Here is a 72,089-nt window from a genome sequence, read left to right on the forward strand (position 1 = left end):
ATACACAGCTCAGCAGACAGTATCACACAGGATAGGATTAGATACACAGCTCAGCAGACAGTATCACACAGGAGAGGATTAGATACACAGCTCAGCAGACAGTATCACACAGGAGAGGATTAGATACACGGCTCAGCAGACAGTATCACACAGGAGAGGATTAGATACACGGCTCAGCAGAAAGTATCACACAGCATAGGATTAGATACAAGGCTCAGTAGGCAGTATCACACAGGAGAGGATTAGATACACGGCTCAGCAGACAGTATCACATAGCATAGGATTAGATACACTGTTCAGCAGACAGTATCACACAGGAGAGGATTAGATACACGGCTCAGCAGACAGTATCACACAGGAGAGGATTAGATACACGGCTCAGCAGACAGTATCACACAGGAGAGGATTAGATACACGGCTCAGCAGACAGTATCACACAGGAGAGGATTAGATACACGGCTCAGCAGACAGTATCACACAGGAGAGGATTAGATACACGGCTCAGCAGACAGTATCACACAGGATAGGATTAGATACACGGCTCAGCAGACAGTATCACACAGGAGAGGATTAGATACACGGCTCAGCAAACAGTATCACACAGGAGAGGATTAGATACACGGCTCAGCAGACAGTATCACACAGGAGAGGATTAGATACACGGCTCAGCAGATAGTATCACACAGGATAGGATTAGATACACGGCTCAGCAGACAGTATCACACAGGAGAGGATTAGATACACGGCTCAGCAGACAGTATCACACAGGAGAGGATTAGATACACGGCTCAGCAGACAGTATCACACAGGAGAGGATTAGATACACGGCTCAGCAGACAGTATCACACAGGAGAGGATTAGATACACGGCTCAGTAGGCAGAATCACACAGGAGAGGATTAGATACACGGCTCAGCAGACAGTATCACACAGGATAGGATTAGATACACGGCTCAGCAGACAGTATCACATAGCATAGGATTAGATACACGGCTCAGCAGACAGTATCACACAGGAGAGGAGTAGATACACGGCTCAGCAGACAGTATCACACAGGAGAGGATTAGATACACGGCTCAGCAGACAGTATCACACAGGAGAGGATTAGATACACGGCTCAGCAGACAGTATCACACAGGAGAGGATTAGATACACGGCTCAGCAGACAGTATCACACAGGATAGGATTAGATACACGGCTCAGCAGACAGTATCACACAGGAGAGGATTAGATACACGGCTCAGCAGACGGTATCACACAGCAGAGGATTAGATACACAGCTCAGCAGACAGTATCACACAGGAGAGGATTAGATACACGGCTCAGCAGTCAGTATCACACAGGATAGGATTAGATACACGGCTCAGCAGACAGTATCACACAGGAGAGGATTAGATACACGGCTCAGTAGACAGTATCACACAGGAGAGGATTAGATACACGGCTCAGCAGACAGTATCACACAGGATATGATTAGATACACGGCTCAGCAGACAGTATCACACAGGATGGGATTAGATACACGGCTCAACAGACAGTATCACACAGGATAGGATCAGATACACGGCTCAGCAGACAGTATCACACAGGAGAGGATTAGATACACGGCTCAGTAGACAGTATCACACAGGAGAGGATTAGATACACGGCTCAGCAGACAGTATCACACAGGAGAGGATTAGATACACGGCTCAGCAGACAGTATCACACAGGATGGGATTAGATACACGGCTCAACAGACAGTATCACACAGGATAGGATCAGATACACGGCTCAGCAGACAGTATCACACAGGAGAGGATTAGATACACAGCTCAGCAGACAGTATCACACAGGAGAGGATTAGATACACGGCTCAGCAGACAGTATCACACAGGAGAGGATTAGATACACGGCTCAGCAGACAGTATCACACAGGAGAGGATTAGATACACTGTTCAGCAGACAGTATCACACAGGAGAGGATTAGATACATGGCTCAGCAGACAGTATCACACAGGAGAGGATTAGATACACGGCTCAGCAGACAGTATCACACAGGATAGGATTAGATACATGGCTCAGCAGACAGTATCACACAGGAGAGGATTAGATACACAGCTCAGCAGACAGTATCACACAGGATAGGATTAGATACACAGCTCAGCAGACAGTATCACACAGGAGAGGATTAGATACACAGCTCAGCAGACAGTATCACACAGGAGAGGATTAGATACACGGCTCAGCAGACAGTATCACACAGGAGAGGATTAGATACACGGCTCAGCAGAAAGTATCACACAGCATAGGATTAGATACAAGGCTCAGTAGGCAGTATCACACAGGAGAGGATTAGATACACGGCTCAGCAGACAGTATCACATAGCATAGGATTAGATACACTGTTCAGCAGACAGTATCACACAGGAGAGGATTAGATACACGGCTCAGCAGACAGTATCACACAGGAGAGGATTAGATACACGGCTCAGCAGACAGTATCACACAGGAGAGGATTAGATACACGGCTCAGCAGACAGTATCACACAGGAGAGGATTAGATACACGGCTCAGCAGACAGTATCACACAGGAGAGGATTAGATACACGGCTCAGCAGACAGTATCACACAGGAGAGGATTAGATACACGGCTCAGCAGACAGTATCACACAGGATAGGATTAGATACACGGCTCAGCAGACAGTATCACACAGGAGAGGATTAGATACACGGCTCAGCAAACAGTATCACACAGGAGAGGATTAGATACACGGCTCAGCAGACAGTATCACACAGGAGAGGATTAGATACACGGCTCAGCAGATAGTATCACACAGGATAGGATTAGATACACGGCTCAGCAGACAGTATCACACAGGAGAGGATTAGATACACGGCTCAGCAGACAGTATCACACAGGAGAGGATTAGATACACGGCTCAGCAGACAGTATCACACAGGAGAGGATTAGATACACGGCTCAGCAGACAGTATCACACAGGAGAGGATTAGATACACGGCTCAGTAGGCAGAATCACACAGGAGAGGATTAGATACACGGCTCAGCAGACAGTATCACACAGGATAGGATTAGATACACGGCTCAGCAGACAGTATCACATAGCATAGGATTAGATACACGGCTCAGCAGACAGTATCACACAGGAGAGGAGTAGATACACGGCTCAGCAGACAGTATCACACAGGAGAGGATTTGATACACGGCTCAGCAGACAGTATCACACAGGAGAGGATTAGATACACGGCTCAGCAGACAGTATCACACAGGAGAGGATTAGATACACGGCTCAGCAGACAGTATCACACAGGAGAGGATTAGATACACGGCTCAGCAGACAGTATCACACAGGAGAGGATTAGATACACGGCTCAGCAGACAGTATCACACAGGAGAGGATTAGATACACGGCTCAGCAGACAGTATCACACAGGAGAGGATTAGATACACGGCTCAGCAGACAGTATCACATAGGAGAGGATTAGATACACGGCTCATCAGACAGTATCACACAGGATAGGATTAGATACACGGCTCAGCAGACAGTATCACACAGGATAGGATTAGATACATGGCTCAGCAGACAGTATCACACAGGAGAGGATTAGATACACAGCTCAGCAGACAGTATCACACAGGATAGGATTAGATACACAGCTCAGCAGACAGTATCACACAGGAGAGGATTAGATACACAGCTCAGCAGACAGTATCACACAGGAGAGGATTAGATACACGGCTCAGCAGACAGTATCACACAGGAGAGGATTAGATACACGGCTCAGCAGAAAGTATCACACAGCATACGATTAGATACAAGGCTCAGTAGGCAGTATCACACAGGAGAGGATTAGATACACGGCTCAGCAGACAGTATCACATAGCATAGGATTAGATACACTGTTCAGCAGACAGTATCACACAGGAGAGGATTAGATACACGGCTCAGCAGACAGTATCACACAGGAGAGGATTAGATACACGGCTCAGCAGACAGTATCACACAGGAGAGGATTAGATACACGGCTCAGCAGACAGTATCACACAGGAGAGGATTAGATACACGGCTCAGCAGACAGTATCACACAGGAGAGGATTAGATACACGGCTCAGCAGACAGTATCACACAGGAGAGGATTAGATACACGGCTCAGCAGACAGTATCACACAGGATAGGATTAGATACACGGCTCAGCAGACAGTATCACACAGGAGAGGATTAGATACACGGCTCAGCAGACAGTATCACACAGGAGAGGATTAGATACACGGCTCAGTAGGCAGAATCACACAGGAGAGGATTAGATACACGGCTCAGCAGACAGTATCACACAGGATAGGATTAGATACACGGCTCAGCAGACAGTATCACATAGCATAGGATTAGATACACGGCTCAGCAGACAGTATCACACAGGAGAGGAGTAGATACACGGCTCAGCAGACAGTATCACACAGGAGAGGATTTGATACACGGCTCAGCAGACAGTATCACACAGGAGAGGATTAGATACACGGCTCAGCAGACAGTATCACACAGGAGAGGATTAGATACACGGCTCAGCAGACAGTATCACACAGGAGAGGATTAGATACACGGCTCAGCAGACAGTATCACACAGGATAGGATTAGATACACGGCTCAGCAGACAGTATCACACAGGAGAGGATTAGATACACGGCTCAGCAGACGGTATCACACAGCAGAGGATTAGATACACAGCTCAGCAGACAGTATCACACAGGAGAGGATTAGATACACGGCTCAGCAGTCAGTATCACACAGGATAGGATTAGATACACGGCTCAGCAGACAGTATCACACAGGAGAGGATTAGATACACGGCTCAGTAGACAGTATCACACAGGAGAGGATTAGATACACGGCTCAGCAGACAGTATCACACAGGATAGGATTAGATACACGGTTCAGCAGACAGTATCACACAGGATGGGATTAGATACACGGCTCAACAGACAGTATCACACAGGATAGGATCAGATACACGGCTCAGCAGACAGTATCACACAGGAGAGGATTAGATACACGGCTCAGTAGACAGTATCACACAGGAGAGGATTAGATACACGGCTCAGCAGACAGTATCACACAGGATAGGATTAGATACACGGCTCAGCAGACAGTATCACACAGGATGGGATTAGATACACGGCTCAACAGACAGTATCACACAGGATAGGATCAGATACACGGCTCAGCAGACAGTATCACACAGGAGAGGATTAGATACACGGCTCAGCAGACAGTATCACACAGGAGAGGATTAGATACACGGCTCAGCAGACAGTATCACACAGGAGAGGATTAGATACACGGCTCAGCAGACAGTATCACACAGGAGAGGATTAGATACACTGTTCAGCAGACAGTATCACACAGGAGAGGATTAGATACATGGCTCAGCAGACAGTATCACACAGGAGAGGATTAGATACACGGCTCAGCAGACAGTATCACACAGGAGAGGATTAGATACACTGTTCAGCAGACAGTATCACACAGGAGAGGATTAGATACACGGCTCAGCAGACAGTATCACACAGGAGAGGATTAGATACACGGCTCAGCAGACAGTATCACACAGGAGAGGATTAGATACACGGCTCAGCAGACAGTATCACACAGGAGAGGATTAGATACACGGCTCATCAGACAGTATCACACAGGATAGGATTAGATACACGGCTCAGCAGACAGTATCACACAGGATAGGATTAGATACATGGCTCAGCAGACAGTATCACACAGGAGAGGATTAGATACACAGCTCAGCAGACAGTATCACACAGGATAGGATTAGATACACAGCTCAGCAGACAGTATCACACAGGAGAGGATTAGATACACAGCTCAGCAGACAGTATCACACAGGAGAGGATTAGATACACGGCTCAGCAGACAGTATCACACAGGAGAGGATTAGATACACGGCTCAGCAGAAAGTATCACACAGCATAGGATTAGATACACGGCTCAGTAGGCAGTATCACACAGGAGAGGATTAGATACACGGCTCAGTAGGCAGTATCACACAGGAGAGGATTAGATACACGGCTCAGCAGACAGTATCACATAGCATAGGATTAGATACACTGTTCAGCAGACAGTATCACACAGGAGAGAATTAGATACACGGCTCAGCAGACAGTATCACACAGGAGAGGATTAGATACACGGCTCAGCAGACAGTATCACACAGGAGAGGATTAGATACACGGCTCAGCAGACAGTATCACACAGGAGAGGATTAGATACACGGCTCAGCAGACAGTATCACACAGGAGAGGATTAGATACACGGCTCAGCAGACAGTATCACACAGGAGAGGATTAGATACACGGCTCAGCAGACAGTATCACACAGGATAGGATTAGATACACGGCTCAGCAGACAGTATCACACAGGAGAGGATTAGATACACGGCTCAGCAAACAGTATCACACAGGAGAGGATTAGATACACGGCTCAGCAGACAGTATCACACAGGAGAGGATTAGATACACGGCTCAGCAGATAGTATCACACAGGATAGGATTAGATACACGGCTCAGCAGACAGTATCACACAGGAGAGGATTAGATACACGGCTCAGCAGACAGTATCACACAGGAGAGGATTAGATACACGGCTCAGCAGACAGTATCACACAGGAGAGGATTAGATACACGGCTCAGCAGACAGTATCACACAGGAGAGGATTAGATACACGGCTCAGCAGACAGTATCACACAGGATAGGATTAGATACATGGCTCAGCAGACAGTATCACATAGCATATGATTAGATACACGGCTCAGCAGACAGTATCACACAGGAGAGGAGTAGATACATGGCTCAGCAGACAGTATCACACAGGAGAGGATTAGATACACGGCTCAGCAGACAGTATCACACAGGAGAGGATTTGATACACGGCTCAGCAGACAGTATCACACAGGAGAGGATTAGATACATGGCTCAGCAGACAGTATCACACAGGAGAGGATTAGATACACGGCTCAGCAGACAGTATCACACAGGAGAGGATTAGATACACGGCTCAGCAGTCAGTATCCCACAGGATAGGATTAGATACACGGCTCAGCAGACAGTATCACACAGGAGAGGATTAGATACACGGCTCAGCAGACAGTATCACACAGGATGGGATTAGATACACGGCTCAGCAGTCAGTATCACACAGGATAGGATTAGATACACGGCTCAGCAGACAGTATCACACAGGAGAGGATTAGATACACGGCTCAGCAGTCAGTATCACACAGGATAGGATTAGATACACGGCTCAGCAGACAGTATCACACAGGATAGGATTAGATACACGGCTCAGCAGACAGTATCACACAGGATGGGATTAGATACACGGCTCAACAGACAGTATCACACAGGAGAGGATTAGATACACGGCTCAGCAGACGGTATCACACAGGAGAGGATTAGATACACAGCTCAGCAGAATGTATCACACAGGAGAGGATTAGATACACGGCTCAGCAGACAGTATCACACAGGAGAGGATTAGATACACGGCTCAGCAGACAGTATCACACAGGATAGGATTAGATACACGGCTCAGCAGACAGTATCACACAGGAGAGGATTAGATACACGGCTCAGCAGACAGTATCACACAGGAGAGGATTAGATACACAGCTCAGCAGACAGTATCACACAGGAGAGGATTAGATACACGGCTCAGTAGACAGTATCACACAGGAGAGGATTAGATACACGGCTCAGCAGACAGTATCACACAGGAGAGGATTAGATACACGGCTCAGCAGACAGTATCACACAGGATAGGATTAGATACACGGCTCAGCAGACAGTATCACACAGGAGAGGATTAGATACACGGCTCAGCAGACGGTATCACACAGGAGAGGATTAGATACACGGCTCAGCAGACAGTATCACACAGGAGAGGATTAGATACACGGCTCAGCAGACGGTATCACACAGGATGGGATTAGATACACGGCTCAGCAGACGGTATCACACAGGATAGGATTAGATACACGGCTCAGCAGACAGTATCACACAGGAGAGGATTAGATACACGGCTCAGCAGACAGTATCACACAGGAGAGGATTAGATACACGGCTCAGCAGACAGTATCACACAGGAGAGGATTAGATACACTGTTCAGCAGACAGTATCACACAGGAGAGGATTAGATACACGGCTCAGCAGACAGTATCACACAGGAGAGGATTAGATACACGGCTCAGCAGACAGTATCACACAGGAGAGGATTAGATACACGGCTCAGCAGACAGTATCACACAGGAGAGGACTAGATACACAGCTCAGCAGACAGTATCACATAGCATAGGATTAGATACACGGCTCAGCAGACAGTATCACACAGGAGAGGAGTAGATACACGGCTCAGCAGACGGTATCACACAGGATAGGATTAGATACACGGCTCAGCAGACAGTATCACACAGGAGAGGATTAGATACACGGCTCAGCAGACAGTATCACACAGGAGAGGATTAGATACACGGCTCAGCAGACGGTATCACACAGGAGAGGAGTAGATACACGGCTCAGCAGACGATATCACACAGGATAGGATTAGATACACGGCTCAGCAGACAGTATCACACAGGAGAGGATTAGATACACGGCTCAGCAGACAGTATCACACAGGAGAGGAGTAGATACACGGCTCAGCAGACGGTATCACACAGGATAGGATTAGATACACGGCTCAGCAGACAGTATCACACAGGAGAGGATTAGATACACGGCTCAGCAGACAGTATCACACAGGAGAGGATTAGATACACGGCTCAGCAGACAGTATCACACAGGAGAGGATTAGATACACGGCTCAGCAGTCAGTATCCCACAGGATAGGATTAGATACACAGCTCAGCAGACAGTATCACACAGGAGAGGATTAGATACACGGCTCAGCAGACAGTATCACACAGGATAGGATTAGATACACGGCTCAGCAGTCAGTATCACACAGGATAGGATTAGATACACGGCTCAGCAGACAGTATCACACAGGAGAGGATTAGATACACGGCTCAGCAGACAGTATCACACAGGAGAGGATTAGATACACGGCTCAGCAGACAGTATCACACAGGATAGGATTAGATACACGGCTCAGCAGACAGTATCACACAGGAGAGGATTAGATACACAGCTCAGCAGACAGTATCACACAGGACAGGATTAGATACACGGCTCAGCAGACAGTATCACACAGGAGAGGATTAGATACACGGCTCAGCAGACGGTATCACACAGGATGGGATTAGATACACGGCTCAGCAGACAGTATCACACAGGAGAGGATTAGATACACGGCTCAGCAGACAGTATCACACAGGAGAGGATTAGATACACGGCTCAGCAGACAGTATCACACAGGAGAGGATTAGATACACGGCTCAGCAGTCAGTATCCCACAGGATAAGATTAGATACACGGCTCAGCAGACGGTATCACACAGGATGGGATTAGATACACGGGTCAGCAGACGGTATCACACAGGAGAGGATTAGATACACGGCTCAGCAGACAGTATCACACAGGAGAGGATTAGATACACGGCTCAGCAGACAGTATCACACAGGAGAGGATTAGATACACGGCTCAGCAGTCAGTATCCCACAGGATAAGATTAGATACATGGCTCAGCAGACGGTATCACACAGGATGGGATTAGATACACGGGTCAGCAGACGGTATCACACAGGAGAGGATTAGATACACGGCTCAGCAGACAGTATCACACAGGAGAGGATTAGATACACGGCTCAGCAGTCAGTATCACACAGGATAGGATTAGATACACGGCTCAGCAGTCAGTATCACACAGGATAGGATTAGATACACGGCTCAGCAGACAGTATCACACAGGAGAGGATTAGATACACGGCTCAGCAGACAGTATCACACAGGAGAGGATTAGATACACGGCTCAGTAGACAGTATCACACAGGAGAGGATTAGATACACGGCTCAGCAGACAGTATCACACAGGATAGGATTAGATACACGGCTCAGCAGACAGTATCACACAGGATAGGATCAGATACACGGCTCAGCAGACAGTATCACACAGGAGAGGATTAGATACACAGATCAGCAGACAGTATCACACAGGAGAGGATTAGATACACGGCTCAGCAGACAGTATCACACAGGAGAGGATTAGATACACGGCTCAGCAGACAGTATCACATAGCATAGGATTAGATACACGGCTCAGCAGACAGTATCACACAGGAGAGGACTAGATACACAGCTCAGCAGACAGTATCACATAGCATAGGATTAGATACACGGCTCAGCAGACAGTATCACACAGGAGAGGAGTAGATACACGGCTCAGCAGACGGTATCACACAGGATAGGATTAGATACACGGCTCAGCAGACAGTATCACACAGGAGAGGATTAGATACACGGCTCAGCAGACGGTATCACACAGGAGAGGAGTAGATACACGGCTCAGCAGACGGTATCACACAGGATAGGATTAGATACACGGCTCAGCAGACAGTATCACACAGGAGAGGATTAGATACACGGCTCAGCAGACAGTATCACACAGGAGAGGAGTAGATACACGGCTCAGCAGACGGTATCACACAGGATAGGAGTAGATACACGGCTCAGCAGACAGTATCACACAGGAGAGGATTAGATACACGGCTCAGCAGACAGTATCACACAGGAGAGGATTAGATACACGGCTCAGCAGACAGTATCACACAGGAGAGGATTAGATACACGGCTCAGCAGTCAGTATCCCACAGGATAGGATTAGATACACAGCTCAGCAGACAGTATCACACAGGAGAGGATTAGATACACGGCTCAGCAGACAGTATCACACAGGATAGGATTAGATACACGGCTCAGCAGTCAGTATCACACAGGATAGGATTAGATACACGGCTCAGCAGACAGTATCACACAGGAGAGGATTAGATACACGGCTCAGCAGACAGTATCACACAGGAGAGGATTAGATACACGGCTCAGTAGACAGTATCACACAGGAGAGGATTAGATACACGGCTCAGCAGACAGTATCACACAGGATAGGATTAGATACACGGCTCAGCAGACAGTATCACACAGGAGAGGATTAGATACACAGCTCAGCAGACAGTATCACACAGGACAGGATTAGATACACGGCTCAGCAGACAGTATCACACAGGAGAGGATTAGATACACGGCTCAGCAGACGGTATCACACAGGATGGGATTAGATACACGGCTCAGCAGACAGTATCACACAGGAGAGGATTAGATACACGGCTCAGCAGACAGTATCACACAGGAGAGGATTAGATACACGGCTCAGCAGACAGTATCACACAGGAGAGGATTAGATACACGGCTCAGCAGTCAGTATCCCACAGGATAAGATTAGATACACGGCTCAGCAGACGGTATCACACAGGATGGGATTAGATACACGGGTCAGCAGACGGTATCACACAGGAGAGGATTAGATACACTGCTCAGCAGACAGTATCACACAGGAGAGGATTAGATACACGGCTCAGCAGACAGTATCACACAGGATAGGATTAGATACACGGCTCAGCAGTCAGTATCACACAGGATAGGATTAGATACACGGCTCAGCAGACAGTATCACACAGGAGAGGATTAGATACACGGCTCAGCAGACAGTATCACACAGGAGAGGATTAGATACACGGCTCAGTAGACAGTATCACACAGGAGAGGATTAGATACACGGCTCAGCAGACAGTATCACACAGGATAGGATTAGATACACGGCTCAGCAGACAGTATCACACAGGATAGGATCAGATACACGGCTCAGCAGACAGTATCACACAGGAGAGGATTAGATACACAGCTCAGCAGCCAGCATCACACAGGAGAGGATTAGATACACAGATCAGCAGACAGTATCACACAGGAGAGGATTAGATACACGGCTCAGCAGACAGTATCACACAGGAGAGGATTAGATACACGGCTCAGCAGACAGTATCACACAGGAGAGGACTAGATACACAGCTCAGCAGACAGTATCACATAGCATAGGATTAGATACACGGCTCAGCAGACAGTATCACACAGGAGAGGAGTAGATACACGGCTCAGCAGACGGTATCACACAGGATAGGATTAGATACACGGCTCAGCAGACAGTATCACACAGGAGAGGATTAGATACACGGCTCAGCAGACAGTATCACACAGGAGAGGATTAGATACACGGCTCAGCAGACGGTATCACACAGGAGAGGAGTAGATACACGGCTCAGCAGACAGTATCACACAGGAGAGGATTAGATACACGGCTCAGCAGACGGTATCACACAGGATAGGATTAGATACACGGCTCAGCAGACAGTATCACACAGGAGAGGATTAGATACACGGCTCAGCAGACAGTATCACACAGGAGAGGAGTAGATACACGGCTCAGCAGACGGTATCACACAGGATAGGATTAGATACACGGCTCAGCAGACAGTATCACACAGGAGAGGATTAGATACACGGCTCAGCAGACAGTATCACACAGGAGAGGATTAGATACACGGCTCAGCAGACAGTATCACACAGGAGAGGATTAGATACACGGCTCAGCAGTCAGTATCCCACAGGATAGGATTAGATACACAGCTCAGCAGACAGTATCACACAGGAGAGGATTAGATACACGGCTCAGCAGACAGTATCACACAGGATAGGATTAGATACACGGCTCAGCAGTCAGTATCACACAGGATAGGATTAGATACACGGCTCAGCAGACAGTATCACACAGGAGAGGATTAGATACACGGCTCAGCAGACAGTATCACACAGGAGAGGATTAGATACACGGCTCAGTAGACAGTATCACACAGGAGAGGATTAGATACACGGCTCAGCAGACAGTATCACACAGGATAGGATTAGATACACGGCTCAGCAGACAGTATCACACAGGAGAGGATTAGATACACAGCTCAGCAGACAGTATCACACAGGAGAGGATTAGATACACGGCTCAGCAGACGGTATCACACAGGATGGGATTAGATACACGGCTCAGCAGACAGTATCACACAGGAGAGGATTAGATACACGGCTCAGCAGACAGTATCACACAGGAGAGGATTAGATACACGGCTCAGTAGACAGTATCACACAGGAGAGGATTAGATACACGGCTCAGCAGACAGTATCACACAGGATAGGATTAGATACACGGCTCAGCAGACAGTATCACACAGGAGAGGATTAGATACACGGCTCAGCAGACAGTATCACACAGGAGAGGATTAGATACACGGCTCAGCAGACAGTATCACACAGGAGAGGATTAGATACACGGCTCAGCAGACAGTATCACACAGGTGAGGATTAGATACACAGCTCAGCAGACAGTATCACACAGGACAGGATTAGATACATGGCTCAGCAGACAGTATCACACAGGATAGGATTAGATACACAGATCAGCAGACAGTATCACACAGAATAGGATTAGATACACGGCTCAGCAGACAGTATCACACAGGAGAGGATTAGATACACAGCTCAGCAGACAGTATCACACAGGATAGGATTAGATACACGGCTCAGCAGACAGTATCACACAGGAGAGGATTAGATACACAGCTCAGCAGACAGTATCACACAGGATAGGATCAGATACACGGCTCAGCAGACAGTATCACACAGGAGAGGATTAGATACACGGCTCAGCAGACAGTATCACACAGGATAGGATTAGATACACGGCTCAGCAGACAGTATCACACAGGATAGGATTAGATACACGGCTCAGCAGACAGTATCACACAGGATAGGATTAGATACACGGCTCAGCAGACAGTATCACACAGGAGAGGATTAGATACACGGCTCAGCAGACAGTATCACACAGGAGAGGATTAGATACACGGCTCAGCAGACAGTATCACACAGGAAAGGATTAGATACACGGCTCAGCAGACAGTGTCACACAGGAAAGGATTAGATACACAGCTCAGCAGACAGTATCACACAGGAGAGGATTAGATACACGGCTCAGCAGACAGTATCACACAGGAGAGGATTAGATACAAGGCTCAGCAGACAGTAACACACAGGATAGGATTAGATACACAGCTCAGCAGACAGTATCACACAGGAGAGGATTAGATACACGGCTCAGCAGACAGTATCACACAGGATAGGATTAGATACACAGCTCAGCAGACAGTATCACACAGGAGAGGATTAGATACACGGCTCAGCAGACAGTATCACACAGGAGAGGATTAGATACACGGCTCAGCAGACAGTATCCCACAGGAGAGGATTAGATACACGGCTCAGCAGATAGTATCACAGGATAGGATTAGATACACGGCTCAGCAGACAGTATCACACAGGAAAGGATTAGATACACGGCTCAGCAGACAGTGTCACACAGGAAAGGATTAGATACACGGCTCAGCAGACAGTATCACACAGGATAGGATTAGATACACGGCTCAGCAGACAGTATCACACAGGATAGGATTAGATACACAGCTCAGCAGACAGTATCACACAGGAGAGGATTAGATACACGGCTCAGCAGACAGTATCACACAGGAGAGGATTAGATACACGGCTCAGCAGACAGTATCACACAGGATGGGATTAGATACACGGCTCAACAGACAGTATCACACAGGATGGGATTAGATACACGGCTCAACAGACAGTATCACACAGGATAGGATTAGATACACGGCTCAGCAGACAGTATCACACAGGAGAGGATTAGATACACGGCTCAGCAGACAGTATCACACAGGAGAGGATTAGATACACGGCTCAGCAGACAGTATCACACAGAAGAGGATTAGATACACGGCTCAGCAGACAGTATCACACAGGAGAGGATTAGATACACGGCTCAGCAGACAGTATCACACAGGAAAGGATTAGATACACGGCTCAGCAGATGGTATCACACAGGAGAGGATTAGATACACAGCTCAGCAGACAGTATCACACAGGAGAGGATTAGATACACGGCTCAGCAGACAGTATCACACAGGAGAGGATTAGATACACGGCTCAGCAGACAGTGTCACACAGGAAAGGATTAGATACACAGCTCAGCAGACAGTATCACACAGGAGAGGATTAGATACACGGCTCAGCAGACAGTATCACACAGGAGAGGATCAGATACACGGCTCATCAGACAGTATCACACAGGAGAGGATTAGATACACGGCTCAGCAGACAGTATCACACAGGATAGGATTAGATACACGGCTCAGCAGACAGTATCACACAGGAAAGGATTAGATACACGGCTCAGCAGTCAGTGTCACACAGGAAAGGATTAGATACACGGCTCAGCAGTCAGTATCACACAGGATAGGATTAGATACACGGCTCAGCAGACAGTATCACACAGGAGAGGATTAGATACACAGCTCAGCAGACAGTATCACACAGGAGAGGATTAGATACACGGCTCAGCAGACAGTATCACACAGGAGAGGATTAGATACACGGCTCATCAGACAGTATCACACAGGAGAGGATTAGATACACGGCTCAGCAGACAGTATCACACAGGAAAGGATTAGATACACGGCTCAGCACACAGTATCACACAGGAAAGGATTAGATACACGGCTCAGCAGACAGTATCACACAGGATAGGATTAGATACACGGCTCAGCAGACAGTATCACACAGGATAGGATTAGATACACGGCTCAGCAGACAGTATCACACAGGAGAGGATTAGATACACTGTTCAGCAGACAGTATCACACAGGAGAGGATTAGATACACGGCTCAGCAGACAGTATCACACAGGAGAGGATTAGATACACGGCTCAGCAGACAGTATCACACAGGAGAGGATTAGATACACGGCTCAGCAGACAGTGTCACACAGGAGAGGATTAGATACACGGCTCATCAGACAGTATCACACAGGATAGGATTAGATACACGGCTCAGCAGACAGTATCACACAGGATAGGATTAGATACACAGCTCAGCAGACAGTATCACACAGGAGAGGATTAGATACACGGCTCAGCAGACAGTATCACACAGGAGAGGATTAGATACACGGCTCAGCAGACAGTATCACACAGGAGAGGATTAGATACACGGCTCAGCAGTCAGTATCCCACAGGATAGGATTAGATACACAGCTCAGCAGACAGTATCACACAGGAGAGGATTAGATACACGGCTCAGCAGACAGTATCACACAGGAGAGGATTAGATACACGGCTCAGCAGAAAGTATCACACAGCATAGGATTAGATACACGGCTCAGTAGGCAGTATCACACAGGAGAGGATTAGATACACGGCTCAGCAGACAGTATCAAACAGGATAGGATTAGATACACGGCTCAGCAGACAGTATCACATAGCATAGGATTAGATACACGGCTCAACAGACAGTATCACACAGGATAGGATCAGATACACGGCTCAGCAGACAGTATCACACAGGACAGGATTAGATACACGGCTCAGCAGACAGTATCACACAGGAGAGGATTAGATACACGGCTCATCAGACAGTATCACACAGGATAGGATTAGATACACGGCTCAGCAGACAGTATCACACAGGAGAGGATTAGATACACAGCTCAGCAGACAGTATCACACAGGAGAGGATTAGATACACGGCTCAGCAGAAAGTATCACACAGCATAGGATTAGATACACGGCTCAGTAGGCAGTATCACACAGGAGAGGATTAGATACACGGCTCAGCAGACAGTATCACACAGGATGGGATTAGATACACGGCTCAGCAGACAGTATCACACAGGATGGGATTAGATACACGGCTCAACAGACAGTATCACACAGGATAGGATCAGATACACGGCTCAGCAGACAGTATCACACAGGACAGGATTAGATACACGGCTCAGCAGACAGTATCACACAGGAGAGGATTAGATACACGGCTCATCAGACAGTATCACACAGGATAGGATTAGATACACAGCTCAGCAGACAGTATCACACAGGAGAGGATTAGATACACGGCTCAGTAGGCAGTATCACACAGGGGAGGATTAGATACACGGCTCAGCAGACAGTATCACACAGGATAGGATTAGATACACGGCTCAGCAGACAGTATCACATAGCATAGGATTAGATACACGGCTCAGCAGACAGTATCACACAGGATGGGATTAGATACACGGCTCAGCAGACAGTATCACACAGGATGGGATTAGATACACGGCTCAACAGACAGTATCACACAGGATGGGATTAGATACACGGCTCAGCAGACAGTATCACACAGGAGAGGATCAGATACACGGCTCAGCAGACAGTATCACACAGGACAGGATTAGATACACGGCTCAGCAGACAGTATCACACAGGAGAGGATTAGATACACAGCTCAGCAGACAGTATCACACAGGAGAGGATTAGATACACAGCTCAGCAGACAGTATCACACAGGATAGGATCAGATACACGGCTCAGCAGACAGTATCACACAGGACAGGATTAGATACACGGCTCAGCAGACAGTATCACACAGGAGAGGATTAGATACACAGCTCAGCAGACAGTATCACACAGGAGAGGATTAGATACACAGCTCAGCAGACAGTATCACACAGGATAGGATCAGATACACGGCTCAGCAGACAGTATCACACAGGACAGGATTAGATACACGGCTCAGCAGACGGTATCACACAGGAGAGGATTAGATACACGGCTCAGCAGACAGTATCACACAGGACAGGATTAGATACACGTCTCAGCAGACAGTATCACACAGGAGAGGATTAGATACACGGCACAGCAGACAGTATCACACAGGATAGGATTAGATACACGGCTCAGCAGACAGTATCACACAGGATAGGATTAGATACACGGCTCAGCAGACAGTATCACACAGGATAGGATTAGATACACGGCTCAGCAGACAGTATCACACAGGAGAGGATTAGATACACGGCTCAGCAGACAGTATCACACAGGAGAGGATTAGATACATGGCTCATCAGACAGTATCACACAGGAGAGGATTAGATACACAGCTCAGCAGACAGTATCACACAGGATAGGATTAGATACACGGCTCAGCAGACAGTATCACACAGGAGAGGATTAGATACACGGCTCAGCAGTCAGTATCACACAGGATAGGATTAGACACACGGCTCAGCAGACAGTATCACACAGGAGAGGATTAGATACACTGTTCAGCAGACAGTATCACACAGGAGATGATTAGATACATGGCTCAGCAGACAGTATCACACAGGAGAGGATTAGATACACGGCTCAGCAGACAGTATCACACAGGAGAGGATTAGATACACGGCTCAGCAGACAGTATCACACAGGAGAGGATTAGATACACGGCTCAGCAGAAAGTATCACACAGCATAGGATTAGATACACGGCTCAGCAGACAGTATCACACAGGAGAGGATTAGATACACGGCTCAGCAGACAGTATCACACAGGATAGCATTAGATACACGGCTCAGCAGACAGTATCACATAGCATAGGATTAGATACACTGTTCAGCAGACAGTATTACACAGGAGAGGATTAGATACACAGCTCAGCAGACAGTATCACACAGGAGAGGATTAGATACACGGCTCAGCAGACAGTATCACACAGGAGAGGATTAGATACACTGTTCAGCAGACAGTATCACACAGGAGAGGATTAGATACACGGCTCAGCAGACAGTATCACACAGGAGAGGATTAGATACACGGCTCAGCAGACAGTATCACACAGGATAGGATTAGATACACGGCTCAGCAGACAGTATCACACAGGAGAGGATTAGATACACGGCTCAGCAGACAGTATCACACAGGAGAGGATTAGATACACGGCTCAGCAGACAGTATCACACAGGAAAGGATTAGATACACGGCTCAGCAGACAGTATCACACAGGAGAGGATTAGATACACGGCTCAGCAGACAGTATCACACAGGATAGCATTAGATACACGGCTCAGCAGACAGTATCACATAGCATAGGATTAGATACACTGTTCAGCAGACAGTATTACACAGGAGAGGATTAGATACACAGCTCAGCAGACAGTATCACACAGGAGAGGATTAGATACACAGCTCAGCAGACAGTATCACACAGGAGAGGATTAGATACACTGTTCAGCAGACAGTATCACACAGGAGAGGATTAGATACACAGCTCAGCAGACAGTATCACACAGGAGAGGATTAGATACACGGCTCATCAGACGGTATCACACAGGATAGGATTAGATACACGGCTCAGCAGACAGTATCCCACAGGATAGGATTAGATACACGGCTCAGCAGACAGTATCACACAGGAGAGGATTAGATACACGGCTCAGTAGGCAGTATCACACAGGAGAGGATTAGATACACGGCTCAGCAGACAGTATCACACAGGATAGGATTAGATACACGGCTCAGCAGACAGTATTACAGGATAGGATTAGATACACGGCTCAACAGACAGTATCACACAGGATGGGATTAGATACACGGCTCAACAGACAGTATCACACAGGATAGGATTAGATACACGGCTCAGCAGACAGTATCACACAGGAGAGGATTAGATACACGGCTCAGCAGACAGTATCACACAGGAGAGGATTAGATACACGGCTCATCAGACGGTATCACACAGGATAGGATTAGATACACGGCTCAGCAGACAGTATCACACAGGAGAGGATTAGATACACGGCTCAGCAGACAGTATCACACAGGATAGGATTAGATACACAGCTCAGCAGACAGTATCACACAGGAGAGGATTAGATACACGGCTCAGCAGACAGTATCACACAGGAGAGGATTAGATACACGGCTCAACAGACAGTATCACACAGGATGGGATTAGATACACGGCTCAACAGACAGTATCACACAGGATGGGATTAGATACACGGCTCAACAGACAGTATCACACAGGATAGGATTAGATACACGGCTCAGCAGACAGTATCACACAGGAGAGGATTAGATACACGGCTCAGCAGACAGTATCACACAGGAGAGGATTAGATACACGGCTCAGCAGACAATATCACACAGTAGAGGATTAGATACACGGCTCAGCAGACAGTATCACACAGGAGAGGATTAGATACACGGCTCAGCAGACAGTATTACAGGATAGGATTAGATACACGGCTCAGCAGACAGTATCACAGGATAGGATTAGATACACGGCTCAGCAGACAGTATCACACAGGAGAGGATTAGATACACGGCTCAGCAGACAGTATCACACAGGAGAGGATTAGATACACTGTTCAGCAGACAGTATCACACAGGAGAGGATTAGATACACGGCTCAGCAGACAGTATCACACAGGAGAGGATTAGATACACGGCTCAGCAGACAGTATCACACAGGAGAGGATTAGATACACTGTTCAGCAGACAGTATCACACAGGAGAGGATTAGATACACAGCTCAGCAGACAGTATCACACAGGATAGGATTAGATACACGGCTCAGCAGATAGTATCACATAGCATAGGATTAGATACACTGTTCAGCAGACAGTATCACACAGGAGAGGATTAGATACACGGCTCAGCAGACAGTATCACACAGGAGAGGATTAGATACACGGCTCAGCAGACAGTATCACACAGGAGAGGATTAGATACACGGCTCAGCAGACAGTATCACACAGGATAGGATTAGATACACAGCTCAGCAGACAGTATCACACAAGAGAGGATTAGATACACGGCTCAGCAGAAAGTATCACACAGCATAGGATTAGATACACGGCTCAGTAGGCAGTATCACACAGGAGAGGATTAGATACACGGCTCAGCAGACAGTATCACACAGGAGAGGATTAGATACACTGTTCAGCAGACAGTATCACACAGGAGAGGATTAGATACACGGCTCAGCAGACAGTATCACACAGGAGAGGATTAGATACACGGCTCAGCAGACAGTATCACACAGGAGAGGATTAGATACACGGCTCAGCAGACAGTATCACACAGGAGAGGATTAGATACACGGCTCAGCAGAAAGTATCACACAGCATAGGATTAGATACACGGCTCAGTAGGCAGTATCACACAGGAGAGGATTAGATACACGGCTCAGCAGACAGTATCACACAGGATAGGATTAGATACACGGCTCAGCAGACAGTATCACATAGCATAGGATTAGATACACTGTTCAGCAGACAGTATCACACAGGAGAGGATTAGATACACGGCTCAGCAGACAGTATCACACAGGAGAGGATTAGATACACGGCTCAGCAGACAGTATCACACAGGAGAGGATTAGATACACTGTTCAGCAGACAGTATCACACAGGAGAGGATTAGATACACGGCTCAGCAGACAGTATCACACAGGATAGGATTAGATACACGGCTCAGCAGACAGTATCACACAGGATAGGATTAGATACACGGCTCAGCAGACAGTATCACACAGGAGAGGATTAGATACACTGTTCAGCAGACAGTATCACACAGGAGAGGATTAGATACACGGCTCAGCAGACAGTATCACACAGGAGAGGATTAGATACACGGCTCAGCAGACAGTATCACACAGGAGAGGATTAGATACACGGCTCAGCAGACAGTGTCACACAGGAGAGGATTAGATACACGGCTCATCAGACAGTATCACACAGGATAGGATTAGATACACGGCTCAGCAGACAGTATCACACAGGATAGGATTAGATACACAGCTCAGCAGACAGTATCACACAGGAGAGGATTAGATACACGGCTCAGCAGACAGTATCACACAGGAGAGGATTAGATACACGGCTCAGCAGACAGTATCACACAGGAGAGGATTAGATACACGGCTCAGCAGTCAGTATCCCACAGGATAGGATTAGATACACAGCTCAGCAGACAGTATCACACAGGAGAGGATTAGATACACGGCTCAGCAGACAGTATCACACAGGAGAGGATTAGATACACGGCTCAGCAGAAAGTATCACACAGCATAGGATTAGATACACGGCTCAGTAGGCAGTATCACACAGGAGAGGATTAGATACACGGCTCAGCAGACAGTATCAAACAGGATAGGATTAGATACACGGCTCAGCAGACAGTATCACATAGCATAGGATTAGATACACGGCTCAACAGACAGTATCACACAGGATAGGATCAGATACACGGCTCAGCAGACAGTATCACACAGGACAGGATTAGATACACGGCTCAGCAGACAGTATCACACAGGAGAGGATTAGATACACGGCTCATCAGACAGTATCACACAGGATAGGATTAGATACACGGCTCAGCAGACAGTATCACACAGGAGAGGATTAGATACACAGCTCAGCAGACAGTATCACACAGGAGAGGATTAGATACACGGCTCAGCAGAAAGTATCACACAGCATAGGATTAGATACACGGCTCAGTAGGCAGTATCACACAGGAGAGGATTAGATACACGGCTCAGCAGACAGTATCACACAGGATGGGATTAGATACACGGCTCAGCAGACAGTATCACACAGGATGGGATTAGATACACGGCTCAACAGACAGTATCACACAGGATAGGATCAGATACACGGCTCAGCAGACAGTATCACACAGGACAGGATTAGATACACGGCTCAGCAGACAGTATCACACAGGAGAGGATTAGATACACGGCTCATCAGACAGTATCACACAGGATAGGATTAGATACACAGATCAGCAGACAGTATCACACAGAATAGGATTAGATACACGGCTCAGCAGACAGTATCACACAGGAGAGGATTAGATACACAGCTCAGCAGACAGTATCACACAGGAGAGGATTAGATACACGGCTCAGCAGACAGTATCACACAGGAGAGGATTAGATACACAGCTCAGCAGACAGTATCACACAGGATAGGATTAGATACAAGGCTCAGCAGACAGTATTACACAGGATAGGATCAGATACACGGCTCAGCAGACGGTATCACACAGGACAGGATTAGATACACGGCTCAGCAGACGGTATCACACAGGAGAGGATTAGATACACGGCTCAGCAGACAGTATCACACAGGACAGGATTAGATACACGGCTCAGCAGACAGTATCACACAGGAAAGGATTAGATACACAGCTCAGCAGACAGTATCACACAGGATAGGATTAGATACACGGCTCAGCAGACAGTATCACACAGGAAAGGATTAGATACACGGCTCAGCAGACAGTATCACACAGGAGAGGATTAGATACACGGCACAGCAGACAGTATCACACAGGATAGGATTAGATACACGGCTCAGCAGACAGTATCACACAGGATAGGATTAGATACACGGCTCAGCAGACAGTATCACACAGGATAGGATTAGATACACTGCTCAGCAGACAGTATCACACAGGAGAGGATTAGATACACGGCTCAGCAGACAGTATCACACAGGATAGGATTAGATACACAGCTCAGCAGACAGTATCACACAGGAGAGGATTAGATACACGGCTCAGCAGACAGTATCACACAGGAGAGGATTAGATACACGGCTCAGCAGACAGTGTCACACAGGAAAGGATTAGATACACGGCTCAGCAGACAGTGTCACACAGGAAAGGATTAGATACAAGGCTCAGCAGGCGGTATCAGACAGGATTAGATACACAGCTCAGCAGACAGTATCACACAGGAGAGGATTAGATACACGGCTCAGCAGACAGTATCACACAGGAGAGGATTAGATACACAGCTCAGCAGACAGTATCACACAGGAGAGGATTAGATACACGGCTCAGCAGACAGTATCACACAGGAGAGGATTAGATACACGGCTCAGCAGATAGTATCACAGGATAGGATTAGATACACGGCTCAGCAGACAGTATCACACAGGAGAGGATTAGATACACGGCTCAGCAGACAGTGTCACACAGGAAAGGATTAGATACACAGCTCAGCAGACAGTATCACACAGGAGAGGATTAGATACACGGCTCAGCAGACAGTATCACACAGGATAGGATTAGATACACGGCTCAGCAGACAATATCACACAGGATAGGATTAGATACACAGCTCAGCAGACAGTATCACACAGGAGAGGATTAGATACACGGCTCAGCAGACAGTATCACACAGGAGAGGATTAGATACACGGCTCAGCAGACAGTATCACACAGGATGGGATTAGATACACGGCTCAACAGACAGTATCACACAGGATGGGATTAGATACACGGCTCAACAGACAGTATCACACAGGATAGGATTAGATACACGGCTCAGCAGACAGTATCACACAGGAGAGGATTAGATACACGGCTCAGCAGACAATATCACACAGTAGAGGATTAGATACACAGCTCAGCAGACAGTATCACACAGGAGAGGATTAGATACACGGCTCAGCAGACAGTATCACAGCATAGGATTAGATACACGGCTCAGCAGACAGTATCACAGGATAGGATTAGATACACGGCTCAGCAGACAGTATCACACAGGATAGGATTAGATACACGGCTCAGCAGACAGTATCACACAGGATAGGATTAGATACACAGCTCAGCAGACAGTATCACACAGGAGAGGATTAGATACACGGCTCAGCAGACAGTATCACACAGGAGAGGATTAGATACACGGCTCAGCAGACAGTATCACACAGGATGGGATTAGATACACGGCTCAGCAGACAGTATCACACAGGATAGGATTAGATACACGGCTCAACAGACAGTATCACACAGGATGGGATTAGATACACGGCTCAACAGACAGTATCACACAGGATAGGATTAGATACACGGCTCAGCAGACAGTATCACACAGGAGAGGATTAGATACACGGCTCAGCAGACAATATCACACAGTAGAGGATTAGATACACGGCTCAGCAGACAGTATCACACAGGAGAGGATTAGATACACGGCTCAGCAGACAGTATCACACAGGAGAGGATTAGATACACAGCTCAGCAGACAGTATCACAGGATAGGATTAGATACACGGCTCAGCAGACAGTATCACAGGATAGGATTAGATACACGGCTCAGCAGACAGTATCACACAGGAGAGGATTAGATACACGGCTCAGCAGACAGTATCACACAGGAGAGGATTAGATACACTGTTCAGCAGACAGTATCACACAGGAGAGGATTAGATACACGGCTCAGCAGACAGTATCACAAAGGAGAGGATTAGATACACGGCTCAGCAGACAGTATCACACAGGAGAGGATTAGATACACTGTTCAGCAGACAGTATCACACAGGAGAGGATTAGATACACAGCTCAGCAGACAGTATCACACAGGATAGGATTAGATACACGGCTCAGCAGACAGTATCACATAGCATAGGATTAGATACACGGCTCAGCAGACAGTATCACACAGGAGAGGATTAGATACACGGCTCAGCAGAAAGTATCACACAGCATAGGATTAGATACACGGCTCAGTAGGCAGTATCACACAGGAGAGGATTAGATACACGGCTCAGCAGACAGTATCACACAGGATAGGATTAGATACACGGCTCAGCAGACAGTATCACATAGCATAGGATTAGATACACTGTTCAGCAGACAGTATCACACAGGAGAGGATTAGATACACGGCTCAGCAGACAGTATCACACAGGAGAGGATTAGATACACGGCTCAGCAGACAGTATCACACAGGAGAGGATTAGATACACTGTTCAGCAGACAGTATCACACAGGAGAGGATTAGATACACGGCTCAGCAGACAGTATCACACAGGAGAGGATTAGATACACGGCTCAGCAGACAGTATCACACAGGAGAGGATTAGATACACGGCTCAGCAGACAGTATCACACAGGAGAGGATTAGATACACGGCTCAGCAGAAAGTATCACACAGCATAGGATTAGATACACGGCTCAGTAGGCAGTATCACACAGGAGAGGATTAGATACACGGCTCAGCAGACAGTATCACACAGGATAGGATTAGATACACGGCTCAGCAGACAGTATCACATAGCATAGGATTAGATACACTGTTCAGCAGACAGTATCACACAGGAGAGGATTAGATACACGGCTCAGCAGACAGTATCACACAGGAGAGGATTAGATACACGGCTCAGCAGACAGTATCACACAGGAGAGGATTAGATACACTGTTCAGCAGACAGTATCACACAGGAGAGGATTAGATACACGGCTCAGCAGACAGTATCACACAGGATAGGATTAGATACACGGCTCAGCAGACAGTATCACACAGGAGAGGATTAGATACACGGCTCAGCAGACAGTATCACACAGGAGAGGATTAGATACACTGTTCAGCAGACAGTATCTCACAGGAGAGGATTAGATACACGGCTCAGCAGACAGTATCACACAGGAGAGGATTAGATACACGGCTCAGCAGACAGTATCACACAGGAGAGGATTAGATACACGGCTCAGCAGACTGTATCACACAGGAGAGGATTAGATACACGGCTCATCAGACAGTATCACACAGGATAGGATTAGATACACGGCTCAGCAGACAGCATCACACAGGATAGGATTAGATACACAGCTCAGCAGACAGTATCACACAGGAGAGGATTAGATACACGGCTCAGCAGACAGTATCACACAGGAGAGGATTAGATACACGGCTCAGCAGACAGTATCACACAGGAGAGGATTAGATACACGGCTCAGCAGTCAGTATCCCACAGGATAGGATTAGATACATAGCTCAGCAGACAGTATCACACAGGAGAGGATTAGATACACGGCTCAGCAGACAGTATCACACAGGAGAGGATTACATACACGGCTCAGCAGAAAGTATCACACAGCATAGGATTAGATACACGGCTCAGTAGGCAGTATCACACAGGAGAGGATTAGATACACGGCTCAGCAGACAGTATCAAACAGGATAGGATTAGATACACGGCTCAGCAGACAGTATCACATAGCATAGGATTAGATACACGGCTCAGCAGACAGTATCACACAGGAGAGGATTAGATACACGGCTCAGCAGACGGTAACACACAGGATAGGATTAGATACACGGCTCATCAGACAGTATCACACAGGATAGGATTAGATACACGGCTCAGTAGACAGTATCACACAGGAGAGGATTAGATACATAGCTCAGCAGACAGTATCACACAGGAGAGGATTAGATACACGGCTCAGCAGACAGTATCACACAGGAGAGGATTAGATACACGGCTCAGCAGACAGTATCACACAGGAGAGGATTAGATACACGGCTCAGCAGTCAGTATCCCACAGGATAGGATTAGATACACAGCTCAGCAGTCAGTATCCCACAGGATAGGATTAGATACACAGCTCAGCAGACAGTATCACACAGGAGAGGATTAGATACACGGCTCAGCAGACAGTATCACACAGGATAGGATTAGATACACGGCTCAGCAGACAGTATCACACAGGAGAGGATTAGATACACGGCTCAGCAGACAGTATCACACAGGAGAGGATTAGATACACGGCTCAGTAGACAGTATCACACAGGAGAGGATTAGATACACGGCTCAGCAGACAGTATCACACAGGATAGGATTAGATACACGGCTCAGCAGACAGTATCACACAGGATGGGATTAGATACACGGCTCAACAGACAGTATCACACAGGAGAGGATTATATATATACGGCTCATCAGACAGTATCACACAGGACAGGATTAGATACACGGCTCAGCAGACAGTATCACACAGGAGAGGATTAGAGACACGGCTCAGTAGGCAGTATCACACAGGAGAGGATTAGATACACGGCTCAGCAGACAGTATCAAACAGGATAGGATTAGATACACGGCTCAGCAGACAGTATCACATAGCATAGGATTAGATACACGGCTCAGCAGACAGTATCACACAGGAGAGGATTAGATACACGGCTCAGCAGACGGTAACACACAGGATAGGATTAGATACACGGCTCATCAGACAGTATCACACAGGATAGGATTAGATACACGGCTCAGTAGACAGTATCACACAGGAGAGGATTAGATACATAGCTCAGCAGACAGTATCACACAGGAGAGTATTAGATACACGGCTCAGCAGACAGTATCACACAGGAGAGGATTAGATACACGGCTCAGCAGACAGTATCACACAGGAGAGGATTAGATACACGGCTCAGCAGTCAGTATCCCACAGGATAGGATTAGATACACAGATCAGCAGACAGTATCACACAGAATAGGATTAGATACACGGCTCAGCAGACAGTATCACACAGGAGAGGATTAGATACACGGCTCAGCAGACAGTATCACACAGGAGAGGATTAGATACACGGCTCAGCAGACAGTATCACACAGGAGAGGATTAGATACACGGCTCAGCAGACAGTATCACACAGGATAGGATTAGATACACGGCTCAGCAGACAGTATCACACAGGAGAGGATTAGATACACGGCTCAGCAGACAGTATCACACAGGATAGGATTAGATACACGGCTCAGCAGACAGTATCACACAGGAGAGGATTAGATACACGGCTCAGCAGACAGTATCACACAGGAGAGGATTAGATACACGGCTCAGCAGACAGTATCACACAGGAGAGGATTAGATACACGGCTCAGCAGACAGTATCACACAGGAGAGGATTAGAGACACGGCTCAGCAGACAGTATGACACAGGATAGGATTAGATACACGGCTCAGCAGACAGTATCACACAGGAGAGGATTAGATACACGGCTCAGCAGACAGTATCACACAGGAAAGGATTAGATACACGGCTCAGCAGTCGGTATCTCACAGGAGAGGATTAGATACACGGCTCAGCAGACAGTATCACACAGGAGAGGATTAGATACACGGCTCAGCAGACAGTGTCACACAGGAAAGGATTAGATACACAGCTCAGCAGACAGTATCACACAGGAGAGGATTAGATACACGGCTCAGCAGACAGTATCACACAGGAGAGGATTAGATACACGGCTCAGCAGACAGTATCACACAGGAGAGGATTAGATACACGGCTCAGCAGACAGTATCACACAGGAGAGGATTAGATACACGGCTCAGCAGACAGTATCACACAGGAGAGGATTAGATACACAGCTCAGCAGACAGTATCACACAGGAGAGGATTAGATACATGGCTCAGCAGATAGTATCACACAGGATAGGATTAGATACAGGGCTCAGCAGACAGTATCACACAGGAAAGGATTAGATACACGGCTCAGCAGACAGTATCACACAGGAGAGGATTAGATACACGGCTCAGCAGACAGTATCACACAGGATAGGATTAGATACATAGATCAGCAGACAGTATCACACAGAATAGGATTAGATACACGGCTCAGCAGACAGTATCACACAGGAGAGGATTAGATACACAGCTCAGCAGACAGTATCACACAGGAGAGGATTAGATACACAGCTCAGCAGACAGTATCACACAGGATAGGATCAGATACACGGCTCAGCAGACGGTATCACACAGGACAGGATTAGATACACGGCTCAGCAGACAGTATCACACAGGAGAGGATTAGATACACGGCTCAGCAGACAGTATCACACAGGATAGGATTAGATACACGGCGCAGCAGACAGTATCACACAGGAGAGGATTAGATACACGGCTCAGCAGACAGTATCACACAGGAGAGGATTAGATACACGGCTCAGCAGACAGTATCACACAGGATAGGATTAGATACACGTCTCAGCAGACAGTATAACACAGGAAAGGATTAGATACACGGCTCAGCAGACAGTATCACACAGGAGAGGATTAGATACACGGCTCAGCAGACAGTGTCACACAGGAAAGGATTAGATACACAGCTCAGCAGACAGTATCACACAGGAGAGGATTAGATACACGGCTCAGCAGACAGTATCACACAGGAAAGGATTAGATACACGGCTCAGCAGACAGTATCACACAGGAGAGGATTAGATACACGGCTCATCAGACAGTATCCCACAGGAGAGGATTAGATACACGGCTCAGCAGATAGTATCACAGGATAGGATTAGATACACGGCTCAGCAGACAGTATCACACAGGATAGGATTAGATACACGGCTCAGCAGACAGTGTCACACAGGAAAGGATTAGATACACGGCTCAGCAGACAGTATCACACAGGAGAGGATTAGATACACGGCTCAGCAGACAGTATCACACAGGATAGGATTAGATACACGGCTCAGCAGACAGTATCACACAGGATAGGATTAGATACACGGCTCAGCAGACAGTATCACACAGGATAGGATTAGATACACAGCTCAGCAGACAGTATCACACAGGAGAGGATTAGATACACTGTTCAGCAGACAGTATCACACAGGAGAGGATTAGATACGCGGCTCAGCAGACAGTATCACACAGGAGAGGATTAGATACATGGCTCAGCAGACAGTATCACACAGGAGAGGATTAGATACACTGTTCAGCAGACAGTATCACACAGGAGAGGATTAGATACACAGCTCAGCAGACAGTATCACACAGGATAGGATTAGATACACGGTTCAGCAGACAGTATCACATAGCATAGGATTAGATACACTGTTCAGCAGACAGTATCACACAGGAGAGGATTAGATACACGGCTCAGCAGACAGTATCACACAGGAGAGGATTAGATACACGGCTCAGCAGACAGTATCACACAGGAGAGGATTAGATACACGGCTCAGCAGACAGTATCACACAGGAGAGGATTAGATACACGGCTCAGCAGAAAGTATCACACAGCATAGGATTAGATACACGGCTCAGTAGGCAGTATCACACAGGAGAGGATTAGATACACGGCTCAGCAGACAGTATCACACAGGATAGGATTAGATACACGGCTCAGCAGACAGTATCACATAGCATAGGATTAGATACACTGTTCAGCAGACAGTATCACACAGGAGAGGATTAGATACACTGTTCAGCAGACAGTATCACACAGGAGAGGATTAGATACACTGTTCAGCAGACAGTATCACACAGGAGAGGATTAGATACACGGCTCAGCAGACAGTATCACACAGGAGAGGATTAGATACACAGCTCAGCAGACAGTATCACACAGGAGAGGATTAGATACACAGCTCAGCAGACAGTATCACACAGGATAGGATCAGATACACGGCTCAGCAGACGGTATCACACAGGACAGGATTAGATACACGGCTCAGCAGACAGTATCACACAGGAGAGGATTAGATACACAGCTCAGCAGACAGTATCACACAGGATAGGATTAGATACACAGCTCAGCAGACAGTATCACACAGGAGAGGATTAGATACACGGCTCAGCAGACAGTATCACACAGGACAGGATTAGATACACGGCTCAGCAGACAGTATCACACAGGAGAGGATTAGATACACGGCTCAGCAGACAGCATCACACAGGATAGGATTAGATACACGGCTCAGCAGACAGTATCACACAGGATAGGATTAGATACACGGCTCAGCAGACAGTATCACACAGGAGAGGATTAGATACACGGCTCAGCAGACAGTATCACACAGGAGAGGATTAGATACACGGCTCAGCAGACAGTATCACACAGGAAAGGATTAGATACACGGCTCAGCAGACAGTGTCACACAGGAATGGATTAGATACACGGCTCAGCAGACAGTATCACACAGGAGAGGATTAGATACACGGCTCAGCAGACAGTATCACACAGGAGAGGATTAGATACACAGCTCAGCAGACAGTATCACACAGGAGAGGATTAGATACACGGCTCAGCAGACAGTATCACACAGGAGAGGATTAGATACACGGCTCATCAGACAGTATCACACAGGAGAGGATTAGATACACGGCTCAGCAGATAGTATCACAGGATAGGATTAGATACACAGCTCAGCAGACAGTATCACACAGGAAAGGATTAGATACACGGCTCAGCAGACAGTGTCACACAGGAAAGGATTAGATACACAGCTCAGCAGACAGTATCACACAGGAGAGGATTAGATACACGGCTCAGCAGACAGTATCACACAGGATAGGATTAGATACACGGCTCAGCAGACAGTATCACACAGGATAGGATTAGATACACGGCTCAGCAGACAGTATCACACAGGAGAGGATTAGATACACGGCTCAGCAGACAGTATCACACAGGAGAGGATTAGATACACGGCTCAGCAGACAGTATCACACAGGATGGGATTAGATACACGGCTCAGCAGACAGTATCACACAGGAGAGGATTAGATACACGGCTCAGCAGACAGTATCACACAGGATGGGATTAGATACACGGCTGAACAGACAGTATCACACAGGATAGGATTAGATACACGGCTCAGCAGACAGTATCACACAGGAGAGGATTAGATACACGGCTCAGCAGACAGTATCACACAGGAGAGGATTAGATACGCGGCTCAGCAGACAGTATCACACAGGAGAGGATTAGATACATGGCTCAGCAGACAGTATCACACAGGAGAGGATTAGATACACAGCTCAGCAGTCAGTATCACACAGGATAGGATTAGATACACGGTTCAGCAGACAGTATCACATAGCATAGGATTAGATACACTGTTCAGCAGACAGTATCACACAGGAGAGGATTAGATACACGGCTCAGCAGACAGTATCACACAGGAGAGGATTAGATACACGGCTCAGCAGACAGTATCACACAGGAGAGGATTAGATACACGGCTCAGCAGACAGTATCACACAGGAGAGGATTAGATACACGGCTCAGCAGAAAGTATCACACAGGAGAGGATTAGATACACGGCTCAGTAGGCAGTATCACACAGGAGAGGATTAGATACACGGCTCAGCAGACAGTATCACACAGGATAGGATTAGATACACGGCTCAGCAGACAGTATCACATAGCATAGGATTAGATACACTGTTCAGCAGACAGTATCACACAGGAGAGGATTAGATACACGGCTCAGCAGACAGTATCACACAGGAGAGGATTAGATACACTGTTCAGCAGACAGTATCACACAGGAGAGGATTAGATACACGGCTCAGCAGACAGTATCACACAGGAGAGGATTAGATACACAGCTCAGCAGACAGTATCACACAGGAGAGGATTAGATACACAGCTCAGCAGACAGTATCACACAGGACAGGATTAGATACACGGCTCAGCAGACAGTATCACACAGGAGAGGATTAGATACACGGCTCAGCAGACAGTATCACACAGGACAGGATTAGATACACGGCTCAGCAGACAGTATCACACAGGAGAGGATTAGATACACGGCTCAGCAGACAGTATCACACAGGATAGGATTAGATACACGGCTCAGCAGACAGTATCACACAGGATAGGATTAGATACACGGCTCAGCAGACAGTATCACACAGGATAGGATTAGATACACGGCTCAGCAGACAGTATCACACATGATAGGATTAGATACACGGCTCAGCAGACAGTATCACACAGGAGAGGATTAGATACACGGCTCAGCAGACAGTATCACACAGGAGAGGATTAGATACACGGCTCAGCAGACAGTATCACACAGGATAGGATTAGATACACGGCTCAGCAGACAGTATCACACAGGATAGGATTAGATACACGGCTCAGCAGACAGTATCACACAGGATAGGATTAGATACACGGCTCAGCAGACAGTATCACACAGGAGAGGATTAGATACACGGCTCAGCAGACAGTATCACACAGGATAGGATTAGATACACGGCTCAGCAGACAGTATCACACAGGATAGGATTAGATACACGGCTCAGCAGACAGTATCACACAGGATAGGATTAGATACACGGCTCAGCAGACAGTATCACACAGGAGAGGATTAGATACACGGCTCAGCAGACAGTATCACACAGGAGAGGATTAGATACACGGCTCAGCAGACAGTATCACACAGGAAAGGATTAGATACACGGCTCAGCAGACAGTGTCACACAGGAAAGGATTAGATACACAGCTCAGCAGATAGTATCACACAGGAGAGGATTAGATACACGGCTCAGCAGACAGTATCACACAGGAGAGGATTAGATACACGGCTCATCAGACAGTATCACACAGGAGAGGATTAGATACACGGCTCAGCAGATAGTATCACAGGATAGGATTAGATACACGGCTCAGCAGACAGTGTCACACAGGAAAGGATTAGATACACAGCTCAGCAGACAGTATCACACAGGATAGGATTAGATACACGGCTCAGCAGACAGTATCACACAGGAAAGGATTAGATACACGGCTCAGCAGACAGTGTCACACAGGAAAGGATTAGATACACAGCTCAGCAGACAGTATCACACAGGAGAGGATTAGATACACGGCTCAGCAGACAGTATCACACAGGATAGGATTAGATACACGGCTCAGCAGACAGTATCACACAGGATAGGATTAGATACACGGCTCAGCAGACAGTATCACACAGGAGAGGATTAGATACACGGCTCAGCAGACAGTATCACACAGGAGAGGATTAGATACACGGCTCAGCAGACAGTATCACACAGGATGGGATTAGATACACGGCTCAACAGACAGTATCACACAGGATAGGATTAGATACACGGCTCAGCAGACAGTATCACACAGGAGAGGATTAGATACACGGCTCAGCAGACAGTATCACACAGGAGAGGATTAGATACACGGCTCAGCAGACAGTATCACACAGGAGAGGATTGGATACACGGCTCAGCAGACAGTATCACACAGGAGAGGATTAGATACACGGCTCAGCAGACAGTATCACACAGGAGAGGATTGGATACACGGCTCAGCAGACAGTATCACACAGGATAGGATTAGATACACAGCTCAGCAGACAGTATCACACAGGAAAGGATTAGATACACGGCTCAGCAGACAGTATCACACAGGATAGGATTAGATACACAGATCAGCAGACAGTATCACACAGAATAGGATTAGATACACGGCTCAACAGACAGTATCACACAGGATAGGATTAGATACACGGCTCAGCAGACAGTATCACACAGGATAGGATTAGATACACAGATCAGCAGACAGTATCACACAGAATAGGATTAGATACACGGCTCAACAGACAGTATCACACAGGAAAGGATTAGATACACGGCTCAACAGACAGTATCACACAGGATAGGATTAGATACACGGCTCAGCAGACAGTATCACACAGGATGGGATTAGATACACGGCTCAACAGACAGTATCACACAGGAGATGATTAGATACACGGCTCAGCAGACAGTATCACACAGGAGAGGATTAGATACACGGCTCAGCAGACAGTATCACACAGGAGAGGATTAGATACACGGCTCAGCAGACAGTATCACACAGGAGAGGATTGGATACACGGCTCAGCAGACAGTATCACAGGATAGGATTAGATACACAGCTCAGCAGACAGTATCACACAGGAAAGGATTAGATACACGGCTCAGCAGACAGTATCACACAGGATAGGATTAGATACACAGATCAGCAGACAGTATCACACAGAATAGGATTAGATACACGGCTCAGCAGACAGTATCACACAGGAGAGGATTAGATACACAGCTCAGCAGACAGTATCACACAGGATAGGATCAGATACACGGCTCAGCAGACGGTATCACACAGGACAGGATTAGATACACGGCTCAGCAGACGGTATCACACAGGAGAGGATTAGATACACGGCTCAGCAGATAGTATCACACAGGATAGGATTAGATACACGGCTCAGCAGACAGTATCACACAGGATAGGATTAGATACACGGCTCAGCAGACAGTATCACACAGGAGAGGATTAGATACACTGTTCAGCAGACAGTATCACACAGGAGAGGATTAGATACGCGGCTCAGCAGACAGTATCACACAGGAGAGGATTAGATACACGGCTCAGCAGACAGTATCACACAGGATAGGATTAGATACACGGCTCAGCAGACAGTATCACACAGGAGAGGATTAGATACACGGCTCAGCAGACAGTATCACACAGGATAGGATTAGATACACGGCTCAGCAGACAGTATCACACAGGATAGGATTAGATACACGGCTCAGCAGACAGTATCACACAGGATAGGATTAGATACACGGCTCAGCAGACAGTATCACACAGGATAGGATTAGATACACGGCTCAGCAGACAGTATCACACAGGAGAGGATTAGATACACGGCTCAGCAGACAGTATCACACAGGAGAGGATTAGATACACGGCTCAGCAGACAGTATCACACAGGAAAGGATTAGATACACGGCTCAGCAGACAGTGTCACACAGGAAAGGATTAGATACACAGCTCAGCAGACAGTATCACACAGGAGAGGATTAGATACACGGCTCAGCAGACAGTATCACACAGGAGAGGATTAGATACAAGGCTCAGCAGACAGTAACACACAGGATAGGATTAGATACACAGCTCAGCAGACAGTATCACACAGGAGAGGATTAGATACACGGCTCAGCAGACAGTATCACACAGGATAGGATTAGATACACAGCTCAGCAGACAGTATCACACAGGAGAGGATTAGATACACGGCTCAGCAGACAGTATCACACAGGAGAGGATTAGATACACGGCTCAGCAGACAGTATCCCACAGGAGAGGATTAGATACACGGCTCAGCAGATAGTATCACAGGATAGGATTAGATACACGGCTCAGCAGACAGTATCACACAGGAAAGGATTAGATACACGGCTCAGCAGACAGTGTCACACAGGAAAGGATTAGATACACGGCTCAGCAGACAGTATCACACAGGATAGGATTAGATACACGGCTCAGCAGACAGTATCACACAGGATAGGATTAGATACACAGCTCAGCAGACAGTATCACACAGGAGAGGATTAGATACACGGCTCAGCAGACAGTATCACACAGGAGAGGATTAGATACACGGCTCAGCAGACAGTATCACACAGGATGGGATTAGATACACGGCTCAACAGACAGTATCACACAGGATGGGATTAGATACACGGCTCAACAGACAGTATCACACAGGATAGGATTAGATACACGGCTCAGCAGACAGTATCACACAGGAGAGGATTAGATACACGGCTCAGCAGACAGTATCACACAGGAGAGGATTAGATACACGGCTCAGCAGACAGTATCACACAGAAGAGGATTAGATACACGGCTCAGCAGACAGTATCACACAGGAGAGGATTAGATACACGGCTCAGCAGACAGTATCACACAGGAGAGGATTAGATACACGGCTCAGCAGACAGTATCACACAGGAAAGGATTAGATACACGGCTCAGCAGATGGTATCACACAGGAGAGGATTAGATACACAGCTCAGCAGACAGTATCACACAGGAGAGGATTAGATACACGGCTCAGCAGACAGTATCACACAGGAGAGGATTAGATACACGGCTCAGCAGACAGTGTCACACAGGAAAGGATTAGATACACAGCTCAGCAGACAGTATCACACAGGAGAGGATTAGATACACGGCTCAGCAGACAGTATCACACAGGAGAGGATCAGATACACGGCTCATCAGACAGTATCACACAGGAGAGGATTAGATACACGGCTCAGCAGACAGTATCACACAGGATAGGATTAGATACACGGCTCAGCAGACAGTATCACACAGGAAAGGATTAGATACACGGCTCAGCAGTCAGTGTCACACAGGAAAGGATTAGATACACGGCTCAGCAGTCAGTATCACACAGGATAGGATTAGATACACGGCTCAGCAGACAGTATCACACAGGAGAGGATTAGATACACAGCTCAGCAGACAGTATCACACAGGAGAGGATTAGATACACGGCTCAGCAGACAGTATCACACAGGAGAGGATTAGATACACGGCTCATCAGACAGTATCACACAGGAGAGGATTAGATACACGGCTCAGCAGACAGTATCACACAGGAAAGGATTAGATACACGGCTCAGCACACAGTATCACACAGGAAAGGATTAGATACACGGCTCAGCAGACAGTATCACACAGGATAGGATTAGATACACGGCTCAGCAGACAGTATCACACAGGATAGGATTAGATACACGGCTCAGCAGACAGTATCACACAGGAGAGGATTAGATACACTGTTCAGCAGACAGTATCACACAGGAGAGGATTAGATACACGGCTCAGCAGACAGTATCACACAGGAGAGGATTAGATACACGGCTCAGCAGACAGTATCACACAGGAGAGGATTAGATACACGGCTCAGCAGACAGTGTCACACAGGAGAGGATTAGATACACGGCTCATCAGACAGTATCACACAGGATAGGATTAGATACACGGCTCAGCAGACAGTATCACACAGGATAGGATTAGATACACAGCTCAGCAGACAGTATCACACAGGAGAGGATTAGATACACGGCTCAGCAGACAGTATCACACAGGAGAGGATTAGATACACGGCTCAGCAGACAGTATCACACAGGAGAGGATTAGATACACGGCTCAGCAGTCAGTATCCCACAGGATAGGATTAGATACACAGCTCAGCAGACAGTATCACACAGGAGAGGATTAGATACACGGCTCAGCAGACAGTATCACACAGGAGAGGATTAGATACACGGCTCAGCAGAAAGTATCACACAGCATAGGATTAGATACACGGCTCAGTAGGCAGTATCACACAGGAGAGGATTAGATACACGGCTCAGCAGACAGTATCAAACAGGATAGGATTAGATACACGGCTCAGCAGACAGTATCACATAGCATAGGATTAGATACACGGCTCAACAGACAGTATCACACAGGATAGGATCAGATACACGGCTCAGCAGACAGTATCACACAGGACAGGATTAGATACACGGCTCAGCAGACAGTATCACACAGGAGAGGATTAGATACACGGCTCATCAGACAGTATCACACAGGATAGGATTAGATACACGGCTCAGCAGACAGTATCACACAGGAGAGGATTAGATACACAGCTCAGCAGACAGTATCACACAGGAGAGGATTAGATACACGGCTCAGCAGAAAGTATCACACAGCATAGGATTAGATACACGGCTCAGTAGGCAGTATCACACAGGAGAGGATTAGATACACGGCTCAGCAGACAGTATCACACAGGATGGGATTAGATACACGGCTCAGCAGACAGTATCACACAGGATGGGATTAGATACACGGCTCAACAGACAGTATCACACAGGATAGGATCAGATACACGGCTCAGCAGACAGTATCACACAGGACAGGATTAGATACACGGCTCAGCAGACAGTATCACACAGGAGAGGATTAGATACACGGCTCATCAGACAGTATCACACAGGATAGGATTAGATACACAGCTCAGCAGACAGTATCACACAGGAGAGGATTAGATACACGGCTCAGTAGGCAGTATCACACAGGGGAGGATTAGATACACGGCTCAGCAGACAGTATCACACAGGATAGGATTAGATACACGGCTCAGCAGACAGTATCACATAGCATAGGATTAGATACACGGCTCAGCAGACAGTATCACACAGGATGGGATTAGATACACGGCTCAGCAGACAGTATCACACAGGATGGGATTAGATACACGGCTCAACAGACAGTATCACACAGGATGGGATTAGATACACGGCTCAGCAGACAGTATCACACAGGAGAGGATCAGATACACGGCTCAGCAGACAGTATCACACAGGACAGGATTAGATACACGGCTCAGCAGACAGTATCACACAGGAGAGGATTAGATACACAGCTCAGCAGACAGTATCACACAGGAGAGGATTAGATACACAGCTCAGCAGACAGTATCACACAGGATAGGATCAGATACACGGCTCAGCAGACAGTATCACACAGGACAGGATTAGATACACGGCTCAGCAGACAGTATCACACAGGAGAGGATTAGATACACAGCTCAGCAGACAGTATCACACAGGAGAGGATTAGATACACAGCTCAGCAGACAGTATCACACAGGATAGGATCAGATACACGGCTCAGCAGACAGTATCACACAGGACAGGATTAGATACACGGCTCAGCAGACGGTATCACACAGGAGAGGATTAGATACACGGCTCAGCAGACAGTATCACACAGGACAGGATTAGATACACGTCTCAGCAGACAGTATCACACAGGAGAGGATTAGATACACGGCACAGCAGACAGTATCACACAGGATAGGATTAGATACACGGCTCAGCAGACAGTATCACACAGGATAGGATTAGATACACGGCTCAGCAGACAGTATCACACAGGATAGGATTAGATACACGGCTCAGCAGACAGTATCACACAGGAGAGGATTAGATACACGGCTCAGCAGACAGTATCACACAGGAGAGGATTAGATACATGGCTCATCAGACAGTATCACACAGGAGAGGATTAGATACACAGCTCAGCAGACAGTATCACACAGGATAGGATTAGATACACGGCTCAGCAGACAGTATCACACAGGAGAGGATTAGATACACGGCTCAGCAGTCAGTATCACACAGGATAGGATTAGACACACGGCTCAGCAGACAGTATCACACAGGAGAGGATTAGATACACTGTTCAGCAGACAGTATCACACAGGAGATGATTAGATACATGGCTCAGCAGACAGTATCACACAGGAGAGGATTAGATACACGGCTCAGCAGACAGTATCACACAGGAGAGGATTAGATACACGGCTCAGCAGACAGTATCACACAGGAGAGGATTAGATACACGGCTCAGCAGAAAGTATCACACAGCATAGGATTAGATACACGGCTCAGCAGACAGTATCACACAGGAGAGGATTAGATACACGGCTCAGCAGACAGTATCACACAGGATAGCATTAGATACACGGCTCAGCAGACAGTATCACATAGCATAGGATTAGATACACTGTTCAGCAGACAGTATTACACAGGAGAGGATTAGATACACAGCTCAGCAGACAGTATCACACAGGAGAGGATTAGATACACGGCTCAGCAGACAGTATCACACAGGAGAGGATTAGATACACTGTTCAGCAGACAGTATCACACAGGAGAGGATTAGATACACGGCTCAGCAGACAGTATCACACAGGAGAGGATTAGATACACGGCTCAGCAGACAGTATCACACAGGATAGGATTAGATACACGGCTCAGCAGACAGTATCACACAGGAGAGGATTAGATACACGGCTCAGCAGACAGTATCACACAGGAGAGGATTAGATACACGGCTCAGCAGACAGTATCACACAGGAAAGGATTAGATACACGGCTCAGCAGACAGTATCACACAGGAGAGGATTAGATACACGGCTCAGCAGACAGTATCACACAGGATAGCATTAGATACACGGCTCAGCAGACAGTATCACATAGCATAGGATTAGATACACTGTTCAGCAGACAGTATTACACAGGAGAGGATTAGATACACAGCTCAGCAGACAGTATCACACAGGAGAGGATTAGATACACAGCTCAGCAGACAGTATCACACAGGAGAGGATTAGATACACTGTTCAGCAGACAGTATCACACAGGAGAGGATTAGATACACAGCTCAGCAGACAGTATCACACAGGAGAGGATTAGATACACGGCTCATCAGACGGTATCACACAGGATAGGATTAGATACACGGCTCAGCAGACAGTATCCCACAGGATAGGATTAGATACACGGCTCAGCAGACAGTATCACACAGGAGAGGATTAGATACACGGCTCAGTAGGCAGTATCACACAGGAGAGGATTAGATACACGGCTCAGCAGACAGTATCACACAGGATAGGATTAGATACACGGCTCAGCAGACAGTATTACAGGATAGGATTAGATACACGGCTCAACAGACAGTATCACACAGGATGGGATTAGATACACGGCTCAACAGACAGTATCACACAGGATAGGATTAGATACACGGCTCAGCAGACAGTATCACACAGGAGAGGATTAGATACACGGCTCAGCAGACAGTATCACACAGGAGAGGATTAGATACACGGCTCATCAGACGGTATCACACAGGATAGGATTAGATACACGGCTCAGCAGACAGTATCACACAGGAGAGGATTAGATACACGGCTCAGCAGACAGTATCACACAGGATAGGATTAGATACACAGCTCAGCAGACAGTATCACACAGGAGAGGATTAGATACACGGCTCAGCAGACAGTATCACACAGGAGAGGATTAGATACACGGCTCAACAGACAGTATCACACAGGATGGGATTAGATACACGGCTCAACAGACAGTATCACACAGGATGGGATTAGATACACGGCTCAACAGACAGTATCACACAGGATAGGATTAGATACACGGCTCAGCAGACAGTATCACACAGGAGAGGATTAGATACACGGCTCAGCAGACAGTATCACACAGGAGAGGATTAGATACACGGCTCAGCAGACAATATCACACAGTAGAGGATTAGATACACGGCTCAGCAGACAGTATCACACAGGAGAGGATTAGATACACGGCTCAGCAGACAGTATTACAGGATAGGATTAGATACACGGCTCAGCAGACAGTATCACAGGATAGGATTAGATACACGGCTCAGCAGACAGTATCACACAGGAGAGGATTAGATACACGGCTCAGCAGACAGTATCACACAGGAGAGGATTAGATACACTGTTCAGCAGACAGTATCACACAGGAGAGGATTAGATACACGGCTCAGCAGACAGTATCACACAGGAGAGGATTAGATACACGGCTCAGCAGACAGTATCACACAGGAGAGGATTAGATACACTGTTCAGCAGACAGTATCACACAGGAGAGGATTAGATACACAGCTCAGCAGACAGTATCACACAGGATAGGATTAGATACACGGCTCAGCAGACAGTATCACATAGCATAGGATTAGATACACTGTTCAGCAGACAGTATCACACAGGAGAGGATTAGATACACGGCTCAGCAGACAGTATCACACAGGAGAGGATTAGATACACGGCTCAGCAGACAGTATCACACAGGAGAGGATTAGATACACGGCTCAGCAGACAGTATCACACAGGATAGGATTAGATACACAGCTCAGCAGACAGTATCACACAAGAGAGGATTAGATACACGGCTCAGCAGAAAGTATCACACAGCATAGGATTAGATACACGGCTCAGTAGGCAGTATCACACAGGAGAGGATTAGATACACGGCTCAGCAGACAGTATCACACAGGAGAGGATTAGATACACTGTTCAGCAGACAGTATCACACAGGAGAGGATTAGATACACGGCTCAGCAGACAGTATCACACAGGAGAGGATTAGATACACGGCTCAGCAGACAGTATCACACAGGAGAGGATTAGATACACGGCTCAGCAGACAGTATCACACAGGAGAGGATTAGATACACGGCTCAGCAGAAAGTATCACACAGCATAGGATTAGATACACGGCTCAGTAGGCAGTATCACACAGGAGAGGATTAGATACACGGCTCAGCAGACAGTATCACACAGGATAGGATTAGATACACGGCTCAGCAGACAGTATCACATAGCATAGGATTAGATACACTGTTCAGCAGACAGTATCACACAGGAGAGGATTAGATACACGGCTCAGCAGACAGTATCACACAGGAGAGGATTAGATACACGGCTCAGCAGACAGTATCACACAGGAGAGGATTAGATACACTGTTCAGCAGACAGTATCACACAGGAGAGGATTAGATACACGGCTCAGCAGACAGTATCACACAGGATAGGATTAGATACACGGCTCAGCAGACAGTATCACACAGGATAGGATTAGATACACGGCTCAGCAGACAGTATCACACAGGAGAGGATTAGATACACTGTTCAGCAGACAGTATCACACAGGAGAGGATTAGATACACGGCTCAGCAGACAGTATCACACAGGAGAGGATTAGATACACGGCTCAGCAGACAGTATCACACAGGAGAGGATTAGATACACGGCTCAGCAGACAGTGTCACACAGGAGAGGATTAGATACACGGCTCATCAGACAGTATCACACAGGATAGGATTAGATACACGGCTCAGCAGACAGTATCACACAGGATAGGATTAGATACACAGCTCAGCAGACAGTATCACACAGGAGAGGATTAGATACACGGCTCAGCAGACAGTATCACACAGGAGAGGATTAGATACACGGCTCAGCAGACAGTATCACACAGGAGAGGATTAGATACACGGCTCAGCAGTCAGTATCCCACAGGATAGGATTAGATACACAGCTCAGCAGACAGTATCACACAGGAGAGGATTAGATACACGGCTCAGCAGACAGTATCACACAGGAGAGGATTAGATACACGGCTCAGCAGAAAGTATCACACAGCATAGGATTAGATACACGGCTCAGTAGGCAGTATCACACAGGAGAGGATTAGATACACGGCTCAGCAGACAGTATCAAACAGGATAGGATTAGATACACGGCTCAGCAGACAGTATCACATAGCATAGGATTAGATACACGGCTCAACAGACAGTATCACACAGGATAGGATCAGATACACGGCTCAGCAGACAGTATCACACAGGACAGGATTAGATACACGGCTCAGCAGACAGTATCACACAGGAGAGGATTAGATACACGGCTCATCAGACAGTATCACACAGGATAGGATTAGATACACGGCTCAGCAGACAGTATCACACAGGAGAGGATTAGATACACAGCTCAGCAGACAGTATCACACAGGAGAGGATTAGATACACTGCTCAGCAGAAAGTATCACACAGCATAGGATTAGATACACGGCTCAGTAGGCAGTATCACACAGGAGAGGATTAGATACACGGCTCAGCAGACAGTATCACACAGGATGGGATTAGATACACGGCTCAGCAGACAGTATCACACAGGATGGGATTAGATACACGGCTCAACAGACAGTATCACACAGGATAGGATCAGATACACGGCTCAGCAGACAGTATCACACAGGACAGGATTAGATACACGGCTCAGCAGACAGTATCACACAGGAGAGGATTAGATACACGGCTCATCAGACAGTATCACACAGGATAGGATTAGATACACAGATCAGCAGACAGTATCACACAGAATAGGATTAGATACACGGCTCAGCAGACAGTATCACACAGGAGAGGATTAGATACACAGCTCAGCAGACAGTATCACACAGGAGAGGATTAGATACACGGCTCAGCAGACAGTATCACACAGGAGAGGATTAGATACACAGCTCAGCAGACAGTATCACACAGGATAGGATTAGATACAAGGCTCAGCAGACAGTATTACACAGGATAGGATCAGATACACGGCTCAGCAGACGGTATCACACAGGACAGGATTAGATACACGGCTCAGCAGACGGTATCACACAGGAGAGGATTAGATACACGGCTCAGCAGACAGTATCACACAGGACAGGATTAGATACACGGCTCAGCAGACAGTATCACACAGGAGAGGATTAGATACACGGCACAGCAGACAGTATCACACAGGACAGGATTAGATACACGGCTCAGCAGACAGTATCACACAGGATAGGATTAGATACACGGCTCAGCAGACAGTATCACACAGGATAGGATTAGATACACTGCTCAGCAGACAGTATCACACAGGAGAGGATTAGATACACGGCTCAGCAGACAGTATCACACAGGATAGGATTAGATACACAGCTCAGCAGACAGTATCACACAGGAGAGGATTAGATACACGGCTCAGCAGACAGTATCACACAGGAGAGGATTAGATACACGGCTCAGCAGACAGTGTCACACAGGAAAGGATTAGATACACGGCTCAGCAGACAGTGTCACACAGGAAAGGATTAGATACAAGGCTCAGCAGGCGGTATCAGACAGGATTAGATACACAGCTCAGCAGACAGTATCACACAGGAGAGGATTAGATACACGGCTCAGCAGACAGTATCACACAGGAGAGGATTAGATACACAGCTCAGCAGACAGTATCACACAGGAGAGGATTAGATACACGGCTCAGCAGACAGTATCACACAGGAGAGGATTAGATACACGGCTCAGCAGATAGTATCACAGGATAGGATTAGATACACGGCTCAGCAGACAGTATCACACAGGAGAGGATTAGATACACGGCTCAGCAGACAGTGTCACACAGGAAAGGATTAGATACACAGCTCAGCAGACAGTATCACACAGGAGAGGATTAGATACACGGCTCAGCAGACAGTATCACACAGGATAGGATTAGATACACGGCTCAGCAGACAATATCACACAGGATAGGATTAGATACACAGCTCAGCAGACAGTATCACACAGGAGAGGATTAGATACACGGCTCAGCAGACAGTATCACACAGGAGAGGATTAGATACACGGCTCAGCAGACAGTATCACACAGGATGGGATTAGATACACGGCTCAACAGACAGTATCACACAGGATGGGATTAGATACACGGCTCAACAGACAGTATCACACAGGATAGGATTAGATACACGGCTCAGCAGACAGTATCACACAGGAGAGGATTAGATACACGGCTCAGCAGACAATATCACACAGTAGAGGATTAGATACACAGCTCAGCAGACAGTATCACACAGGAGAGGATTAGATACACGGCTCAGCAGACAGTATCACAGGATAGGATTAGATACACGGCTCAGCAGACAGTATCACAGGATAGGATTAGATACACGGCTCAGCAGACAGTATCACACAGGATAGGATTAGATACACGGCTCAGCAGACAGTATCACACAGGATAGGATTAGATACACAGCTCAGCAGACAGTATCACACAGGAGAGGATTAGATACACGGCTCAGCAGACAGTATCACACAGGAGAGGATTAGATACACGGCTCAGCAGACAGTATCACACAGGATGGGATTAGATACACGGCTCAGCAGACAGTATCACACAGGATAGGATTAGATACACGGCTCAACAGACAGTATCACACAGGATGGGATTAGATACACGGCTCAACAGACAGTATCACACAGGATAGGATTAGATACACGGCTCAGCAGACAGTATCACACAGGAGAGGATTAGATACACGGCTCAGCAGACAATATCACACAGTAGAGGATTAGATACACGGCTCAGCAGACAGTATCACACAGGAGAGGATTAGATACACGGCTCAGCAGACAGTATCACACAGGAGAGGATTAGATACACAGCTCAGCAGACAGTATCACAGGATAGGATTAGATACACGGCTCAGCAGACAGTATCACAGGATAGGATTAGATACACGGCTCAGCAGACAGTATCACACAGGAGAGGATTAGATACACGGCTCAGCAGACAGTATCACACAGGAGAGGATTAGATACACTGTTCAGCAGACAGTATCACACAGGAGAGGATTAGATACACGGCTCAGCAGACAGTATCACAAAGGAGAGGATTAGATACACGGCTCAGCAGACAGTATCACACAGGAGAGGATTAGATACACTGTTCAGCAGACAGTATCACACAGGAGAGGATTAGATACACAGCTCAGCAGACAGTATCACACAGGATAGGATTAGATACACGGCTCAGCAGACAGTATCACATAGCATAGGATTAGATACACGGCTCAGCAGACAGTATCACACAGGAGAGGATTAGATACACGGCTCAGCAGAAAGTATCACACAGCATAGGATTAGATACACGGCTCAGTAGGCAGTATCACACAGGAGAGGATTAGATACACGGCTCAGCAGACAGTATCACACAGGATAGGATTAGATACACGGCTCAGCAGACAGTATCACATAGCATAGGATTAGATACACTGTTCAGCAGACAGTATCACACAGGAGAGGATTAGATACACGGCTCAGCAGACAGTATCACACAGGAGAGGATTAGATACACGGCTCAGCAGACAGTATCACACAGGAGAGGATTAGATACACTGTTCAGCAGACAGTATCACACAGGAGAGGATTAGATACACGGCTCAGCAGACAGTATCACACAGGAGAGGATTAGATACACGGCTCAGCAGACAGTATCACACAGGAGAGGATTAGATACACGGCTCAGCAGACAGTATCACACAGGAGAGGATTAGATACACGGCTCAGCAGAAAGTATCACACAGCATAGGATTAGATACACGGCTCAGTAGGCAGTATCACACAGGAGAGGATTAGATACACGGCTCAGCAGACAGTATCACACAGGATAGGATTAGATACACGGCTCAGCAGACAGTATCACATAGCATAGGATTAGATACACTGTTCAGCAGACAGTATCACACAGGAGAGGATTAGATACACGGCTCAGCAGACAGTATCACACAGGAGAGGATTAGATACACGGCTCAGCAGACAGTATCACACAGGAGAGGATTAGATACACTGTTCAGCAGACAGTATCACACAGGAGAGGATTAGATACACGGCTCAGCAGACAGTATCACACAGGATAGGATTAGATACACGGCTCAGCAGACAGTATCACACAGGAGAGGATTAGATACACGGCTCAGCAGACAGTATCACACAGGAGAGGATTAGATACACTGTTCAGCAGACAGTATCACACAGGAGAGGATTAGATACACGGCTCAGCAGACAGTATCACACAGGAGAGGATTAGATACACGGCTCAGCAGACAGTATCACACAGGAGAGGATTAGATACACGGCTCAGCAGACTGTATCACACAGGAGAGGATTAGATACACGGCTCATCAGACAGTATCACACAGGATAGGATTAGATACACGGCTCAGCAGACAGCATCACACAGGATAGGATTAGATACACAGCTCAGCAGACAGTATCACACAGGAGAGGATTAGATACACGGCTCAGCAGACAGTATCACACAGGAGAGGATTAGATACACGGCTCAGCAGACAGTATCACACAGGAGAGGATTAGATACACGGCTCAGCAGTCAGTATCCCACAGGATAGGATTAGATACATAGCTCAGCAGACAGTATCACACAGGAGAGGATTAGATACACGGCTCAGCAGACAGTATCACACAGGAGAGGATTAGATACACGGCTCAGCAGAAAGTATCACACAGGAGAGGATTAGATACACGGCTCAGCAGACAGTGTCACACAGGAAAGGATTAGATACACAGCTCAGCAGACAGTATCACACAGGAGAGGATTAGATACACGGCTCAGCAGACAGTATCACACAGGAGAGGATTAGATACACGGCTCAGCAGACAGTATCACACAGGAGAGGATTAGATACACGGCTCAGCAGACAGTATCACACAGGAGAGGATTAGATACACGGCTCAGCAGACAGTATCACACAGGAGAGGATTAGATACACAGCTCAGCAGACAGTATCACACAGGAGAGGATTAGATACATGGCTCAGCAGATAGTATCACACAGGATAGGATTAGATACAGGGCTCAGCAGACAGTATCACACAGGAAAGGATTAGATACACGGCTCAGCAGACAGTATCACACAGGAGAGGATTAGATACACGGCTCAGCAGACAGTATCACACAGGATAGGATTAGATACATAGATCAGCAGACAGTATCACACAGAATAGGATTAGATACACGGCTCAGCAGACAGTATCACACAGGAGAGGATTAGATACACAGCTCAGCAGACAGTATCACACAGGAGAGGATTAGATACACAGCTCAGCAGACAGTATCACACAGGATAGGATCAGATACACGGCTCAGCAGACGGTATCACACAGGACAGGATTAGATACACGGCTCAGCAGACAGTATCACACAGGAGAGGATTAGATACACGGCTCAGCAGACAGTATCACACAGGATAGGATTAGATACACGGCGCAGCAGACAGTATCACACAGGAGAGGATTAGATACACGGCTCAGCAGACAGTATCACACAGGAGAGGATTAGATACACGGCTCAGCAGACAGTATCACACAGGATAGGATTAGATACACGTCTCAGCAGACAGTATAACACAGGAAAGGATTAGATACACGGCTCAGCAGACAGTATCACACAGGAGAGGATTAGATACACGGCTCAGCAGACAGTGTCACACAGGAAAGGATTAGATACACAGCTCAGCAGACAGTATCACACAGGAGAGGATTAGATACACGGCTCAGCAGACAGTATCACACAGGAAAGGATTAGATACACGGCTCAGCAGACAGTATCACACAGGAGAGGATTAGATACACGGCTCATCAGACAGTATCCCACAGGAGAGGATTAGATACACGGCTCAGCAGATAGTATCACAGGATAGGATTAGATACACGGCTCAGCAGACAGTATCACACAGGATAGGATTAGATACACGGCTCAGCAGACAGTGTCACACAGGAAAGGATTAGATACACGGCTCAGCAGACAGTATCACACAGGAGAGGATTAGATACACGGCTCAGCAGACAGTATCACACAGGATAGGATTAGATACACGGCTCAGCAGACAGTATCACACAGGATAGGATTAGATACACGGCTCAGCAGACAGTATCACACAGGATAGGATTAGATACACAGCTCAGCAGACAGTATCACACAGGAGAGGATTAGATACACTGTTCAGCAGACAGTATCACACAGGAGAGGATTAGATACGCGGCTCAGCAGACAGTATCACACAGGAGAGGATTAGATACATGGCTCAGCAGACAGTATCACACAGGAGAGGATTAGATACACTGTTCAGCAGACAGTATCACACAGGAGAGGATTAGATACACTGTTCAGCAGACAGTATCACACAGCAGAGGATTAGATACACAGCTCAGCAGACAGTATCACACAGGATAGGATTAGATACACGGTTCAGCAGACAGTATCACATAGCATAGGATTAGATACACTGTTCAGCAGACAGTATCACACAGGAGAGGATTAGATACACGGCTCAGCAGACAGTATCACACAGGAGAGGATTAGATACACGGCTCAGCAGACAGTATCACACAGGAGAGGATTAGATACACGGCTCAGCAGACAGTATCACACAGGAGAGGATTAGATACACGGCTCAGCAGAAAGTATCACACAGCATAGGATTAGATACACGGCTCAGTAGGCAGTATCACACAGGAGAGGATTAGATACACGGCTCAGCAGACAGTATCACACAGGATAGGATTAGATACACGGCTCAGCAGACAGTATCACATAGCATAGGATTAGATACACTGTTCAGCAGACAGTATCACACAGGAGAGGATTAGATACACTGTTCAGCAGACAGTATCACACAGGAGAGGATTAGATACACTGTTCAGCAGACAGTATCACACAGGAGAGGATTAGATACACGGCTCAGCAGACAGTATCACACAGGAGAGGATTAGATACACAGCTCAGCAGACAGTATCACACAGGAGAGGATTAGATACACAGCTCAGCAGACAGTATCACACAGGATAGGATCAGATACACGGCTCAGCAGACGGTATCACACAGGACAGGATTAGATACACGGCTCAGCAGACAGTATCACACAGGAGAGGATTAGATACACAGCTCAGCAGACAGTATCACACAGGATAGGATTAGATACACAGCTCAGCAGACAGTATCACACAGGAGAGGATTAGATACACGGCTCAGCAGACAGTATCACACAGGACAGGATTAGATACACGGCTCAGCAGACAGTATCACACAGGAGAGGATTAGATACACGGCTCAGCAGACAGCATCACACAGGATAGGATTAGATACACGGCTCAGCAGACAGTATCACACAGGATAGGATTAGATACACGGCTCAGCAGACAGTATCACACAGGAGAGGATTAGATACACGGCTCAGCAGACAGTATCACACAGGAGAGGATTAGATACACGGCTCAGCAGACAGTATCACACAGGAAAGGATTAGATACACGGCTCAGCAGACAGTGTCACACAGGAATGGATTAGATACACGGCTCAGCAGACAGTATCACACAGGAGAGGATTAGATACACGGCTCAGCAGACAGTATCACACAGGAGAGGATTAGATACACAGCTCAGCAGACAGTATCACACAGGAGAGGATTAGATACACGGCTCAGCAGACAGTATCACACAGGAGAGGATTAGATACACGGCTCATCAGACAGTATCACACAGGAGAGGATTAGATACACGGCTCAGCAGATAGTATCACAGGATAGGATTAGATACACAGCTCAGCAGACAGTATCACACAGGAAAGGATTAGATACACGGCTCAGCAGACAGTGTCACACAGGAAAGGATTAGATACACAGCTCAGCAGACAGTATCACACAGGAGAGGATTAGATACACGGCTCAGCAGACAGTATCACACAGGATAGGATTAGATACACGGCTCAGCAGACAGTATCACACAGGATAGGATTAGATACACGGCTCAGCAGACAGTATCACACAGGAGAGGATTAGATACACGGCTCAGCAGACAGTATCACACAGGAGAGGATTAGATACACGGCTCAGCAGACAGTATCACACAGGATGGGATTAGATACACGGCTCAGCAGACAGTATCACACAGGAGAGGATTAGATACACGGCTCAGCAGACAGTATCACACAGGATGGGATTAGATACACGGCTGAACAGACAGTATCACACAGGATAGGATTAGATACACGGCTCAGCAGACAGTATCACACAGGAGAGGATTAGATACACGGCTCAGCAGACAGTATCACACAGGAGAGGATTAGATACGCGGCTCAGCAGACAGTATCACACAGGAGAGGATTAGATACATGGCTCAGCAGACAGTATCACACAGGAGAGGATTAGATACACAGCTCAGCAGTCAGTATCACACAGGATAGGATTAGATACACGGTTCAGCAGACAGTATCACATAGCATAGGATTAGATACACTGTTCAGCAGACAGTATCACACAGGAGAGGATTAGATACACGGCTCAGCAGACAGTATCACACAGGAGAGGATTAGATACACGGCTCAGCAGACAGTATCACACAGGAGAGGATTAGATACACGGCTCAGCAGAAAGTATCACACAGGAGAGGATTAGATACACGGCTCAGTAGGCAGTATCACACAGGAGAGGATTAGATACACGGCTCAGCAGACAGTATCACACAGGATAGGATTAGATACACGGCTCAGCAGACAGTATCACATAGCATAGGATTAGATACACTGTTCAGCAGACAGTATCACACAGGAGAGGATTAGATACACGGCTCAGCAGACAGTATCACACAGGAGAGGATTAGATACACTGTTCAGCAGACAGTATCACACAGGAGAGGATTAGATACACGGCTCAGCAGACAGTATCACACAGGAGAGGATTAGATACACAGCTCAGCAGACAGTATCACACAGGAGAGGATTAGATACACAGCTCAGCAGACAGTATCACACAGGACAGGATTAGATACACGGCTCAGCAGACAGTATCACACAGGAGAGGATTAGATACACGGCTCAGCAGACAGTATCACACAGGACAGGATTAGATACACGGCTCAGCAGACAGTGTCACACAGGAGAGGATTAGATACACGGCTCAGCAGACAGTATCACACAGGATAGGATTAGATACACGGCTCAGCAGACAGTATCACACAGGATAGGATTAGATACACGGCTCAGCAGACAGTATCACACAGGATAGGATTAGATACACGGCTCAGCAGACAGTATCACACATGATAGGATTAGATACACGGCTCAGCAGACAGTATCACACAGGAGAGGATTAGATACACGGCTCAGCAGACAGTATCACACAGGAGAGGATTAGATACACGGCTCAGCAGACAGTATCACACAGGATAGGATTAGATACACGGCTCAGCAGACAGTATCACACAGGATAGGATTAGATACACGGCTCAGCAGACAGTATCACACAGGATAGGATTAGATACACGGCTCAGCAGACAGTATCACACAGGAGAGGATTAGATACACGGCTCAGCAGACAGTATCACACAGGATAGGATTAGATACACGGCTCAGCAGACAGTATCACACAGGATAGGATTAGATACACGGCTCAGCAGACAGTATCACACAGGATAGGATTAGATACACGGCTCAGCAGACAGTATCACACAGGAGAGGATTAGATACACGGCTCAGCAGACAGTATCACACAGGAGAGGATTAGATACACGGCTCAGCAGACAGTATCACACAGGAAAGGATTAGATACACGGCTCAGCAGACAGTGTCACACAGGAAAGGATTAGATACACAGCTCAGCAGATAGTATCACACAGGAGAGGATTAGATACACGGCTCAGCAGACAGTATCACACAGGAGAGGATTAGATACACGGCTCATCAGACAGTATCACACAGGAGAGGATTAGATACACGGCTCAGCAGATAGTATCACAGGATAGGATTAGATACACGGCTCAGCAGACAGTGTCACACAGGAAAGGATTAGATACACAGCTCAGCAGACAGTATCACACAGGATAGGATTAGATACACGGCTCAGCAGACAGTATCACACAGGAAAGGATTAGATACACGGCTCAGCAGACAGTGTCACACAGGAAAGGATTAGATACACAGCTCAGCAGACAGTATCACACAGGAGAGGATTAGATACACGGCTCAGCAGACAGTATCACACAGGATAGGATTAGATACACGGCTCAGCAGACAGTATCACACAGGATAGGATTAGATACACGGCTCAGCAGACAGTATCACACAGGAGAGGATTAGATACACGGCTCAGCAGACAGTATCACACAGGAGAGGATTAGATACACGGCTCAGCAGACAGTATCACACAGGATGGGATTAGATACACGGCTCAACAGACAGTATCACACAGGATAGGATTAGATACACGGCTCAGCAGACAGTATCACACAGGAGAGGATTAGATACACGGCTCAGCAGACAGTATCACACAGGAGAGGATTAGATACACGGCTCAGCAGACAGTATCACACAGGAGAGGATTGGATACACGGCTCAGCAGACAGTATCACACAGGAGAGGATTAGATACACGGCTCAGCAGACAGTATCACACAGGAGAGGATTGGATACACGGCTCAGCAGACAGTATCACACAGGATAGGATTAGATACACAGCTCAGCAGACAGTATCACACAGGAAAGGATTAGATACACGGCTCAGCAGACAGTATCACACAGGATAGGATTAGATACACAGATCAGCAGACAGTATCACACAGAATAGGATTAGATACACGGCTCAACAGACAGTATCACACAGGATAGGATTAGATACACGGCTCAGCAGACAGTATCACACAGGATAGGATTAGATACACAGATCAGCAGACAGTATCACACAGAATAGGATTAGATACACGGCTCAACAGACAGTATCACACAGGAAAGGATTAGATACACGGCTCAACAGACAGTATCACACAGGATAGGATTAGATACACGGCTCAGCAGACAGTATCACACAGGATGGGATTAGATACACGGCTCAACAGACAGTATCACACAGGAGATGATTAGATACACGGCTCAGCAGACAGTATCACACAGGAGAGGATTAGATACACGGCTCAGCAGACAGTATCACACAGGAGAGGATTAGATACACGGCTCAGCAGACAGTATCACACAGGAGAGGATTGGATACACGGCTCAGCAGACAGTATCACAGGATAGGATTAGATACACAGCTCAGCAGACAGTATCACACAGGAAAGGATTAGATACACGGCTCAGCAGACAGTATCACACAGGATAGGATTAGATACACAGATCAGCAGACAGTATCACACAGAATAGGATTAGATACACGGCTCAGCAGACAGTATCACACAGGAGAGGATTAGATACACAGCTCAGCAGACAGTATCACACAGGATAGGATCAGATACACGGCTCAGCAGACGGTATCACACAGGACAGGATTAGATACACGGCTCAGCAGACGGTATCACACAGGAGAGGATTAGATACACGGCTCAGCAGATAGTATCACACAGGATAGGATTAGATACACGGCTCAGCAGACAGTATCACACAGGATAGGATTAGATACACGGCTCAGCAGACAGTATCACACAGGAGAGGATTAGATACACTGTTCAGCAGACAGTATCACACAGGAGAGGATTAGATACGCGGCTCAGCAGACAGTATCACACAGGAGAGGATTAGATACACGGCTCAGCAGACAGTATCACACAGGATAGGATTAGATACACGGCTCAGCAGACAGTATCACACAGGAGAGGATTAGATACACGGCTCAGCAGACAGTATCACACAGGATAGGATTAGATACACGGCTCAGCAGACAGTATCACACAGGACAGGATTAGATACATGGCTCAGCAGACAGTATCACACAGGAGAGGATTAGATACACTGTTCAGCAGACAGTATCACACAGGAGTGGATTAGATACGCGGCTCAGCAGACAGTATCACACAGGAGAGGATTAGATACATGGCTCAGCAGACAGTATCACACAGGAGAGGATTAGATACACTGTTCAGCAGACAGTATCACACAGGAGAGGATTAGATACGCGGCTCAGCAGACAGTATCACACAGGAGAGGATTAGATACATGGCTCAGCAGACAGTATCACACAGGAGAGGATTAGATACACTGTTCAGCAGACAGTATCACACAGGAGAGGATTAGATACACAGCTCAGCAGACAGTATCACACAGGATAGGATTAGATACACGGCTCAGCAGACAGTATCACATAGCATAGGATTAGATAGACTGTTCAGCAGACAGTATCACACAGGAGAGGATTAGATACACGGCTCAGCAGACAGTATCACACAGGAGAGGATTAGATACACGGCTCAGCAGACAGTATCACACAGGAGAGGATTAGATACACTGTTCAGCAGACAGTATCACACAGGAGAGGATTAGATACACGGCTCAGCAGACAGTATCACACAGGATAGGATCAGATACACGGCTCAGCAGACGGTATCACACAGGACAGGATTAGATACACAGCTCAGCAGACAGTATCACACAGGAGAGGATTAGATACACAGCTCAGCAGACAGTATCACACAGGATAGGATCAGATACACGGCTCAGCAGACGGTATCACACAGGACAGGATTAGATACACGGCTCAGCAGACAGTATCACACAGGAGAGGATTAGATACACGGCTCAGCAGACAGTATCACACAGGACAGGATTAGATACACGGCTCAGCAGACAGTATCACACAGGAGAGGATTAGATACACGGCTCAGCAGACAGTATCACACAGGATAGGATTAGATACACGGCTCAGCAGATAGTATCACAGGATAAGATTAGATACACGGCTCAGCAGACAGTGTCACACAGGAAAGGATTAGATACACAGCTCAGCAGACAGTATCACACAGGAGAGGATTAGATACACGGCTCAGCAGACAGTATCACACAGGAGAGGATTAGATACACAGCTCAGCAGACAGTATCACACAGGATAGGATTAGATACACAGCTCAGCAGACAGTATCACACAGGAGAGGATTAGATACACGGCTCATCAGACAGTATCACACAGGAGAGGATTAGATACACGGCTCAGCAGATAGTATCACAGGATAAGATTAGATACACGGCTCAGCAGACAGTATCACACAGGAAAGGATTAGATACACGGCTCAGCAGACAGTGTCACACAGGAAAGGATTAGATACACAGCTCAGCAGACAGTATCACACAGGAGAGGATTAGATACACGGCTCAGCAGACAGTATCACACAGGAGAGGATTAGATACACGGCTCATCAGACAGTATCACACAGGAGAGGATTAGATACACGGCTCAGCAGATAGTATCACAGGATAGGATTAGATACACGGCTCAGCAGACAGTATCACACAGGAAAGGATTAGATACACGGCTCAGCAGACAGTGTCACACAGGAAAGGATTAGATACACAGCTCAGCAGACAGTATCACACAGGAGAGGATTAGATACACGGCACAGCAGACAGTATCACACAGGATAGGATTAGATACACGGCTCAGCAGACAGTATCACACAGGATAGGATTAGATACACGGCTCAGCAGACAGTATCACACAGGAGAGGATTAGATACACGGCTCAGCAGACAGTATCACACAGGAGAGGATTAGATACACGGCTCAGCAGACAGTATCACACAGGATGGGATTAGATACACGGCTCAACAGACAGTATCACACAGGATAGGATTAGATACACGGCTCAGCAGACAGTATCACACAGGAGAGGATTAGATACACTGTTCAGCAGACAGTATCACACAGGAGAGGATTAGATACGCGGCTCAGCAGACAGTATCACACAGGAGAGGATTAGATACACAGCTCAGCAGACAGTGTCACACAGGAAAGGATTAGATACACGGCTCAGCAGACAGTATCACACAGGAGAGGATCAGATACACAGCTCAGCAGACAGTATCACACAGGATAGGATTAGATACACGGCTAAGCAGACAGTATCACACAGGAGAGGATTAGATACACGGCTCAGCAGACAGTATCACACAGGAGAGGATTAGATACACGGCTCAGCAGACAGTATCACACAGGAGAGGATTAGATACACGGCTCAGCAGACAGTATCACACAGTAGAGGATTAGATACACAGCTCAGCAGACAGTATCACACAGTAGAGGATTAGATACACAGCTCAGCAGACAGTATCACACAGGAGAGGATTAGATACACGGCTCAGCAGACAGTATCACAGGATAGGATTAGATACACGGCTCAGCAGACAGTATCACACAGGAGAGGATTAGATACACTGTTCAGCAGACAGTATCACACAGGAGAGGATTAGATACACGGCTCAGCAGACAGTATCACACAGGAGAGGATTAGATACACGGCTCAGCAGACAGTATCACACAGGAGAGGATTAGATACACTGTTCAGCAGACAGTATCACACAGGAGAGGATTAGATACACGGCTCAGTAGGCAGTATCACACAGGAGAGGATTAGATACACGGCTCAGCAGACAGTATCACACAGGATAGGATTAGATACACGGCTCAGTAGACACTATCACACAGGAGAGGATTAGATACACTGTTCAGCAGACAGTATCACACAGGAGAGGATTAGATACACGGCTCAGCAGACAGTATCACACAGGAGAGGATTAGATACACGGCTCAGCAGACAGTATCACACAGGAGAGGATTAGATACACGGCTGAATAGACAGTATCACACAGGAAAGGATTAGATACACGGCTCAGCAGACAGTATCACACAGGATAGGATTAGATACACGGCTCAGCAGACAGTATCACACAGGATGGGATTAGATACACGGCTCAACAGACAGTATCACACAGGATAGGATCAGATACACGGCTCAGCAGACAGTATCACACAGGAGAGGATTAGATACACGGCTCAACAGACAGTATCACACAGGAGAGGATCAGATACACGGCTCAACAGACAGTATCACACAGGAGAGGATCAGATACACGGCTCAGCAGACAGTATCACACAGGAGAGGATTAGATACACGGCTCAGCAGACAGTATCACACAGGAGAGGATTAGATACACGGCTCAGCAGACAGTATCACACAGGAGAGGATTAGATACACGGCTCAGCAGACGGTATCACACAGGATGGGATTAGATACACGGCTCAGCAGACAGTATCACACAGGAGAGGATTAGATACACGGCTCAGCAGACAGTATCACACAGGAGAGGATTAGATACACGGCTCAGCAGTCAGTATCACACAGGATAGGATTAGATACATGGCTCAGCAGACAGTATCACACAGGAGAGGATTAGATACACGGCTCAGCAGTCAGTATCCCACAGGATAAGATTAGATACACAGCTCAGCAGACGGTATCACACAGGATAGGATTAGATACACGGCTCAGCAGACAGTATCACACAGGAGAGGATTAGATACACGGCTCAGCAGACAGTATCACACAGGAGAGGACTAGATACACGGCTCAGCAGTCAGTATCCCACAGGATAGGATTAGATACACGGCTCAGCAGACAGTATCACACAGGAGAGGATTAGATACACGGCTCAGCAGACAGTATCACACAGGATAGGATTAGAAACACGGCTCAGCAGTCAGTATCATACAGGATAGGATTAGATACACGGATCAGCAGACAGTATCACACAGGAGAGGATTAGATACACGGCTCAGGAGACAGTATCACACAGGAGAGGATTAGATACACGGCTCAGCAGACAGTATCACACAGGAGAGGATTAGATACATGGCTCAGCAGAAAGTATCACACAGCATAGGATTAGATACACGGCTCAGTAGGCAGTATCACACAGGAGAGGATTAGATACACGGCTCAGCAGACAGTATCACACAGGATAGGATTAGATACACGGCTCAGCAGACAGTATCACATCGCATAGGATTAGATACACTGTTCAGCAGACAGTATCACACAGGAGAGGATTAGATACACGGCTCAGCAGACAGTATCACACAGGAGAGGATTAGATACACGGCTCAGCAGACAGTATCACACAGGAGAGGATTAGATACACTGTTCAGCAGACAGTATCACACAGGAGAGGATTAGATACACGGCTCAGCAGACAGTATCACACAGGAGAGGATTAGATACACAGCTCAGCAGACAGTATCACACAGGAGAGGATTAGATACACAGCTCAGCAGACAGTATCACACAGGATAGGATCAGATACACGGCTCAGCAGACGGTATCACACAGGACAGGATTAGATACACGGCTCAGCAGACAGTATCACACAGGAGAGGATTAGATACACGGCTCAGCAGACAGTATCACACAGGAGAGGATTAGATACACGGCTCAGCAGACAGTATCACACAGGAGAGGATTAGATACACTGTTCAGCAGACAGTATCACACAGGAGAGGATTAGATACACGGCTCAGCAGACAGTATCACACAGGATAGGATTAGATACACGGCTCAGTAGACAGTATCACACAGGATAGGATTAGATACACGGCTCAGTAGACAGTATCACACAGGAGAGGATTAGATACACGGCTCAGCAGACAGTATCACACAGGATAGGATTAGATACACGGCTCAGTAGACAGTATCACACAGGAGAGGATTAGATACACTGTTCAGCAGACAGTATCACACAGGAGAGGATTAGATACACGGCTCAGCAGACAGTATCACACAGGAGAGGATTAGATACACGGCTCAGCAGACAGTATCACACAGGAGAGGATTAGATACACGGCTCAGCAGACAGTATCACACAGGAGAGGATTAGATACACGGCTCAGCAGACAGTATCACACAGGATAGGATTAGATACACGGCTCAGCAGACAGTATCACACAGGATAGGATTAGATACACGGCTCAGCAGACAGTATCACACAGGAGAGGATTAGATACACGGCTCAGCAGATAGTATCACACAGGATAGGATTAGATACACGGCTCAGCAGACAGTATCACACAGGAGAGGATTAGATACACGGCTCAGCAGACAGTATCACACAGGAGAGGATTAGATACACGGCTCAGCAGACAGTATCACACAGGAGAGGATTAGATACACGGCTCAGCAGATAGTATCACACAGGATAGGATTAGATACACGGCTCAGCAGACAGTATCACACAGGAGAGCATTAGATACACGGCTCAGCAGACAGTATCACACAGGAGAGGATTAGATACACGGCTCAGCAGACAGTATCACACAGGAGAGGATTAGATACACGGCTCAGCAGAAAGTATCACACAGCATAGGATTAGATACACGGCTCAGTAGGCAGAATCACACAGGAGAGGATTAGATACACGGCTCAGCAGACAGTATCACACAGGATAGGATTAGATACACGGCTCAGCAGACAGTATCACATAGCATAGGATTAGATACACGGCTCAGCAGACGGTATCACACAGGAGAGGAGTAGATACACGGCTCAGCAGACGGTATCACACAGGATAGGATTAGATACACGGCTCAGCAGACAGTATCACACAGGAGAGGATTAGATACACGGCTCAGCAGACAGTATCACACAGGAGAGGATTAGATACACGGCTCAGCAGACAGTATCACACAGGAGAGGATTAGATACACGGCTCAGCAGTCAGTATCCCACAGGATAGGATTAGATACACAGCTCAGCAGACAGTATCACACAGGAGAGGATTAGATACACGGCTCAGCAGACAGTATCACACAGGATAGGATTAGATACACGGCTCAGCAGTCAGTATCACACAGAATAGGATTAGATACACGGCTCAGCAGACAGTATCACACAGGAGAGGATTAGATACACGGCTCAGCAGACAGTATCACACAGGAGAGGATTAGATACACGGCTCAATAGACAGTATCACACAGGAGAGGATTAGATACACGGCTCAGCAGACAGTATCACACAGGATAGGATTAGATACACGGCTCAGCAGACAGTATCACACAGGATGGGATTAGATACACGGCTCAACAGACAGTATCACACAGGATAGGATCAGATACACGGCTCAGCAGACAGTATCACACAGGAGAGGATTAGATACACGGCTCAACAGACAGTATCACACAGGAGAGGATCAGATACACGGCTCAGCAGACAGTATCACACAGGAGAGGATTAGATACACGGCTCAGCAGACAGTATCACACAGGAGAGGATTAGATACACGGCTCAGCAGACAGTATCACACAGGAGAGGATTAGATACACTGTTCAGCAGACAGTATCACACAGGAGAGGATTAGATACACGGCTCAGTAGGCAGTATCACACAGGAGAGGATTAGATACACGGCTCAGCAGACAGTATCACACAGGATAGGATTAGATACACGGCTCAGTAGACAGTATCACACAGGAGAGGATTAGATACACTGTTCAGCAGACAGTATCACACAGGAGAGGATTAGATACACGGCTCAGCAGACAGTATCACACAGGAGAGGATTAGATACACGGCTCAGCAGACAGTATCACACAGGAGAGGATTAGATACACGGCTGAATAGACAGTATCACACAGGAAAGGATTAGATACACGGCTCAGCAGACAGTATCACACAGGATAGGATTAGATACACGGCTCAGCAGACAGTATCACACAGGATGGGATTAGATACACGGCTCAACAGACAGTATCACACAGGATAGGATCAGATACACGGCTCAGCAGACAGTATCACACAGGAGAGGATTAGATACACGGCTCAACAGACAGTATCACACAGGAGAGGATCAGATACACGGCTCAACAGACAGTATCACACAGGAGAGGATCAGATACACGGCTCAGCAGACAGTATCACACAGGAGAGGATTAGATACACGGCTCAGCAGACAGTATCACACAGGAGAGGATTAGATACACGGCTCAGCAGACAGTATCACACAGGAGAGGATTAGATACACGGCTCAGCAGACGGTATCACACAGGATGGGATTAGATACACGGCTCAGCAGACAGTATCACACAGGAGAGGATTAGATACACGGCTCAGCAGTCAGTATCACACAGGATAGGATTAGATACATGGCTCAGCAGACAGTATCACACAGGAGAGGATTAGATACACGGCTCAGCAGTCAGTATCCCACAGGATAAGATTAGATACACAGCTCAGCAGACGGTATCACACAGGATAGGATTAGATACACGGCTCAGCAGACAGTATCACACAGGAGAGGATTAGATACACGGCTCAGCAGACAGTATCACACAGGAGAGGACTAGATACACGGCTCAGCAGTCAGTATCCCACAGGATAGGATTAGATACACGGCTCAGCAGACAGTATCACACAGGAGAGGATTAGATACACGGCTCAGCAGACAGTATCACAGAGGATAGGATTAGAAACACGGCTCAGCAGTCAGTATCATACAGGATAGGATTAGATACACGGGTCAGCAGACAGTATCACACAGGAGAGGATTAGATACACGGCTCAGGAGACAGTATCACACAGGAGAGGATTAGATACACGGCTCAGCAGACAGTATCACACAGGAGAGGATTAGATACATGGCTCAGCAGAAAGTATCACACAGCATAGGATTAGATACACGGCTCAGTAGGCAGTATCACACAGGAGAGGATTAGATACACGGCTCAGCAGACAGTATCACACAGGATAGGATTAGATACACGGCTCAGCAGACAGTATCACATCGCATAGGATTAGATACACTGTTCAGCAGACAGTATCACACAGGAGAGGATTAGATACACGGCTCAGCAGACAGTATCACACAGGAGAGGATTAGATACACGGCTCAGCAGACAGTATCACACAGGAGAGGATTAGATACACTGTTCAGCAGACAGTATCACACAGGAGAGGATTAGATACACGGCTCAGCAGACAGTATCACACAGGAGAGGATTAGATACACAGCTCAGCAGACAGTATCACACAGGAGAGGATTAGATACACAGCTCAGCAGACAGTATCACACAGGATAGGATCAGATACACGGCTCAGCAGACGGTATCACACAGGACAGGATTAGATACACGGCTCAGCAGACAGTATCACACAGGAGAGGATTAGATACACGGCTCAGCAGACAGTATCACACAGGAGAGGATTAGATACACGGCTCAGCAGACAGTATCACACAGGATAGGATTAGATACACGGCTCAGTAGACAGTATCACACAGGATAGGATTAGATACACGGCTCAGTAGACAGTATCACACAGGAGAGGATTAGATACACGGCTCAGCAGACAGTATCACATAGGAGAGGATTAGATACACGGCTCAGCAGACAGTATCACACAGGAGAGGATTAGATACACGGCTCAGCAGACAGTATCACACAGGAGAGGATTAGATACACGGCTCAGCAGACAGTATCACACAGGATAGGATTAGATACACGGCTCAGCAGACAGTATCACACAGGATAGGATTAGATACACGGCTCAGCAGACAGTATCACACAGGAGAGGATTAGATACACAGCTCAGCAGACAGTATCACACAGGATAGGATTAGATACACGGCTCAGCAGACAGTATCACACAGGAGAGGATTAGATACACGGCTCAGCAGACAGTATCACACAGGAGAGGATTAGATACACGGCTCAGCAGACAGTATCACACAGGAGAGGATTAGATACACGGCTCAGCAGACAGTATCACACAGGAGAGGATTAGATACACGGCTCAGCAGATAGTATCACACAGGATAGGATTAGATACACGGCTCAGCAGACAGTATCACACAGGAGAGCATTAGATACACGGCTCAGCAGACAGTATCACACAGGAGAGGATTAGATACACGGCTCAGCAGACAGTATCACACAGGAGAGGATTAGATACACGGCTCAGCAGAAAGTATCACACAGCATAGGATTAGATACACGGCTCAGTAGGCAGAATCACACAGGAGAGGATTAGATACACGGCTCAGCAGACAGTATCACACAGGATAGGATTAGATACACGGCTCAGCAGACAGTATCACATAGCATAGGATTAGATACACGGCTCAGCAGACGGTATCACACAGGAGAGGAGTAGATACACGGCTCAGCAGACGGTATCACACAGGATAGGATTAGATACACGGCTCAGCAGACAGTATCACACAGGAGAGGATTAGATACACGGCTCAGCAGACAGTATCCCACAGGATAGGATTAGATACACAGCTCAGCAGACAGTATCACACAGGAGAGGATTAGATACACGGCTCAGCAGACAGTATCACACAGGATAGGATTAGATACACGGCTCAGCAGTCAGTATCACACAGAATAGGATTAGATACACGGCTCAGCAGACAGTATCACACAGGAGAGGATTAGATACACGGCTCAGCAGACAGTATCACACAGGAGAGGATTAGATACACGGCTCAATAGACAGTACCACACAGGAGAGGATTAGATACACGGCTCAGCAGACAGTATCACACAGGATAGGATTAGATACACGGCTCAGCAGACAGTATCACACAGGATGGGATTAGATACACGGCTCAACAGACAGTATCACACAGGATAGGATCAGATACACGGCTCAGCAGACAGTATCACACAGGAGAGGATTAGATACACGGCTCAACAGACAGTATCACACAGGAGAGGATCAGATACACGGCTCAGCAGACAGTATCACACAGGAGAGGATTAGATACACGGCTCAGCAGACAGTATCACACAGGAGAGGATTAGATACACGGCTCAGCAGACAGTATCACACAGGAGAGGATTAGATACACGGCTCAGCAGACGGTATCACACAGGATGGGATTAGATACACGGCTCAGCAGACAGTATCACACAGGAGAGGATTAGATACACGGCTCAGCAGACGGTATCACACAGGAGAGGATTAGATACACGGCTCAGCAGTCAGTATCACACAGGATAGGATTAGATACATGGCTCAGCAGACAGTATCACACAGGAGAGGATTAGATACACGGCTCAGCAGTCAGTATCCCACAGGATAAGATTAGATACACAGCTCAGCAGACGGTATCACACAGGATCGGATTAGATACACGGCTCAGCAGACAGTATCACACAGGAGAGGATTAGATACACGGCTCAGCAGACAGTATCACACAGGAGAGGACTAGATACACGGCTCAGCAGTCAGTATCCCACAGGATAGGATTAGATACACGGCTCAGCAGACAGTATCACACAGGAGAGGATTAGATACACGGCTCAGCAGACAGTATCACACAGGATAGGATTAGAAACACGGCTCAGCAGTCAGTATCATACAGGATAGGATTAGATACACGGCTCAGCAGACAGTATCACACAGGAGAGGATTAGATACACGGCTCAGGAGACAGTATCACACAGGAGAGGATTAGATACACGGCTCAGCAGACAGTATCACACAGGAGAGGATTAGATACACGGCTCAGCAGACAGTATCACACAGGATAGGATTAGATACACGGCTCAGCAGACAGTATCACACAGGAGAGGATTAGATACACAGCTCAGCAGACAGTATCACACAGGACAGGATTAGATACACGGCTCAGCAGACAGTATCACACAGGAGAGGATTAGATACACGGCTCAGCAGACGGTATCACACAGGATGGGATTAGATACACGGCTCAGCAGACAGTATCACACAGGAGAGGATTAGATACACGGCTCAGCAGACAGTATCACACAGGAGAGGATTAGATACACGGCTCAGCAGTCAGTATCACACAGGATAGGATTAGATACACGGCTCAGCAGACAGTATCACACAGGAGAGGATTAGATACACGGCTCAGCAGTCAGTATCCCACAGGATAAGATTAGATACACGGCTCAGCAGACGCTATCACACAGGATGGGATTAGATACACGGCTCAGCAGACAGTATCACACAGGAGAGGATTAGATACACGGCTCAGCAGACAGTATCACACAGGAGAGGATTAGATACACGGCTCAGCAGACAGTATCACACAGGAGAGGACTAGATACACGGCTCAGCAGTCAGTATCCCACAGGATAGTATTAGATACACGGCTCAGCAGACAGTATCACACAGGAGAGGATTAGATACACGGCTCAGCAGACAGTATCACACAGGATAGGATTAGATACACGGCTCAGCAGTCAGTATCACACAGGATAGGATTAGATACACGGCTCAGCAGACAGTATCACACAGGAGAGGATTAGATACGCGGCTCAGCAGACAGTATCACACAGGAGAGGATTAGATACACGGCTCAGTAGACAGTATCACACAGGAGAGGATTAGATACACGGCTCAGCAGACAGTATCACACAGGATAGGATTAGATACACGGCTCAGCAGACAGTATCACACAGGAGAGGATTAGATACACACGGCTCAGCAGACAGTATCACACAGGAGAGGATTAGATACACAGCTCAGCAGACAGTATCACACAGGACAGGATTAGATACACGGCTCAGCAGACAGTATCACACAGGATAGGATTAGATACACAGATCAGCAGACAGTATCACACAGAATAGGATTAGATACACGGCTCAGCAGACAGTATCACACAGGAGAGGATTAGATACACAGCTCAGCAGACAGTATCACACAGGAGAGGATTAGATACACAGCTCAGCAGACGGTATCACACAGGATAGGATCAGATACACGGCTCAGCAGACGGTATCACACAGGACAGGATTAGATACACGGCTCAGCAGACAGTATCACACAGGAGAGGATTAGATACACGGCTCAGCAGACAGTATCACACAGGATAGGATTAGATACACGGCTCAGCAGACAGTATCACACAGGATAGGATTAGATACACGGCTCAGCAGACAGTATCACACAGGATAGGATTAGATACACGGCTCAGCAGACAGTATCACACAGGAGAGGATTAGATACACGGCTCAGCAGACAGTATCACACAGGAGAGGATTAGATACACGGCTCAGCAGACAGTATCACACAGGAAAGGATTAGATACACGGCTCAGCAGACAGTATCACACAGGAGAGGATTAGATACACGGCTCAGCAGACAGTATCACACAGGAAAGGATTAGATACACGGCTCAGCAGACAGTATCACACAGGAGAGGATTAGATACACGGCTCAGCAGACAGTATCACACAGGAAAGGATTAGATACACGGCTCAGCAGACAGTGTCACACAGGAAAGGATTAGATACACAGCTCAGCAGACAGTATCACACAGGAGAGGATTAGATACACGGCTCAGCAGACAGTATCACACAGGAGAGGATTAGATACACGGCTCAGCAGACAGTATCACACAGGAGAGGATTAGATACACGGCTCAGCAGACAGTAACACACAGGATAGGATTAGATACACAGCTCAGCAGACAGTATCACACAGGAGAGGATTAGATACACAGCTCAGCAGACAGTATCACACAGGAGAGGATTAGATACACGGCTCAGCAGACAGTATCACACAGGAGAGGATTAGATACACGGCTCATCAGACAGTATCCCACAGGAGAGGATTAGATACATGGCTCAGCAGATAGTATCACAGGATAGGATTAGATACACGGCTCAGCAGACAGTATCACACAGGAAAGGATTAGATACACGGCTCAGCAGACAGTGTCATACAGGAAAGGATTAGATACACGGCTCAGCAGACAGTATCACACAGGAGAGGATTAGATACACGGCTCAGCAGACAGTATCACACAGGATAGGATTAGATACACGGCTCAGCAGACAGTATCACACAGGATAGGATTAGATACACAGCTCAGCAGACAGTATCACACAGGAGAGGATTAGATACACGGCTCAGCAGACAGTATCACACAGGAGAGGATTAGATACACGGCTCAGCAGACAGTATCACACAGGATGGGATTAGATACACGGCTCAACAGACAGTATCACACAGGATGGGATTAGATACACGGCTCAACAGACAGTATCACACAGGATAGGATTAGATACACGGCTCAGCAGACAGTATCACACAGGAGAGGATTAGATACACGGCTCAGCAGACAGTATCACACAGGAGAGGATTAGATACACGGCTCAGCAGACAGTATCACACAGAAGAGGATTAGATACACGGCTCAGCAGACAGTATCACACAGGAGAGGATTAGATACACGGCTCAGCAGACAGTATCACACAGGAGAGGATTAGATACACAGCTCAGCAGACAGTATCACACAGGATAGGATTAGATACACGGCTCAGCAGACAGTATCACACAGGAAAGGATTAGATACACGGCTCAGCAGACAGTGTCACACAGGAAAGGATTAGATACACAGCTCAGCAGACAGTATCACACAGGAGAGGATTAGATACACGGCTCAGCAGACAGTATCACACAGGATAGGATTAGATACACGGCTCAGCAGACAGTATCACACAGGAGAGGATTAGATACACGGCTCAGCAGACAGTATCACACAGGAGAGGATTAGATACACAGCTCAGCAGACAGTATCACACAGGAGAGGATTAGATACACGGCTCAGCAGACAGTATCACACAGGAGAGGATTAGATACACAGCTCATCAGACAGTATCACACAGGAGAGGATTAGATACACGGCTCAGCAGACAGTATCACACAGGAGAGGATTAGATACACGGCTCATCAGACAGTATCATACAGGAGAGGATTAGATACACGGCTCAGCAGATAGTATCACACAGGATAGGATTAGATACACGGCTCAGCAGACAGTATCACACAGGAAAGGATTAGATACACGGCTCAGCAGACAGTATCACACAGGAAAGGATTAGATACACAGCTCAGCAGACAGTATCACACAGGATAGGATTAGATACACGGCTCAGCAGACAGTATCACACAGGAAAGGATTAGATACACGGCTCATCAGACAGTATCACACAGGATAGGATTAGATACACGGCTCATCAGACAGTATCACACAGGAAAGGATTAGATACACGGCTCAGCAGACAGTGTCACACAGGAAAGGATTAGATACACGGCTCATCAGACAGTATCACACAGGAAAGGATTAGATACACGGCTCAGCAGACAGTGTCACACAGGAAAGGATTAGATACACGGCTCATCAGACAGTATCACACAGGAAAGGATTAGATACACGGCTCAGCAGACAGTGTCACACAGGAAAGGATTAGATACACAGCTCAGCACACAGGAGAGGATTAGATACACGGCTCAGCAGACAGTATCACACAGGATAGGATTAGATACACAGCTCAGCAGACAGTATCACACAGGATAGGATTAGATACACAGCTCAGCAGACAGTATCACACAGGATAGGATTAGATACACGGCTCAGCAGACAGTATCACACAGGACAGGATTAGATACACGGCTCAGCAGACCGTATCACACAGGAAAGGATTAGATACACGGCTCAGCAGACAGTGTCACACAGGAAAGGATTAGATACACAGCTCAGCAGACAGTATCACACAGGAGAGGATTAGATACACGGCTCAGCAGACAGTGTCACACAGGAAAGGATTAGATACACAGCTCAGCAGACAGTATCACATAGGAAAGGATTAGATACACAGCTCAGCAGACAGTATCACACAGGATAGGATTAGATACACAGCTCAGCAGACAGTATCACACAGGATACGATTAGATACACGGCTCAGCAGACAGTATCACACAGGAGAGGATTAGATACACGGCTCAGCAGACAGTATCACACAGGATAGGATTAGATACACGGCTCAGCAGACAGTATCACACAGGAGAGGATTAGATACACGGCTCAGCAGACAGTATCACACAGGAGAGGATTAGATACACGGCTCAGCAGACAGTATCACACAGGAGAGGATTAGATACACGGCTCAGCAGACAGTATCACACAGGATAGGATTAGATAAACGGCTCAGCAGACAGTGTCACACAGGAAAGGATTAGATACACGGCTCAGCAGACAGTATCACACAGGATAGGATTAGATACACGGCTCAGCAGACAGTATCACACAGGAGAGGATTAGATACACGGCTCAGCAGACAGTATCACACAGGAGAGGATTAGATACACGGCTCAGCAGACAGTATCACACAGGATAGGATTAGATACACGGCTCAGCAGACAGTATCACACAGGAGAGGATTAGATACACGGCTCAGCAGACAGTATCACACAGGACAGGATTAGATACACGGCTCAGCAGACAGTATCACAGGATAGGATTAGATACACGGCTCAGCAGACAGTATCACAGGATAGGATTAGATACACGGCTCAGCAGACAGTATCACACAGGAGAGGATTAGATACACGGCTCAGCAGACAGTATCACACAGGAGAGGATCAGATACACAGCTCAGCAGACAGTATCACACAGGATAGGATTAGATACACGGCTCAGCAGACAGTATCACACAGGAGAGGATTAGATACACGGCTCAGCAGACAGTATCACACAGGAGAGGATTAGATACACGGCTCAGCAGACAGTATCACACAGGAGAGGATTAGATACACGGCTCAGCAGACAATATCACACAGTAGAGGATTAGATACACAGCTCAGCAGACAGTTTCACACAGGAGAGGATTAGATACACGGCTCAGCAGACAGTATCACAGGATAGGATTAGATACACGGCTCAG

Source organism: Phyllobates terribilis, unplaced genomic scaffold, assembly GCF_046119375.1.
Source record: "Phyllobates terribilis strain yellow unplaced genomic scaffold, ASM4611937v1 Scaffold_4__5_contigs__length_816908805, whole genome shotgun sequence".
Classification (NCBI taxonomy): domain Eukaryota; kingdom Metazoa; phylum Chordata; class Amphibia; order Anura; family Dendrobatidae; genus Phyllobates; species Phyllobates terribilis.